We start from the raw sequence: 72,089 nt of genomic DNA on the forward strand, positions 1-72,089 counted from the left end.
CCTGTTGGATATAGTGAATACACTCAAATGCAACAAGCACATTATCCGTTATCATTCTGCCAGGAACAAAAACACTCAGCTCTGGTGAAATTATCTCCTCCAGGACAGGTCTCAACCTGTTCACAAGGCACTTAGAAACCACCTTATATATAACATCACACAAACTTATAGGCCTATACTCCATGAGCTTCACTGGATTATCAACTTTCGGGATGAGAACAATGGCAGTATTATTTACCCCCTCTGGCATTATACCTGACCAGAAAAAAATCTTTTACCCCCGCGATTACCTGATCCCTCATCACATCCCAATTCCTTTGGAACATGAGTGTAGGAAACCCGTCAGGCCCCGGGGCTTTGAGTGGACCAATCTGAAAAAGCGCATCCGCAATATCCTTGTCAGAAAAACTGCACACAAGCCTTCATTCATAGCATCAGTAACACGATGGTCAATAAGCTCAATAATGGGATCATAGCATAGGGACGGATCAGCAGTGAACAAAGTGGCAAAGTAATCTGTCACCATGGATGCCATAGTAGTACTCCATGTATGCACCACCCCTGTATCATCCATTAGTGACTTCATGCGGGTTTTTCGTGCTCGCCATATAGCCTTGCGGTGGAAAAACTTTGTATTACGGTAACCCTCTCGCAGCCAGTCCACCCTTGAGCGTTGCACCCATAGCATCTCCTCCCTATAAAGAAGCTCATTGAGGCGATCTGTGGCCTCTCGAATGGTGCGTTGATCTGCATTTATGGCCATTAGTTCCTCCAATCGGGTACAAGATTTATTAGTGTCTTGTGTCACATTACCAAACTTGCGTTTACTCCACCCTTGCAACGTCTGCATGGCACCCGCAGGGTTTGGGTATGGGTGGAGCCACCCCATACCCTTACCCGTCATCCCAACCCTTACCCATCACCCATACCCATACTCGTTGATGGGTACAATTTTTTCCCATGCCCGTCACCCATCAGGGTAAATGGGTACCCGCAGGTAAAATTACCCGGATTTGTAACACATCAATTTGAGCATTACATAGTCATGAACAACAACTTATAATAATAATTTGTAAACAATAACACATCATGACACCAACATGAATGCATGATGAAGTCTTTTTAGGGATGTGGGATTTATGTACATATAGTATCTAAGTATGTTTAATATCTGAATAAATAATATATAAGGCCTATTTGTCAGAATATATGCGGGTACATGGGGACATGGGTATGGGTTATACCAAACCATACCCGTACCCACTATACCCGGTGGGTATGAAATTTTCCTATTTATGTACCCATGGGTATTTTTTTTACCCATACCCTTGCCCTAATAGGGTTTTTACCCGCAGTGTACGCGGGTAATGGGTACCCATCGCCATCCTAGTGCTGATGCAACGTCACCAAGATTGCCCATCACGCCTGCAGCCGACCAAGCATGCATGATGACTTCTGGGAGCGCGGGGTCACGTTCCCAAGCCACCTCATAAGGCCTCCACCTCTTGCCCACATACTCCCTAGGTGGTTTGGCCACCCACCTTAGGAGAATGGGTATGTGATCAGACAATGGGGCCACCAAGTGTTGCACCGCCACCTCCAAGAATAAATCACGCCATGCATTGTTCACCACCACATGGTCCAGCCGCGCCTTGACATTCGCACGCCCGGGCCGGCGGTTATCAAATGTATACGGAAGCCCTGCGAAACCAAGGTCTCCAAGTCCACATAATTGCAAAACATCCCAGAAATCTATCATCTGACCTGCTGAGCGCGGGGTGTCGGAGAAGTGCTCGAAGCCCCACATGGCCTCGTTGAAGTCATGAGCTTGCCAGGCCATTCCCACATATATGATGGGGGTATTCAAACTTCCTATGTCGATGTGTGATGATCTAAATAGGATGATTCGTAATTTCTGGTGGGGATCTAAGGAAGGGAAGAGGAAAACTCGCTGGTTGTCGTGGCCAAAAATTCAAAAGCAAAAACAATGCGGTGGACTGGGATTTCGTGACTTCAGAGTCTCCAACAAGCCTTGCTTGCTCGCCAGGCGTGGCGTCTCCTAACCAAACCAGAGAGTCTTTGTGCGCAGGTACTAAAAGCCTGGTACTACCCGAAGGGGCGGCTTGAGGACACGGTATTCTCAGGCAACGCATCGGTAACATGGTAGGCGATCATGCATGGTTTGGAACTCCTAAAAAAGGGGTTGATTTGGCGTGTTGGGAGTAGTCGTCAAATTCGAATCACGCGTGATAGGTGGCTGCCTAGGGAGCCATCAGGCGAGTTTATTACTCCCCAGGGTACATGCAGGCTGAGGAGGGTGTCAGACCTGCTGGATGGACATGGAGCTTGGCGTTTGGATCTTCTCCGATAGTATTTCCTCCCCATCGACATCGACGTCATCACCGGCATCAGGACATCTCCACGAGCCCCTGAGGATGTTCTCGCATGGGCACCAGAGAAATCTAGTGTCTTCTCCGTCCGCTCGGCGTATCGCTTTGCCATGGATGAGCGCGAGCGTCCATCGGCGAGCGCATCAAGCAGGGCACCAGATGGTCGTCGCGTCATCTGGAAGACTATATGGGGGTGCCCTGCTCCTCCAAAGGTACGAGTTTTTGCTTGGCGGTTGGTCTCCAACTCGTTACCTACATGGGCAAATAAATTTTCGCGACAGTTGGAAACTATAATGACATGTGCCCTCTTTGTGGGACGGAACACGAGGATGGATTCCAAGAAATGTGCAGGTGCCCACGTGCGGTCAGCCTTTGGAGGGCAATGGCGAAGGACTGGATGATCCTGGACATTGCCGTAGTTCAAAACACGGGGCCTGAGGGCATGCCCAATGCATAGCCCTAGACCTAGTGCCCCATGTGCCAACTAGGTTCGGATGCCACCGTGAACTAAAAGTAGATGCCTCAAACGTGTCAGTGTAGCTTGCAGAAGAACTAGTTGCTCGAGCTGAAAAAGCAATGAGAGAGAGAGAGAGAAAGAGAGAGATGTGGTCCGGGCGCTCATCCATCCATGTGATGGCTCACGTCATGGGGCTACAGGTGCACTGGGTGTATGAGAAATTGAACGGTGCTTCAGCAGTATGTGCTCATGTGGCTGGGCTGGGACAGCACCTAGATGCTGCCACCATTGTACATGCTGTGAGTGGCTCTTTGACATCCTCCACCCGCTTTCTGATACATCACGCATGGTGGTACTGATGACACTATGGCGGTCCTGGCATGTTCGTAATGAAATCACGCATGACAAAGCTCCGCCACCAACGGATGTATCCCGCAGGTTCTTGCATGGGTATATATCCTTTCTTCTGTGCATTCAGCATCACCCACATGCAGATATGGTCAAAGGAAAGATGGTCTTGGGTGACATGATGGGTCACGCATCAGCCAAGGCCAGCCCGGGCGTGCGTGACATGCACAAGGCGGAGCAGCCGTTGGAGCTTTGGGAACCACCACCGGCTGGCTGGCTTAAATTAAACGTAGATGGCACTTCCGCTGAGCAAAAAATGAATGGAGTTGCTGGGATGGTGCTTGGTGACACGACCGGTCAAATTATTTTATTTTCATGTCGTCACTTGTTCACTTGCAATAACGCGTTGGAGACGGAACTGCAAGCTTGTCGCGAGGTTGTTGCGCTCGCGCTGGAATGGAGCTCTTTACCGTTTATTCTGGAAACGGACAGCACTAAAGTGGCGATGATGCTTAACCAAAAAAATATTAAATAGGTCCCCGGATGCTTCCCTAGTGCATGAGATAAAAGAGCTACTGGATTCTGATAAAGAGGTTGTAGTTAGAGCGGTTAGGCGCTCAAGAAATAGGGTTAGTCATGAGCTTGCCAGGATTGGGAGAGTTGATGTTAAAACCGCAGTCTGGTTGCGGTCCGACCCAAATGGGGTTGTACAACTATGTGAGATGGATCATTCTGATCCAGGTTGATTAATGAAAATAAAAACCTTTCCACCCGCAAAAAAAAAACATTGAAATGGTAGCTATAATGGTTTTCCTGCCCGGTTCTACCAATGGAATTGGGGAGTTTTAAAAGGTGAAATTATAGAGGCGGTGAGACAATTTTTTGTGACGGGGCAGATGCCAAATGGGGTAAATGATACCTCCATTGTGCTAATCCGCAATGTTCAGCACCCTTCTTCTTTAAAGGATTTCCGTCCCATTTCCTTATGCAATGTGATATAGAAGATAGTTTCAAAATGCATGGTAAATCGCCTTCATCCACTACTTACAGATCTTATTTCTGTTAATCAAAGTGCTTTCATTCCGGGTAGGCCCATTTCGGATAATTCCATTATTGCCTTCGAATGTATTCACCATATCCAAACCTTCCCTCGAGATAATGATTTTTGTGCCTACAAGGTGGACCTCTCAAAGGCATATGATCGTGTGGACTGGGTCTTTTTGGAACGTGCTTTGTTGAAGTGGGGTTTTGCACCCCAATGGGCTACTCAGGTTATGGAATGTGTTCTCTCAGTAAGGTTCTATGTGAAGTTTAATGGTAAATTGTTGGAACAATTCTCATTGTCCCGCGGTTTGCGTCAAGGTGACCTGTTATCACCTTTCCTATTCCCTTTTGTTGAGTAAATAGCATAAAACTACTACTTTACGGGTTAGGGTTCCAAAAAACTACCGAATTTATTTTTTTCGCTGATAACTACCAAGTCAGGGGTTGACTGTTTCAAAAAACCCCAAATCCTCTTTGTTCAAAAATTAAACATGTTTATGACAGGTCGGGCCCGCCACTAAATGCACCATTTGGTTGACCGTTTGTTTGACCGTTAACTGACATTTGGGGTCCACATGTCAGTGTCTCTTCCTCATTTTTCGAGAATAACCCTTGTAAATTTTTTGAAAAAAGCAACTGGGTCTCTATATGTTTTTGAAAAAAAGCAATCGGGTCCCTAAGAAGCTGCGCAACCCGCCCCGAGCAACGGCGCCGGCGGCCAGGCCGCGGCCCAGGCCGAAGAAGTCGTGCGGCCGAATGCTGCTGCTGCTCCTTGCTGGCCCCGCCCTGAGCAACAGCGCTGACGGCTCGCCGGCGACTAGGACGCGGCCCAGGCCAAAGAAGCCGCGCGGGAAAACGCTGTTGCTGCTCCTTGCCGGCCTCGCCTTGAGCAACGGCGCCGGCGGCCAGGTCGCGGGCCAGGCCGAAGAAGCCGCGCGGCCGAACGCTTCTGCTGCTCCTTGCCGGCCCCATGGTGGCGGAGGCGGCCGGCGAATGGGCCAGCCCACGCGTTGGCCATGCCCAGGGTCTTGGACACCCGTGCGGAGGCTCCTGTGCCCGATGAGGTAGTCGCTGCTGCGACTCCTGTGCCCGACGAGGAGGGGCTCGAGCTGCTCTGGCTGGTGGTGGTGGCGGCGGCCTGCACACAAGCCCCCGATGGCGGCGACGACCACGGGCAGAGCCCCATGGAGGCACAACGGCGACCACGGGCAGAGCCCCATGGAGGCACAACGGCGACCACGGGCAGAGCCCTTTGAAGGCGCGGCGGCGACAGTTAAAGGACCTGATTGCTTTTTTTAAATGATTCCAGGGACCCGATTGCTTTTTAAAAATATTTGTAAGGGCTAATCCGTAAAAATCTGTGGATGAGGCGCTGACATGTAGCCCCACAAGTCAGTTAACAGTCAAACAAACGGTCAACCAAACGGTGCATTTAGTGACGGGCCCGACCTGTCATAAACATGTTTAATTTTTGAACAAAGAGGATTTGGGGTTTTTTGAAACAGCCAACCCCTGACTTGGTAGTTATCAGCGAAAAAAATAAATTCGGTAGTTTTTTGGAACCCTAACCCATAAAGTAGTAGTTTTACGCTTTGTCCACTCTATTACATGATGTTGTACAAGAAAGGGGCCTGGAAGCTATTAAAATTTGTCGGAATGCCCCGGCTATTTCACACTTGCTATTTGCGGATGATTCCCTCCTCTTTTTCCGGTCTTCTACGGATCAAGCGGCGATTGTTAAGGATGTTCTGAGCACTTATGCTTCTGCTACGGGTCAACCTCATTAACCCCTCAAAGTGCTCCATCTTGTTTGCTAATAGTTGCCCTAATCTGGTTGTTGATGATGTGGAACTTATTTTAGGCGTTACGCAGGAAGAATTTGAACCCAAATATTTGGGTCTTCCGGTCCCAGAAGGATGAATGCACAAAGGACTTTTCGAATCCTTGCAGTACAGATTGAGTAAGAGGTTAATGGACTGGAGCGAAAGGTACTCCTCACAAGCAAGTAAAGTGGTGTTAATAAAATCTGTTGCACAAGCCATTCCAGTTTATGTTATGAGTATTTTTAAACTCCCCTTCTCAGTATGTGACGACCTGAAAATATGATGATACAATATTGGTGGGGTGTGGAAAATGGTAGAAGGAAAATGGCTTGGGTTGCATGGGATAAATTAACTCTTCCAAAGTCTAAAGGTGGGCTGGGTTTCCGTGATATGAGAGCCTATAATCAGGCGTTGCTTGCCAAGCAAGCTTGGCGTCTCTTGATGACACCGAAGTCCTTGTGTGCAAGACTCCTTCGTGCCAAATACTTCCCCAATGGCAATCTGGTGGACACGGTTTTCCCAAGCAACTCGTCAGCAGTTTGGAAAGGAACCGAGTATGGACTAGAGCTAGTCAAGAAAGGGATGCTATGGCGAGTCGGCAATGGCGCAAATATTCATGTCTGGAGGGACCCATGGATTCCACATGGTCCACCCTACACTCCCATCCTACCGAAGAGGAACTGTCGTCTCAATCGAGTTAGTGATTTTCTGGATGATTGTGGTAATTGGAAGTGAGTTGCTGCAACGTTTTTTCTGTCAACCGGACGTGGAAACGATCTTGAAGATCAGAACTTCCTTGTGCCAGTAGGAAGACTTCATATCATGGCCCTGGGAGAAATCGGGTAACCTCACTGTAAAAAGTGCCTACTATGTTGCTATGACTGACCACTATGAACACTTCAACCCTGGAGCCTCGAGCTCGCGTCCATCTGGTGATAGATTACTTTGGAAACTAGTTTGGAACACGTCTGTACCAGCAAAGATGAAGAACTTCGCATGGCAGGTGTCTTTGGGGAATCTACCCACTGAGGCAAAAAAACGAAGAAGGCATCTTGATTCAAATGGTAACTGCAGATTGTGCGATTGGGAATAGGAATCTTCATTTCATGCTTTGATTGCATGCCCAAATGCGGCTACCCTTTGGGATGCAATGAAAGGCCATTGGTCATTCCCAAACAGATTGGATGTTAAGTCTACTGGCAACGAATGACTACTCCATCTCCTTGCTAATTCACATGAACAAATTAAAAGCAGAATCATTATGGTTTTATGGAGAACTTGGTATCTACGAAATGAACAGGTGCATGGTAAGCCAATTCCGCCACTAGATGTGTCTTGTTCCTTCCTTATCGATTACTACAACACCTTCAACCAGATCTCTTTGGGGTGGATGAAATTATCAAAGGCAAATCTCCTATGGGTCTTGCAATACCTATGGAGATACAGGAAGGACAGGTTGTCGCCCCCCCCCCCCCCCCCCACGCAAACCGTGGCAAATCCGAGCGTCGGATCGGTAGCGCTGTCGGTGGATGGGTCCTTTAATGCTACGGGCGGTTCAACGGGCTTGGGTATGATCTTAAAGATGATAAGGGTGGTGTGATATTCTCATCCTTTCGCAAGTTGTTTCACTGCAATGATGCCCTAGAGGCTGAATTACATGTGATGCGGGAAGGCCTTAAATTGGCGATTCACTAGTAGAAAACAGGGCATACGTCTAGACCAGATAAGCCCATTAGTCCTGGTTCGCTCACGAACCGGTACCAATGGGCCCATTGGTCCCGGTTCGTGAGGCCAGGGGCCTGCCGGGCCTCGTGGGGCCATTGGTCCCGGTTCGTCTGGCCCCTTTCGTCCCGGTTGGCGGCACGAACCGGGACCAATAGGCCCCGCTCCTAGCCCAACACCACTGGTACCGGTTTGTTGCCTGAACCGGTACCAAAGCATCATCTTTCGGGTCGGGTCAGGCCACAAACCGGTACCAATCCAACCAGGGGAGAGGGCTTTTGTGTGTAAAACATTAAAAGCAAAAAAGAATTTTCATAAAATAAAGAAAGAAAGCAAAAAAAGAAAATAAATAAGTAGAAACAAAATAAAATAAATAATTAGAAACAGAAAAAACTTTAATAAATAAGTAGAAACAAAATAAATGTTAATAATGTAAAATAAATAAACTATAATAAAATAAATAAAAATAGCACCAGTAAGTAGAAACAAAATAAAATAAATAAAGCAAAAAAGAAAGAATTTTCATCTACTACCACTATAAAAGGCCGAGAGGGCGGAGAACCAAATCATCCTATCCATCGAAACCTGCAATCTGATGGTCTACATCCCTCCAATGTACTAAACGTGTTTTATACTTTAATTACCCACCATGCCATTATCTACTACCACAGATCCAATTCGCAATCTCAGCCGTCTAATTGTACCATCAGTGGTCTAAATCATCATTAACAAAAAAACGAATCTTCGTTAACGCTAAGCCCACTACTCTGCGCCGGCGCGCCGGTCCAAAGTTGGGCCGGTCGGCCCGCAGCCGTCCGATGCGCCTACTAATAACCGTTCGATTAAGGTCTAATCCTGGTCTTTGTTCACCTCTCGCACGCATGGAAACAAAACAAAAAAAGTCAAACCAACACCGCGCGATGCCCCCGGCCTTGAAGAACCGCCTGCACGTTCTCCGGCCGTCGCTGCCCTCGTCGCCTGTCGCCGTCATTGCTGTCGGTCCCCGTCGCTGCCCTCGTCGCCGATCACGGTCGTCGCTGTTGGTCACCGTCGCCGTCTTCGTGCATGCAGCAGCCTCTCCCGCGGTTGCAGCTCCCCATGGCGACGACCGCACTCCGGTGCGGCGGCACAGCTCCGATGCAGCCGTCCATCCTCGTCACCGGTTGCAACATCAAAATGGCATAGCCGGGTCGCTTACAACCAAAAAAGTGGTGGTAGCAAAAACCAGTGCCGATTCCAGCAAACAAACACACCATGGAAGCAAAAAAAAAAAAGAGGCATCGGTTTCAGCAAAAAACTCGCACAGGGTGGAACCAAAAACATGAAACGTCGGTTCCAGCATAAACATGATATGGTGGAAGCAAAACCAGACACCGGTTGCAGCAAAATCAAGACGCCGGTAGCAAAAAAATGGGTTGTTTCCAGCAAAATCCGAAGACATTAGTAGCAAAAAATGGGGTTGGTTGTAGAAAAAACAAACTGGTTGCAGCACCACCGTCCGGCCATGGTCACCACCGTCGGGCCATGGTCACCACCGCCGTGGGATGGCCCCCAGTGGTTGTAGCAAATCCCGTCGCCGGTGGTAGCTTTTCCTGGTGCCGGGTGTAGCACGGCCATGCAGCGACGGAGCTGCGAGTATGCCATGGCCGTGGCCGGAGGAGGACGAGAAGGAAAGTGGTGCACAACCATGGCGCCCGCCAAGGAGCTCGCCGGTGTCGTCCCCCCGTTCATGCTACAAGGAGTCCGCCCCAAGGAGCTTGCCGGCAACAACCATGGCGCCCGCGCAAAGGAGCTCGCCGGGGACGATCATGGCGCCCGCACAAGGAACTCGCCGGTGACGCACGAGATTAGGAAAAGAAGAGAGAAGGTATGAGCGAGATGCTTGTATTTTTTAGGCTGGGGAAAATGAATGGACGAGAGGAGATCAGAAGAGGATAAGGCATCGCAGGGGATAAAGACGCGTCTGAACGAGCAAGCGATGCGACCGGCCGAAAGTTCGACCGGTGCGCCGCACACAAGCGTTTACCTAACGCTAATATGCACGATCCACTTCGCCAACTGCCCGCCCACCCGCACCACAGTTTCCCCGCCTCCGCTCGCTGCCCCGCCTCCGCCGCTCGCCCCGCCCGCCGCCTTCCCTTCACGCCGCCCCCGCTCAGCCTCGCCTCCGCCCGCTCGCCTCCCTCCCCGCCCCCTCGCGGCCTCGCCGGATCTCCCCGCCGCCTCGCCCGATCTCCCCGCTTCCCCATACATCGCCCTCACCGCACCGGCGCGCTCCTCACTTCCCCGAGCAGGCGACCCAGGCTGCCTCTGCCATTGGAACCACCACCTCATCCTTATGCAAGCCGTCGTCGGAGCCATGACTGTGGGCCGACTTTTGCCGCCGTTGCCGCCGATGGGATCATCCTACTTGTCCCTCCACGCGCCACCAATACAAGCTGCGGAACCGCTGCCGGCACAGCCCTCAGCCGCATGAAGGAATTGTCGCCACCTCTTACAGGTAAGCAACGAAGCATCTCGCCTCACCAAGTCGCGTCCCGGTGCGCCATCACCAACAACCGAATGAAAACTATTCTCTCTTCATCAAGCTAAGAAATAATTCCTTCATGAACTGATTTTGCTAATGACATGTTGATTTTGCGGTGTACTGAAGTTGATGGCAAGTTGACGACATGTTGATTTTCCGTCGTACTGAACTTGATGGACAAGTTCTTATGTCAACCACAACGAGCGAGAGCAATTTATAGGGCACCAGATTTGCACAGCAAGATCTAACATCGACAGGGTGGATGCATGCACCTTCACCGCCTGCAGGTAACCACTGCTTGCTTGAGTCTCCTTCCTATCTGTGGGTACTGTATTTGTTACTTGCGTGGATCCACAGACCACAGTGTCTTGGTTGCAAGAACTGCACGATTAAATGGTGATTGGACAATGTCTTAAGATGACTGACTTTTCTACATGGAAGTAAGTGATTATGCAAATCCAAACTATGCATGTATAAAGGTTTGACACTATTATTAATACCGATTTAGGTAGCATCATTTAGTTCATGCAACTGCAAGGCCATTTTGGCTATCACTACGAGAAATAACACCTATACAGGCTCCACCAGTAAACATCACAATTCATGTGTTGTTTTGGAAATTGACATGACAACAGTATGCTCCTCAACCTTGATATCCTATGTTATGGGGAAAGAACAATTTTCAGTTATTTTCATGACTGCACATTTGATGTTTTCTGTTCAATGTTAAATCATAACCATTTGTGTTTTTAAGACATATCTAGACTGCAAAAACTTAACCATTTAGTTTTATGTATGAAAAATTACAATACTTTAATGAAATTCTAGATAGACAAGTTTGTTAAGGTGATTTTCTGTACAAAAAACAGTAAGTATGCAGCCCTAACTTGTTATTTGGATGGTTCAGCATGTGCATATAAGCTTTTGGCCTGCAATCAAGTTTGAAATTAAAAGTTCTGGAAAAATATACATGAAGTTCAGAGTTACTTTCTAAAATTCTGATGCATCTCAAACTCTATTGCCTTCCTGCAGAGGAAATGGAAAGAGAGGTGGAGCTGGTGCAGGCTTTCCAGGCCGTGGAGGCGGCCGCGCAGAGGTTCTTCGTCACGTACCACCAGGTCGTGGCGGCGGTGTGTGCCACGATGGAGGCTTCGGGCAAACGGGCGCTGTTCGTGCCAGCGAGCTCCACATTCTGGTTCGACATGTATGTTATTTTTCTCAATGAGAACGGTGTTAAATTAGATAACTCAGAATCCCGGTTTTGGCCATGTATGTGCATTTTAAACGTTTGTTTATATATGAACCAAAAACTGAGGTGAGTTGTGATTTCCGAATCTGGTGAGGGAATTAGAAAAACTTAAGACGAAGTAGGAGAGGGTCTTGAAGTATACTGCCATCAACCTGATCGATATGTTCCTTCTTGCATTTGCTCCATTACATGAACTGAAAATCCAGCAATGTTGTAAAAGAGATAAATAGTGAACTTATGGGTTTTTCATTTGTAGATGCTTTTGGCTGCTATAAGTTTCATAAAATATTTTGTCCATCAAACTCTATGTTTCTTATACATGAAAAAAGATATGCAACTGTAGGAAGAAAGAGTACAGTGATCGCTGGAGAGTGGAGACAGTGGAAGAGGGTGGGAACCACATGATCATTGCAGCGCTTTGCTACTTACCATTGTCATGTCGAGGGTGCTCCCGGGTGATTGGCAATGCATGCCAGTTACCATTTGTTGGTTAGGTATTTTTACAAATTGTAATAGAAATGGTATGAGTTCTCAAGCAGGAGCTGGAGCTACTTTTTGTTCGTCAGTTTAATTTTTACTAACCTGTAACTTAAGTTGCAACTGCTGTGCCAAGTGGCAGCTGGTGAGCGAGATCAAAAATGGATCGATGAGTGTCAGCATCCTTGGTTCTGAAGCAATTCGTGAAGCGTCTCCGGCCAGAACAATCTGGTGCTTACAGAGTATTGTTTACCTAGACGCCATGTTGCTAGATAAGTATAAACACTGGGACTATCAAGAAGCTGGTGAGTTTCTACCATCCTTCATTGTTAACATGATTAGACATTCAATATATTTATTCATATTCATATATTTTTTAAATCTATGCGAAGCTCATGTTTAGATACTTGATGCTGACATTTGCACCAAAAATCTAAAATGAACACAATTATTAATGGATGATACTTTGATCAATAATTTCTCTGGCTTCGGTCATGCACTGATTTTGCTATATTCTGTTCTTCTAAAAACAATTCATCACAAAATTTCAGCTGAGCCCCACTGCATCTTATCCCGAATCTCCATCGATTATTTTTTCAAAGATTTATTGCATTTATGACTGCCTTGCCGGCCATCATCCCACTCCCCATGGCATGGATGGAGTCTTAGGGCAAAGTTTAGGTGATTATTTGGCAATGCAAAATTAATACACTCGTCTAACTTGGCTACCATTTGTGCATTACTTTCTTTGACAACATATTTGGACTTTGCATGAATACAGAAGTGATGGTCGGAGTAATAGTTCTGGAGAAATAGAGTTGCATTTTAGGATAATGGGTAAAATTGGAGCTATGATTAGTTGTGGGTTTAAGAATTGAGATCTAGAAAATGCATTGTTCATTTACTTCATTTAAACTGGCATGTCACTTGTCACATCCATGGAAATAATTTGCTGAAGAGACAACAAAGTTTAGTTTCAGGTCGTGTCTTCTTTTGTTTCACGGTTGTTTAAACTTTGTGGTGTCGCTGTTCCTGTCGGCCTTCATTAGGTTGATGTACTATTCTCTTCTTAATAATATATTTATACACGCAGCATGTTCATGGAAAAAATGAAATGAGTTTTTGCTACATTTGAGCATTGCATTTTAAAGTAAAGTTTCAGCCATTATTTTCTAGCAGAAATTCAGTGATCTATATGCAAACAAATCTCTCTATTTTTAGTAATCTTGTGGGACGTCAGAGAGCAGATGACATGATCACATCCCCAGTAAATGTGTCAATCATACTAAACCATTGACAGTTTCTAATTTTGGATATTGAAAGAATGATATTTTCTCGAGTAAAATGCGAATACTGATTAATCCATTTTCTATTTCTGAGCTATCTTGATAATTCTTAGCTATTTTGATGTTTTGCTTGATAGCAATTATTACTGTCTAAGAAGACTTAAGTGTGGGACACTGTGGTTTCAAATCAGAGAATTGTGTTTCGAGGTTACTAACATACTATTTCATATGAACTTTTTTTTCTTCATTTACATATAGGCCAAGATGTTCTCAATATGCCGCATCTGGAACGTCTAGGAAAAGATTAACCATCTGAAGACTCGGTTATCTGGTTTTATTTTAAATGAAGTTGTGTGTGTGGGGAGAGCAATAAATTCGTGTATGAACTACCTGTGTTGGTAAGAATTTAGGTGTTCCTAAAATTGATAAGATGATTAACCTGATCTTGTTAGTCAGCTGGTTGTAACTAACATAGTACACTCTTTTGTTTCCATCGAAAGATAAAATATGCCAGGAATGATGTGTTATCGATAATTTTTGGGTTCACTGAACCACGAGCGAGGTGGGAGGAGAGTCAGGCATATTATTCTGGAGTGGCATATTTTTGGGTTCACTGAAGCAGGAGCCTAGTCTGATCGTAGATGCTCTTATCCCTTTAGCGGGAGAGGTTAGGAGAGAGAGAGCAAACCATAGCTTCTTAACTATACGTGCGTTGCACGTGCATGTTTACTAGTAAAATAAATAAATAAAGCAAAAAAGAAAAGAAAATATAAGTAGAAACAAAATAAAGTTTAATAAATAAGTAAAAACAAAATAAACTTTTATAAAACCTCTAGTATTATTGAAACTAAATTATATCTCGAATGCTTTTTGTAACAGACGAGTTTCCGTATGAAACCCTGATATCTCAAATGTTGCATTTTGAACACACAAGAAGTTCGGAGTTGTAATAAGTTATTAACAATAAAAGAGAGGCGCAATGCTCACCTGCACGTTGCTTAGCTTCAGGCCTTGAGGAAATCATGTAGACTGCACGGAGCTATTTATAGTTTTTGTCCGAAACACTGATAGCTCCATGCAGTCTACACCACTTCCTCAAGGCTTGAAGCTAAGCAACGTGTAGGTGAGCACTGCGCCTCTCCTTCGTCGACTCTGCACTCAGGGCTTATAAACCGCTGTGAGTGCCTCTCGCTTGACGAGGTGGGACTAAAAAACAGCTGCAGAAAGAATCAACTAAAAAACTCTTTTACCGGTTCATGCCACGAATCGGTACTAAAGGTGCTCGTGGGGCCCCAGCCTTAGAACCGGTACCAAATAAAATGCCTTTGTAACAGCCTTAGAACTGGTACTAAAGGAATCAACTAAAAAGCTTTTATAAACCTCTAGTATTATTGAAACTAAAATTTTATAGAATTTATGCAACTAAAAAGCAAAAAGATTTTCATAAAATAAATACAAAAGGCAAAAAAGAAAACAAAAAGAAAGTCTTTTGTTGAAAGTAGAAAAAAATAATAAAAATTACAAAAAGAAAGCATAAAATAAATATGTAGAAACAAAATAAAACAACATAAAATAAATTATCATAAAATAAAATAAATAAACCTTAATAAAATAAATAAAAATAGCAAAAGTAAGTATTTTGTTGTAAGTAGGAAAAAAGTACCAAAGAAAACAAAAAAAATGGGAAAATTAAAAAAAATGCCACCTACTGGGCAACCACGGCCTGAATACGACTAGAAACCAACCCATGGGCCAGGATTCAGGCCCGCAGAAGGCCCAGTAGGCCCATAGGCAGATACAGCGTGACTAGGCCCGAAAGCCTGCATTTGAGAGGAGCTCGAGATGGTAGCGAGAGTGGGGCTTATAAACCACTCTCGAGCACCCTCAACTAGCGAGGTGGAAATAAACTTTCGTGTCGCGACGCGGGCAGCACAGGGCCTTTGGTCCCGGTTGGTGGCATCAACCGGGACTAAAGGGCTAAAGGGGTGCATTTGTATGGTCCCGGTTGGTGGCACCAACCGGGACCAATGCACCCCTCTGCTTCCCGCCCTGAAAAAAGACCTTTGGTCCCGGTTGGTGGCACCAACCGGGACTAAAGGTGGGTATTGGTACCGGTTTGTGGGATGAATCGGGACCAATGCTCTTGGTATATAAGTAGCACTTAGGAATTTTGCAGAGTTCATCACCAGTTGCCCTCAACGACGCCGAGGACATCGACGCCGCCAGGCTGCCTCATCGCTGCCCGCCGCCCCCGCCGTCGCCCATCGCCCTCATCATCGTCGCCCATCGCTCTCGTCGCCGTCGCTCTCGCCCGGACCCCTGCCCCGGCCCGCCCCCGCCATCGTCGTCGCTCTCGTCGCCGTCGCCGTCGCCCGAGCCCCTGCCCCGACCCGCCCCTGCCGTCGCCGCGCTCTCGTCACCGTCACCCGCGCGCCTGCCCCGGCCCGCCCCCGCCGCCGTCGTCGCTCTCTTCGTCGTCGCCCGCGCCCCTGCCCTAGCCCACCCCCATCGCCGCCGCCACGTTCGGTCCGGCCGCCGGCCTTCCCCCTTTTTTCATATATATGATGTTTTTTTAGATTATGTGCATATGTGTGATTATATGTATGTGTGTATATATGATTGTATGTCCTATTTTTTCTGTTTTTTGTTCATATATATGATGATTTGTTTTTTGCTTTTTTTTTATAAAAATGTATATATGTATGTATGTTCTCTGTGTATATATGTTCATATATGCAAAATTTTGATTTTTAGAAAAGTTTTATCTATGTATGTTCTCTGATTTAGTGCATTTTAGGTTAGTTTCGTTTTTAGGAAAGTTTTATATATTTAGGAAGAAGGAAGAGAAGGAAGAAGGAAGAAGAAGAAAAAGTTTTATATATGGAAAAGTTACATTTTTAGAAAAAAATTATATATCTAGCTAGGAAGAAGGAAGAAGGAAAAAGGAGAAGAAGAGGAGTGGAAGAAGAGGAGAAATAAATAAGAATAGGAAAAAAAGAGGAGAAGAAGAAAGGAATAGAGGTGAAGAAGAAAAAAAATAGAGTATTTCTATTTATTTTTCTTCTTCACCTCTATTCCTTTCTTCTTCTCCTCTTTTTTTCTTTTTTTTCTTTATCGGGTATGTCGTTGTCGATATACCACCTCCCCGATAACTTCGACATGAGGAGGAATAGGGGTCGAGGGGTCAAAGGTTCGAGGGTCGCCGAGGGTTCGAGGGTTGAGGGGTCGAGGGTTCGAGGGTTCTATGGTCGAAAGTTTGAGGGTCGAGGGTTCTAGGAATATGCAAAAGTTAGAATTTTTAATGTTCATAGAAGTTTTTTGGTGATATTATTGTCGAATATGCAAACGTTTGTATGTTCATATGTAAAGAATATGTCAATTTTTTTGTAGTAGATGATGATGATGATATATGAAAACTTGGTCAAACTTTTCTGTTGTAATTTTGTTCGATGAATGTTTTCTCTCGGGAATTCAACATATATTCAACATGAGGGGGGAGGGGGTCGATACCCCCTCCCTGATAACTTCGACATGAGGGGGGAGGGGGGTTGATACCCCCTCCCCGATAACTTCGACATGAGGGGGGGTCGATATACCCCCTCCCCGATAACATTTTTTTCCAAGTATGTATGCCATCGTTGTCGATATACCCCTCCTTTACCAAGTTAAAAGAGCGTTGTCGTTGAGGCCACCCCGAACCCTTTAAGCGTTGCCGAGGCCACCCCATACCCTAGAGCGTTGAGGCCATTAATTAATATAATTCCTTGTTGTGAATAGCTATAGCTAGGTCTACGTTTGCCACTAATATATCCATCTGTCATGTTTGTATAATAATTGCCATGTTGTAATATTTGCAGAAACTATGGAGCACGGTCGAGACAAGGAAGCAGAAGGGGTATTGGGGGACATAATCACAGTCGGAGCTGATGTCATGTCGTATCTTAATGAAAGTGATGGTCTGGAAGGAGAGGGTGAAGAAGCAGGCTACGGTCCTCGAACAACGGAGGAGACCGTGACCGGTGACCGAATGCCGGTGCAAGAAGGAGGCCGTGATGACGGCTCCGGTGACCGAACAGAGTCCGGCCAGGTATATATATATATATTAATTAAGCATGTGCTAACTATAGCTAATTGATGCATTCATTGTTTTGGTATTTACACATATTAACTCTCGTCTTTCTTCTTATTTCTAGCCCTCCGGATCGAGCATAACTTCGGTAAAGAGACGAGGCCCAAAGAAAAAGTTGCAATCAGATGAAAGGTTCACGATCACAACAATTGCGCGCGGTGGCCAACCGATTGAACCCCTCCGAACCAAGGAGGCATTTACTGCTCAGTGCGGAGTTCTTGTTAGGTACATGATCCCGATCAGCATAGAGCTATGGAATCAGCCTAAGGATGAAGAGCTTCAAGTTTCTTTTGTCGAAGATAGATAGAAAGATGATCTTTGGAAAGCGCCGAAGGTAAATTTCACCCTACCGGAAGAGGACGATCCGGAGAATCCAGTTAAAGAGCCATTGATCAAGTCCTTTGCTCTCAAGAAGATGGAAGATCTATTCAGGAAGTGGAAGAATGACCCGAAAGCAAAGTTTGTCGACCAAAAAAAGACACCAGAATTCATCAGCCGGTACGAGAAGCTCAGAGATCAATGAGATGCATTTGTGGCCAACAAGACATCGGAGAGGAGTAAGAAGATGTTAGCCATAAACAAGATAAATGTTGCAAAGAAGGAGCATCACCATCGCACGGGGTGAGGTGGCTACCTCAAAGCCCGACCGTTGTGGGCCAAGGCTGAGAATGACCTGCTTGATAAAGGGGTTGAACCAGAGACATTGAACTGGCCAGACCGTTGCCGGACTTGGTTCTTCGGGGTTGGCGGTGTTGGGGAACGTAGTAATTTCAAAATTTTCCTACGCACATGCAAGATCATGGTGATGCATAGCAACGAGAGGGGAGAGTGTTCGTCCACGTACCCTCGTAGACCGTAAGCGGAAGCGTTAGCACAACGCGGTTGATGTAGTCGTACGTCTTCACGATCCGACCGATCCAAGCACCGAACGTACGGCACCTCCGAGTTTAGCACATGTTCAGCTCGATGACGATCCCCGGGCTCCAATCCAGCAAAGCTTCGGGGATGAGTTCCGTCAGCACGACGGTGTGGTGACGATGATGATGTTCTACCGGCGCAGGGCTTCGCCTAAACTCTGCGACGATATGACCGAGGTGGAATATGGTGGAGGGGGGCACCGCACACGGCTAAGGAACGATCCGTAGATCAACTTGTGTGTCATGGGGTGCCCCCCTGCCCCCGTATATAAAGGAGCAAGGGAGGGGGTGGCCCGCCTAGGACGAGGCGCACCAAGGAGGAGTCCTACTCCCACCGGGAGTAGGATTCCCCCCCCCCTTACAAGTAGTAGGAGTAGGAGTCAAGGAAAGGGGAAAGAGAAGAGAAGGAAGGAGGGGGCGCAGCCCCTCCCCCTAGTCCAATTCGGACTAGGCCTTGGGGGCGCCCAACCTCTCCTCTCTCTTTCCCCTAAAGCCCAATAAGGCCCATATACTCTCCGGCGAATTCCCGTAACTCTCCGGTACTCCGAAAAATACCCGAATCACTCAGAACCTTCCCGAACTCCGAATATAGTCGTCCAATATATCGATCTTTACGTCTCGACCATTTTGAGACTCCTCGTCATGTCCCTGATCTCATTCGGGACTCCGAACTCCTTCGGTACATCAAAACTCATAAACTCATAATATAACTGTCATCGAAACCTTAAGCGTGCGGACCCTACGGGTTCGAGAACTATGTAGACATGACCTAGAACTATTCTCGGTCAATAACCAATAGCGGAACCTGGATGCCCATATTGGCTCCTACATATTCTACGAAGATCTTTATCGGTCAAACCGCATAACAACATACGTTGTTCCCTTTGTCATCGGTATGTTACTTGCCCGAGATTCGATCGTCGGTATCCAATACCTAGTTCAATCTCGTTACCGGCAAGTCTCTTTACTCGTTACGTAATGCATCATTCCGTAACTAAGTCATTAGCTACATTTCTTGCAAGGCTTATAGTGATGTGCATTACCGAGAGGGCCCAGAGATACCTCTCCGACAATCGGAGTGACAAAACCTAATCTCGAAATACGCCAACCCAACATGTACCTTTGGAGACACCTGTAGTACTCCTTTATAATCACTCAGTTACATTGTGATGTTTGGTAGCACCCAAAGTGTTCCTCCGGTAAACGGGAGTTGCATAATCTCATAGTTACAGGAACATGTATAAGTCATAAAGAAAGCAATAGCAACATACTAAACGATCAAGTGCTAGGCTAACGGAATGGGTCATGTCAATCACATCATTCTCCTAATGATGTGATCCCGTTAATCAAATGACAACTCTTTTTGTCCATGGCTAGGAAACTTAACCATCTTTGATTCAACGAGCTAGTCAAGTAGAGGCATACTAGTGACACTATGTTTGTCTATGTATTCACACATGTATTATGTTTCCGGTTAATACAATTCTAGCATGAATAATAAACATCTATCATGATATAAGGAAATAAAAAATAACTTTATTATTGCCTCTAGGGCATATTTCCTTCAGTCTCCCACTTGCACTAGAGTCAATAATCTAGTTCACATCGCCATGTGATTTAACACTAATATTCACATCTGTATGTGATTAATACCCATAGTTCACATCGTCATGTGATCAACACCCAAAGGGTTTACTAGAGTCAATAATCTAGTTCACATCGTTATGTGATTAACACCCAAAGAGTACTAAGGTATGATCATGTTTTGCTTGTGAGAGAAGCTTAATCAACGGGTCTGTCACATTCAGAGCCGTATGTATTTTGCAAATATTCTATGTCCACAATGCTCTGCACGGAGCTACTCTAGCTAATTGCTCCCACTTTCAATATGTATCCAGATTGAGACTTAGAGTCATCTGGATTGGTGTAAAAGTTTGCATCGTTGTAACTTTTTACGACGGGCTCTTTTATCACCTCCATAATCGAGAAACATCTCCTTAGTCCACTAAGGATAATTTTGACCAATGTCAAGTGATCTACTCCTAGATCACTATTGTACTCTCTTGCCAAACCATGGCAGAGTATACAATAAGTCTGGTCCATAGCATGGCATACTTTTATAGAACCTATGACTGATGCATAGGGAATGACTTTCATTCTTTTTCTATTTTCTGTCGTGGTCGAGATTTGAGTCTTACTCAATTTCATACCTTTGCAACACAGGCAAGAACTCTTCTTTGATTGTTCTATTTTGAACTACTTCAAAATCTTGTCAAGGTATGTACTCATTGAAAATCTTATCAAGTGTCTTGATCTATCTCAATAGATCTTGATGCTCAATATGTAAGTAGCTTTTACTGAGGTCTTTCTTTGAAAAAGTCCTTCAAAACACTCCTTTATGCTTTGTAGAATAATTCTACATTATTTCCGATCAACAATATGTCATTCACATATACTTATCAGAAATGCTTTAGTGCTCCCACTCACTTTCTTGTAAATACAGGCTTCACCGCAAGTCTGTATAAAACTATATGCTTTGATCAACTTATCAAAGTGTATATTCCAACTCTGAGATGCTTGCACCAGTCCATAGATGGATCACTGGAGCTTGCACATTTTGTTAGCACCTTTAGGATTGACAAAACCTTCTGGTTGCATCATATACAACTCTTCTTTAAGAAAACTATTAAGGAATGCAATTTTTTTTTGACATCCATTTGCCAGATTTCATAAAATGTGGCAATTGCTAACATGATTCGGACAGACTTTTAAGCATCGATACGAGTGAGAAAATCTCATTGTATGCAACATCTTGAACTTTGTCAAAAACCTTTTTCGACAAGTCTAGCTTTGTAGATAGTAACACTACTATCAACGTCCGTCTTCCTCTTGAAGATCCATTTATTTAACATGGCTCGCTGATCATCGAGCCAGTCAATCAAAGTCCATACTTTGTTCTCATACATGGATCCTATCTCAGATTTTATGGCCTTAAGCCATTTCGCGGAATCTGGGCTCATCATCGCTTCCTCATAGTTCGTAGGTTCATCATGGTCTAGTAACATGACTTCCAGAACAGGATTACCATACCACTTTGGTGTGGATCTTATTTTGGAAGACCTACGAGGTTCGGTAGTAACTTGATCTGAAGCTTCATGATCATCATCATTAGCTTCCTCACTAATTGATGTAGGAATCACAGGAACTGATATCTGTGATGAACTACTTTCCCATAAGGGAGAAGGTACAATTATCTCATCAAGTTCTACTTTCCTCCCACTCACTTCTTTCGAGAGAAATTACTTCTCTAGAAAGGATCCATCTTAGCAACGAATAACTTGCCTTCGGATCTGTGATAGAAGGTGTACCCAATAGTTACCTTTGGGTATTCTATGAAGACGCACTTCTCCGATTTGGGTTTGAGCTTATCATGCTGAAACTTTTTCACATAAGCATTGCAACCCCAAACTTTAAGAAATGACAGCTTAGGTTCATTGCTAAACCATAGTTCATACGATGTCGTCTCAACGGATTTAGATGGTGCCCTATTTAACGTGAAAGCAGCTGTCTCTAATGCATAACCCCAAAACGATAGTGGTAAACCGATAAGAGACATCATAGATTGCACCATATCCAATAAAGTGCGGTTACGACGTTCGGACACACCATAATGCTTGTAGTGTTCCAGGTGGCATGAGTTTGTGAAACTATTCCACATTGTTTTAATTGAAGACCAAACTCATAACTCAAATATTTGTCTCCGTGATCAGATCGTAGAAACTTTATTTTCTTGTTACGATGATTTTTCCACTTCACTCTGAAATTCTTTGAACCTTTCGACTATTTCAGACGTATGTTTCATCAAGTAGATATACCCATATCTGCTCAAATCATCTTTGTGAAGGTCAGAAAATAACGATACTTGCCACGAGCATCAACACTCATTGGATCGCATACATCGGTATGTATTATTTCCAATAAGTCAGTAGCTTGTTCCATTGTTCCGGAGAACGGAGTTTTAGTCATCTTGCCAAAAAGGCACGGTTCGCAAGCATCAAACGATTCATAACCAAGTGATTCCAAAAATCCATCTTTATGGAGTTTCTTCATGCGCTTTACACCGATATGACCCAAACGGCAGTGCCACAAATAAGTTGCACTATCATTATTAACTTTTCATCTTTTGGCATCAATATTATGAATATGTGTATCACTTACGATCGAGATCCAACAAACTATGTTCATTGGGTGTATGACCATCGAAGGTCTTATTCATGTAAACAGAATAACAATTTATTCTCTAACTTTTAAATGAATAATTGTATCGCAATACACATGATCAAATCATATTCATGCTCAACGCAAACGCCAAATAACATTTATTTAGGTTTAACACTAATCCCGAAAGTATAGGGAGTGTGCGATGATGATCATATTAATCTTGGAACTACTTCCAACACTCATCGTCACTTCCCCTTCAACTAGTCTCTGTTTATTCTGTAACTCCTGTTTCGAGTTACTAATCTTAGCAACCGAACAAGTATCAAATACTCAGGGGCTACTATAAACACTAGTAAGGCACACATCAAACACTTGTATATCAAATATACCATTGTTCACTTTGCCATCCTTCTTATCCACCAAATATTTAGGGCATTTCCGCTTCCAGTGACCATTTCCTTTGTAGTGTAAGCACTCAGTTTCAGGCTTTGGTCCAGCTTTGGTCTTCTTCACGGGAGTGACAACTTGCTTGTCATTCTAGTTGAAGTTCCCTTTCTTTCCCTGTGCCCTTTACTTGAAACTAGTGATCTTGTCAACCATCAACACTTGATGCTCTTTCTTGATTTCTACCTTCGTCGATTTCATCATCACGAAGAGCTCGGGAATCGTTTTCGTCATCCCTTGCATTATAGTTCATCACGAAGTTCCAGTAACTTGGTGATGGTGAGTAGAGAACTCTGCCAATCACTATCTTATCTGGAAGATTAACTCCCACTTGATTCAAGTGATTGTAGTACTGAGACAATCTAAGTACTTGCTCACTAGTTGAGCGATTCTCCTCCATCTTTTAGCCATAGAACTTGTTGGAGACTTCATATCTCTCAACTCGGGTATTTGCTGGAAATATTAAATTCAACTCCTGGAACATCTCATATGGTTCATGACATTCAAAACGTCTTTGAAGTCCTGATTCTAAGCCGTTAAGCATGGTGCACTAAACTATCAAGTAGTCATCATATTGAGCTAGCCAAACGTTCATAACATCTGCATCTGCTCCTGCAATAGGTCTGTCACCTAGTGGTGCATTAAGGACATAATTCTTCTGTGCAGCAATGAGGATAAACCTCAGATCACGGATCCAATCCGCATCATTGCTACCAACATCTTTCAACACAGTTTTCTCTAGGAACATATCAAAATAAACATATGAAAGCAACAACGCAAGCTATTGATCTACAACATAATTTGCAAAATACTATCAGGACTAAGTTCATGATAAATTTAAGTTCAATTAATCATATTACTTAAGAACTCCTACTTAGATAGACATCCCTCTAATCCTCTAAGTGATCGCGTGATCCAAATCAACTAAACCATAACCGATCATCACGTGAGATGGAGTAGTTTTCAATGGTGAACATCATTATGTTGATCATATCTACTATATGATTCACGCTCGACCTTTCGGTCTCCGTGTTCCGAGGCCATATCTGCATATGCTAGGCTCGTCAAGTTTAACCTGAGTATTCCGCGTGTGCAAAAACTGGCTTGCACCCGTTGTAGATGGACGTAGAGCTTATCACACCCGGTCATCACATGGTGTCTGGGCACGACGAACTTTGGCAACGGTGCATACTCAGGGAGAACACTTCTTGATAATTAGTGAGAGATCATCTTAAAAATGCTACCGTCAATCAAAGCAAGATTAAGATGTATAATAGATAAACATCATATGCAATCAAAATATGTGACATGATATGGCCATGATCATCTTGCGCCTTTGATCTCCATCTCCAAAGTACTGTCATGATCTCTATCGTCACCGGCACGACACCATGATCTTCATCATCTTGATCTATATCAATGTGTCATCACATGGTTGTCTCACCAACTATTGCTCTTGAAACTATTGCTATCGTATAGCGATAAAGTATAGCAATTATTTGGCACTTGCATCTTATGCAACAAAGAGACATCTATAGGGCTTCTGCCAATTGCCGATAACTTCAACAAAACATGATCATCTCATACAACAACTTATATCTTATCACGTCTTGACCATATCACATCACAACATGCCCTGCAAAAACAAGTTAGACGTCCTCTACTTTGTTGTTGCAAGTTTTACGTGGCTGCTATGGGCTTAAGCAAGAACCAATCTCACCTGCGCATCAAAACCACAACGATAGTTTGTCAAGTTGGTGTTGTTTTAACCTTCGCAAGGACCGGGCGTAGCCACACTCGGTTCAACTAAAGTGAGAGAGACAGACACCCACCAGCCACCTTTAAGCATGAGTGCTCGTAACGGTGAAACCAGTCTCGCGTAAGCGTACGCGTAATGTCGGTCCGGGCCGCTTCATCTCACAATGCCGCTGAACCAAAGTATGACATGCTGGTAAGCAGTATGACTTATATCGCCCACAACTCACTTGTGTTCTACTCGTGCATATGACATCTACGCATAAAACCTGGCTCGGATGCCACTGTTGGGGAACGTAGTAATTTCAAAATTTTCCTACGCACACGCAAGATCATGGTGATGCATAGCAACGAGAGGGGAGAGTGTTCGTCCACGTACCCTCGTAGACCATAAGCGGAAGCGTTAGCACAACGCGGTTGATGTAGTCGTACGTCTTCACGATCCGACCGATCCAAGCACCGAACGTACGGCACCTCCGAGTTCAGCACACGTTTAGCTCGATGACGATCCCCGGGCTCCGATCCAGCAAAGCTTCGGGGATGAGTTCCGTCAGCACGACGGCGTGGTGACGATGATGATGTTCTACCGGCGCAGGGCTTCGCCTAAACTCCGCGACGATATGACCGAGGTGGAATATGGTGGAGGGGGGCACCGCACACGGCTAAGGAACGATCCGTAGATCAACTTGTGTGTCATGGGGTGCCCCCTGCCCCCGTATATAAAGGAGCAAGGGAGGGGGTGGCCGGCCTAGGAGGAGGCGCACCAAGGAGGAGTCCTACTCCCACCGGGAGTAGGATTCCCCCCCCCTTCCAAGTAGTAGGAGTAGGAGTCAAGGAAAGGGGAAAGAGAAGAGAAGGAAGGAGGGGGCGCAGCCCCTTCCCCTAGTCCAATTCGGACTAGGCCTTGGGGGGCGCCCAACCTCTCCTCTCTCTTTCCCCTAAAGCCCAATAAGGCCCATATACTCTCCGGCGAATTCCCGTAACTCTCCGGTACTCCGAAAAATACCCGAATCACTCAGAACCTTTCCGAACTCCGAATATAGTCGTCCAATATATTGATCTTTACGTCTCGACCATTTTGAGACTCCTCGTCATGTCCCCGATCTCATCCGGGACTCCGAACTCCTTCGGTACATCAAAACTCATAAACTCATAATATAACTGTCATCAAAACCTTAAGCGTGCGGACCCTACGGGTTCGAGAACTATGTAGACATGACCTAGAACTATTCTCGGTCAATAACCAATAGCGGAACCTGGATGCCCATATTGGCTCCTACATATTCTACGAAGATCTTTATCGGTCAAACCGCATAACAACATACGTTGTTCCCTTTGTCATCGGTATGTTACTTGCCCGAGATTCGATCGTCGGTATCCAATACCTAGTTCAATCTCGTTACCGGCAAGTCTCTTTACTCGTTACGTAATGCATCATTCCGTAACTAAGTCATTAGCTACATTGCTTGCAAGGCTTATAGTGATGTGCATTACCGAGAGGGCCCAGAGATACCTCTCCGACAATCAGAGTGACAAAACGTAATCTCGAAATACGCCAACCCAACATGTACCTTTGGAGACACCTGTAGTACTCCTTTATAATCACCCAGTTATGTTGTGACGTTTGGTAGCACCCAAAGTGTTCCTCCGGTAAACGGGAGTTGCATAATCTCATAGTTACAGGAACATGTATAAGTCATGAAGAAAGCAATAGCAACATACTAAACGATCAAGTGCTAGGCTAACGGAATGGGTCATGTCAATCACATCATTCTCCTAATGATGTGATCCCGTTAATCAAATGACAACTCTTTTGTCCATGGCTAGGAAACTTAACCATCTTTGATTCAACGAGCTAGTCAAGTAGAGGCATACTAGTGACACTATGTTTGTCTATGTATTCACACATGTATTATGTTTCCGGTTAATACAATTCTAGCATGAATAATAAACATCTATCATGATATAAGGAAATAAATAATAACTTTATTATTGCCTCTAGGGCATATTTCCTTCAGGCGGAACCTTGGACCCTGTAACAGGGAAGTGCGTTTGGACGAGGGAGCAACTGCGAATACCCCTCATGAAGCTTCAGCACTATATTAACGCAGCGCAAGGAGGGACGTTCATTCCAGAAAGAGAGAAGGACGAGCTCACAATGGGCCTCGGGAATCCTGAGCACCCTGGACGGACATGAGGCACGCCAGGCTCCGTTTCCTAGAAGGCTGGGTTTCCGAACGCAGGCGGTTACAAATGCCAAGAGAGGAGGAGGAAGGTGGAGCAGAGCAAACTGCAGGAGCTGCACTCAAGGGTACAGAAGCTAGAGGAATGAGATGCAGTTTGAAGCAAGCAACCTGCCGAAGCTACCCCCAAAGCTACCCCACCATCTCAGCGGAGAAGCAGGGTGGCTTCCACCGAGCAGCTTCAGCTGGAGCCTATCTTCATGGCTCCTGCTAGCTACCCCATGGATGCTATCACAGAGTCTCAACATGGCCACCTTATGACACAATGGGAGAAGTACAAAGTCAAGGCGGATGCCGGCTCTGTTCTACCGCCTGAACCCGGTGCAACTTTTCACTGTCGTCCAATTCCAGAAGGATATGCTAGGGTGACGGTGGAAGAAATAACGGAGGGATTTGAGGAGCTCGTGCTTGACCACCCTGCCGCTGAAGGGGAGACTCGGCTGGGTTCTGCTTTGAAGACTCCAAGCCTATGGAGGAATGAGCTCATCAACCTTCCGAATTGGATGCCTCCGCCTCCGCCTCCTCCTCTGGCGAGTCAGGGCACTCTGCCTCCTCCTCCGCCTCCTCCTCCAACGAGTGATCAGGGCATTCCGCCTCCTTCTCTGGTGCATGGCGGCACTCTGCCTCCTTCTCCGCCTGCGCCGACACGCCCGACCAGCCAGCCTCCTCCTTCTCTACCTCGTTAGTAAGGGCAGAAGAGACATGTCGCCGCCCCGGCTGCTCTGGCGCGTCGTAGTCCTTCTCCTCCGCCTCGTAAGCAACTAAAGAAGAAAGCCGCAGCCGCTTGGCCTGCTCCGGCATCTAGCAGTACAAGTGGGAGGCAATACAGATTCAGTCCATCTTTCAAAACTCCAAGAAGTTACCATACGAGACGACCGAGAAGGAAAACGAGGAGATCTGTCAAGCCCAAGTGAGGGACTACTCGCAACGCAAAGAGCTAAGAGACATCCACCTCCGGAGGAGAAGATAGATCCGGTTAAAGCGAAGCCCACTTTGGATACCCTGTAGCGACCACCACCGTCTCCACCAAAAACCAACTATGAGCGCATTACTGAAAAGACATATAAGGAAGCGAAGCGGTCGGGAAGTACTTGCAGTGACAAAATGTTACAAGAACGAAGAACTGGGAAAAAAATTCCCCAGCTCGGCGAACAAGCGAACCAATCGTGCCCCCCGCTCAAGGTGTCTAGCGATATCATTGATAATCATTCAGGGGTCTTGCCCGGTACCAATCCTGGAGATTACGACGATGCACATATTGATATAATGGAGCTGGACTTATTCAAATACGAGTACGGGAAGCCTCTCATCAAAGATGGAACTACTCTAACAACGATGATGCGAAGATTTCATGATTGGTACATGGAAACCTGCAGAAAGGCGCTATCAACTGGGAATAAAATCCATACTTTGACATTGAAAGTTAAAGAGGATGTGCACGACCTCGTTGGAATTGAGGAGTTGTTTGTTCCATTTGAGGAGTTCTTCCAGTTTTTCAATCTAAAGGCCCTCGATAAATTAACGGTCACTTGCTACTGTCTGTAAGTACTACTTCTGTCATTAAGTCTCTATATATAGCTTAGCTCTTTCATTGCATGTATATATAATTATCCTCACTATATTATGCAGATTGAAGATTGTCGAATGCAGACAAAATGAAATGTATGATATTGGGTTCATTAACACAAATCTCACAGGTGAATTTACGGTTAAATATAATGCCAAAGAAACCGAGGACAACTTGCTATGATCTTTGTTAATAAATCAAAACAAAGATACAATACTCTTTCCTTACAACTTCAAGTGAGTGTTACTGTCTTGTGCATATTCGGTTTCCCTAAATTATTACTCTTATAGTAATTAATGTAATTGATGAGTTATGCCTGCGTGCGCAGCTTCCACTATATTCTCCTAGAGATTAGGCTTGAGCAGGGACTAGTAAACGTCTTAGACTCGAGATGAAAAGATCCCAAGGAATATGCGGCCATGTCTAAGATGCTCAAGAAGTAAGTTGATTCGATCATTATCGCACCATATCAGCAACTTTATTCATTTCACGATACCAAGTAATTGTTTTGTTTGTCTCGCAGGGTTTGGAAAGTATTCACCGCACAAGTTACTTCATTGCCGCGGGATCTGGTATGGAAATACCCGAAAGTAAGTACTACTAGCTAGCTAGCTAGTTCCGCGCATCTCCCGTTGATTCTAACTACTATCATCAATGCCATTTATAATGCTTCATTATCAGTTTGGTTGACCTCTATTTCTCATAAAGTGCTTGTGGCAGGAAGCCGAGAATAATTACTGTGGATACTGCGTCTCCGAGTTCATCTACAATGCGAATAGGCAGGGCTACTCAAAAAGACAATATGAAGTGTGTAAGCAAAAATATGGATTGTCTCATTGAAGCCGTCCTTAGGAACTAAGTTCTGTGTTTGCAATCCATGAAACAGTTACTACCACGCATTGGGCCTGAAACCAATGAACCCTCTCGGCTTCTTAATCACCCTTGTCCTCTGTCCAGGAGTTGCAAGTAGTTTCTGGTGTTTGTAGTATGCTGGAGGCCATGGGCAGCGCTGACCCGAGGGGTGGGCTGTGATGCGGTAGGCACGTGGTCGGGTATGCCAGGTGCCCATTTGGTGCCGCGGAACCCTGTACACATCGTTCGGGGCCGTATGTGGAAACCTCGGTCGGACTCCCTGCGGATGGAACTTGAATAGGCGATAAACCTAGACTAGAGACTTGAGTGTTTAGGTAGGTCGTGGCCGACACCCTCGTTGGGCTTCCGCTTGAAGGTTGCCGATAACATGTCGTGTAAACGGCGGTAAGTGGTGAAAGTGTGTATGAAGAAGTACACCCCTGCAGGGTTAACATCATCTATTCGAATAGCCGCGTCCGCAGTAAAGGACTACTTGGTTGCCTACACAGTTCATAGACAAGTAAATGGATACTACTAAAAGCCTCAAGATAAGCGTGTGTGCCGAGGATGGCTCTTCCGTAAGATGACGGAGGTGGATCCCCGGTAGTGTATTGAAGTGGTGTGTAGTGGACTCGAGTGCGCAAAACAATTACAAGTTGGTGTCTCGTAAGATAGCTTAGCCAAGAGTCAAAGCTGGCTTGCTGCAATAACCCCGCCATCCCTTCTTGATAATGTGCATGTATGTAGGATCTGATGTAAGTCTTGCTGAGTACCTTTGTACTCATGTTTGCTCAATTTACGTTTTACAGAAGACGCTGCAACCCCTTCTGATGGGTTCTTCATAGACGTCGATGTCGACGAGTAGGCTGAAGCCCAGGTGGTGATCCTGAGCACACGATTGACCGTGTAGGATAGCCAGGCTTCCTCAAGCCTCTTTTATTTTCTAGATGTCTGTACTCAGACATGTTACTTCCGCTGTTGGCTTGTATGTTTGTATGACTTGAATGCTGGGTCGTGTGACCCATACTTGTGTGTATGATATGTATGGCTCTCTGAGCCTTTAAATAAAGTACTTGAGTTGTAGAGTCATGTTGTGATGCCATGTTGTATTTGCACATATCGAGCATATTGTGTGTATGATTGAAATACTTGGTATGTGTGGGATCTGACTATCTAGTTGTTTATCCTTAGTAGCCTCTCTTACCGGGAAATGTCTCCTAGTGCTTCCACTGAGCCTTGGTAGCTTGCTACTGCTCCGGAACACTTAGGCTGGCCGGCAAGTGTCCTTCTTCTATCTTGTGTCTGTCCCTACGGGGAAATGTCAGGCGATGACTACCAGAGTCCTGTTAGCCTGCTACAGCATGGTTTATCGGAGTCCTGCTAGCCCAGTTGCTACAGCCCGGATTCACTCATTGATGACCAACACGTTCGTTGCTGGGTCATGTATGCCTGTCCCTGTAAGTTAGTGCCACTTTGGGTTCACGGCTAGCCATGTCAGCCCGGACTCCTTGTCATATGGATGCTAGCGACACTCTCATATACGTGTGCCAAAAGGCGCAAACGGTCCCGGGCAAGGTAAGGCGACACCCGTGGGAATACCATACGTGAGGCCGCAAAGTGATATGAGGTGTTACATGCTAGATCGGTGTGGCATTGGGTCGGGGTCCTGACAGCGTTTCACAAGTTTATTTTATTATCACCATTTCTGTTGAGTTCCATTCATATATATGTATTGACCCCCTTATTCAAATTAGATGTGGCAAATGCAGGATGAACTCCTACCAAAAGATCGCATGCGAGCAATTCAAGAGGAATTGGCTGTGTGTGTGTGTGTCTATATATATATATATATATATATATATATATATATATATATATAGCCAGTAGCGTCGGTAAGATATACGAAAACTTGTTGTTTGACCAATCTCTCGGAGAAGGGGAGGTCGATTACTTCTATATATGTTCATGACGATCTTCTGTATACTTAATAGTTTCCTTCATTTCCTTACTAGCTAGCTAGTGTGTCGAGTCCTCTCTATACGTAGCGTCGACCAAGCACAGAGATAAGAGAGGGCACTTCTCTCTATTAGCTAGCTAATACAATATATGAAACCCCGTAAATTAACCCTACAAAACCCCCAACCCCCCCCCTCTTCAAAAAAAAACAAAAAACCAAGCCTCTGAAATGCTGACGCGTGGAAACCTTTTGGTCCCGGTTGGTGGCACCAACCGGGACAAAAGGCCCCCTGCCTGGGCTAGCGGTAGCGGCCACATGGAGTCCCCATCTGTCCCGGTTCCTGGGCGAACCGGGACTAAAGGGTCAGGGCTTTAGTGACGACCCTTTAGTCCCGATTCGTGAACCGGGACCAATAGCCCTCACGAACCGAGACGAATGAGGGTGAGGGAGTCCTGGACTAGGGGGTGTCCAGATATCCGAACTATCATCATCAGCCGGACTCCAAGATTATGAAGGTACAAGATTGAAGACTTTGTCCCGTGTCCGGATGGGACTTTCCTTGGCATGGAAGGCAAGCTTGGCGATACGGATATGTAGATCTCCTACCATTGTAACCGACTCTATGTAATCCTAGCCCTCTCCGGTGTCTATATAAACCGGATGGCTTTAGTCCGTAGGACGAACAACAATCATACCATAGGCTAGCTTCTAGGGTTTAGCCTCTTTGATCTCGTGGTAGATCTACTCTTGTAACACACATCATCAATATTAATCAAGCAGGACGTAGGGTTTTACCTCCATCAAGAGGGCCCGAACCTGGGTAAAACATCGTGTCCCTTGTCTCCTGTTACCATCCGCCTAGACGCACAGTTCGGGACCCCCTACCCGAGATCCGTCGGTTTTGACACCGACAGAGGGGTTTCCTACTAGTGATTGAGCATTCACACAGCACGAACATGGTGCAATCAGATTGTGTGGCGGCTCTCAATGCTCTCTCTGATGCATCTCTGAATAAATCAGCTTATGGCCATATGTTTCAGGACATTAAGTTCTACTTGAGTGATATGGTTTTTATTCCTGTAAAGATTTCTCGTGAACAGAATAGGGTTTGCATATCATTTAGCGAACTTTGGTCGGTGTGGAGATAGCACAGCATGTTGGCTTGAGCAACCTCCACTGTGTGTCAGTGAATTAGTCGTTGAAAATTGTAACTCTATCATTTTGGAATAAAACCCTATGATTCCCTGGAAAAAACGGCAACTATATAATATAGCATCAACAAGAAACGAGGAGGGAATTAATGTACTGTGCCTAAGTATTTTGGGATTATTTGGTTTTCGTAAGGTGACTTATGCACCTAGGCGGAGGGAGTAGTTGCAGTGTACATTACACTGCTACGATAGCTTTGGGTAACTCAATATATCACTTGTACAAACCAACTCTATAAATCTAGTCACCTTAATTTATCTTGTCACCTTAATTTATCTATTCCAGTGAGCAACAGAAAAAGGAGTTAATTGCAAGGAACTACCACACTTCAGCACGTTGTAACGAGTCAGTACCACTAGTCATTTTTTTTGCCATGCAGTACCAACTCTAAGCCTAAGTGTTGCATAACGGTCTGACAGCCATATAAGTGTGTATTGACCCCGTATCTGACATAAAGGGCCCACATGTCAGGTGCCACCGTGGCTTACCCGCTCGCACCCGCTCGGTCACTCCATGTAGCCTGGTCCGGTCGAACCCGTACGCAGCCAGCCGCACTCGACACTCCACTCTATCCCTCTCCTCGCCGCATCGCCCTCCTCTCTCCAGCCGCCGCCGCTCGCCGCGCAGACCGCTGCGTCCGCCCCCGCCGCCGCGCCATGGTCTTCAAGGATGAGAGCAGCGACGACTTTTCCAGCCTGCAGATCTCCTCCTCCGATGATGGGATGCATTATCAGGTCAGTGGTAGAGCTAGGGTTAGGGTTAGGTCATTTGGGGATTTGGGGATTTCATGATCTGGTTTTCTGATTTGAGTATTTGCTCCCTGTAGATTCCTACTAGCATTGAAGACCAAGACTACAATGGCTTGGAGATGGAACCTGAGGGGCTCTGCGTGGAGCATCAGCGGCCAACTGAGCGCCGTGTAGCTTTTGAATCATTTTAGACTGGCAGGAGGTTTCTAGTTTGTGCTCAGCCTGTAAGTCACTGAAGCTTAGTAGTTTTGATGCTTATAGTACTAATGGTCACTGCAATAGCTTAGTTGCCTTTTTCACTGTAATATATATATATATATATATATATATAAGTTTGATGCTTATGTTGACTGTAATATTTATATGGGTAGCAACTTAGTTGGCAGTGGAGAAGCTCATAGTTTAGTTAGTTATTAGTACTGAAGCTCACAGCAACATGTTGTGTAGGCATGTGCTGTTAGTTGATTGAGGCAGTGTAGATTCTAATAGTTTAATTGAGGCAGTATAGGTTGTAGTAGAAGTAGCATTGTTTGGTTGGCCACATGTATAATTGTTTGCTATATTGCAGGAAGCTGTCAATTGTGGTTTCCTTGCTTGGGTTGACCCAGAGTGGCCCCCCACAATGCAAAATGCATTGTTGAAGCTTTGGGAAATGTTTGAAGACAGCAGGACTGCTAGGAGGAAGGATAACCTGGAAAGTTCACTTGTTATCCACCACCTTAAAGAAGAGAAAAGGAATCTGGATGCCAACTATGACAAACTAGTTGAAGATGTCCATCAACTTCTCAATGCCCAGGAGGACAGGGTGTTGGATTTAAGTTATGTGCAGGCTAAGGAGAAGAAAGCTGAGGCTACCACTGCATCCGTTGTGGCTGCCATGAAGAATGAGATGGAGAAGAAAGAAGCAGAGAACTACAAGATGCAAGAGAACTACAAGATGCAAGAGAAGTACAAAGTGCTGATGAACCTGGTAGAAGCTCAAGGCAGTGTCATTAGGAACCTGAAGATGAATCATTAGAAAGAGAAGGAAAAGCTAGCTGAAGGCAACAACAATTTAAAGATTCAGGTTGATGAGCTCACCCTGTCTGTGAAAAAACTAACAGAAGAGAATGTGCAGTTCAAGAGGGGACATGAGAATCTGATAAAATGCAAGGATGAGTTAAAGCTCCAGCTTGGTGTGCAGTTCAAGTCACTTGAGAAGAGCAAAGAGAAGTTGAAGTTGATCCATGACATCTTAAAGGAATGAGGCATATGAAGATGATCTGGGTAGATGAGGCAGAGCATACCTATCATGATATAAGTTGGTTTGATAGAAGGCTTTGCTAATCTTTTGTGAAGGGTGGTTTAGTTAAGTGTAATGTATGGATGTAGTAGTTGTGAACAATGTTGGAGACTCCAGTATGCTATGATCTTTAGCTAATGTTGTAAGAATCTAGTAATTATGTAAGAATCCATGGTCATGTTGAACTCCTGTATGCTCAAGTTAGACGGCTCTAGTTAGATTGCTCAAGTTATTTAGCTAATGAAACTCTTGCCAAATCAAACAACAGAGCAAAAAAAGCTGCTGGTGCCCTCACAACAAACCAAATCAAACTCTGGCCCTGGTTATTAAACAGAGCAAAAAAACAGAGCATAAATGCTCAACGGTGTAGGCCCTGGTTATTAAAGCAATGCGTTGGGCCGAACAGGAACGAAACGGTTTGTGCATTTGGGGGGAAAACTAGGGTTAGGTGACGGCGGAGGCGATTCCTAAGCGGGCCGGCGGCGGAGGCGATCTCGCAGTCGGTGTCGGCGGTGGCTGCGTCCAACTCAATGTCCATGTCGTGGTCTTCGGGTCGTTCTCAGGCCCCCAGCTTCCGTCGAGCCTCTGGAAGGAGAGGGGACGAATCCAGGTCCTACCGTGAGAGCCGATGGCGTATGAGCCGGAGAAGCTCTGCTGGTGCAGGCCGCGTAGGAAGGCGCCGAGATGGATCTCATGGAGCCGTCATAACCCAGACCGGAGGTACTACGCCTGCGTTGATGCCATGGTAAGTTTCATTCTTCTTCTACTTTTCTGTTCATTAGATCTTCTCCCCTCTGAAACTCTGATTGTGGTTGGTACAGCAAGGTGGTTGTGGCTACGTTGAATGGCATGATGATCCTCTACCGAAGTTTTTGAGTGATTTGATTGGTGATTTGCGAGATGAAGTGCGTAGGCTGAGAGGTGAAATAAGTGTTGCTTTGTTTGAAGATCACAGTGCAGCTGTTGCTCTGCCTGAAGCTCAAAGAGGAAGAGAGGTGCTGGATTTGGAAGAGAAGCTCAAGGAGAAAAATGCAGAGCTAGATGCACTGAAGGGGAAATATCAGAATGTTGTCTACCTTTTTCTTGTCTTTGTGGTAGGTTTAGTCACAGCCAAGATGCTGCTGCAGTAAGTTAGTGTCAGGTAGATCCTTGCAAGTTAGTGTCAGTGGTGGTCAGGTTGATCTTTGCAAGTTAGTGTAAGGTCTTGCAAGTTAGTGCCAGGTTTCATCCTAGTGATGTTGATCCTAGTAATGTGTCAGGTGTCTTTGTAATAAAAAATTGTTATGTTCATCCTAGTAATGAAGTGCAAATGTTCACAAGTGCCAAATGTTGATCACCTCGAAGATGCCAAATGCCAAATGAGCATTGAGTTGAGTTGTTCACAAGTGCCAAATGTTGATCACCTCAGAGATGCCAAATGCCAAATGAGCATTGAGTTGAGTTGTTCACAAGTGCCAAATGACAATGACAGAAAGCATTGAGTTGTACACAAGTGCCAAATTACCAAATATTGCAGATATTGCAGGCATAATATGTTCACAGGAGCATTGTAAGTTCACAAATGACCTAAGCACACAAACTTAGAACTCCATTACAACATACATCAGTTTTGTAGCACAAATAACTAAGTTTCCAGCATAAATAACTTAGTTTTCTAACACTCAACTCTGGCACTCTGGTACTCTCCCACTCAGGTGTTACCACTGGCAGTGAAGAATGACATCAAACGAGTATATTTCCCTGGGGCACTGGAAGAAGGAGCACCAGAATATGAAGCTCCTGCAGAAAATCTTGGGGCAGTGAAAGGCCTTGCAAATCTTGCACTTGCACTAGCTGACCCTCTAGCACTTGCAGTTCCAGTTCTTGCAGTAGTAGCTCTTGCACTTGCTGACCCTGTAGCACTTTCACTTGCAGTTCTTGCAGAAGAAGACCTTGCTAGTGGCTGCTGTGATCCTGATGGAGTACCTTCTAGACCTTGCTGACCCTCTAGCACTTTCCTTGATCTTTTTGCTGCCTGGCAAACATAAAAAAACATGCTAGTTAGTCACAAAGGTTTAGAACAAAAAACATAGAAGAAAAGAAGACCAATTAACAATGAAAATTCACAAGGGTTTACCACATGCTTGTTTTTCCTCAAAGCCAACTCTGGTCTCAAATCTTTCTTGCAGTTGGTGTACCTATGGCCTTGGAGCCCACAGTTGCTGCATGTAATAGTGGCCATTCTTGAACCGTCCTTTGGTTTAGGCACCTGAAATCTGCCCTTTATTCTCTCCTCTTTCCTTCTCCCCTTCTTCACATGAAATTGGGGTGGCTCTATGTCTGGTCCACTTGTCCTTGTCCAATCATGTTCACCAGGAACTGGATATATCATTGGTTCATATGCAGCAAGGTAAAAAGGTTTTTTGAAGAAATTGCAAACATAGTCCTCTGGAAATCTTTTTGCCTTATTAATTGCTGATATGGCATGGTTGCATGGTATGCCAGACAGGTCCCACTTTCTGCACCCACATGTATAAGCTCCCAAGTCTACAGCATGTGTTTGCTGGCCACTGGTCACTTGCCAAAGATTTACACCAGCTTGGATAGGTTTGCAAAATCTGGCCCTTTCCTTTTCTTCCTCAAGCTTCTCAACATAATGTGGTGTGATCTCCCACAGAGATTCCCTTCCTTTCTCTCTGTTCCTATGCCACCTCACCATCTGCTTGTCCTTAATACCATCAATCATGGTCCTGATAGGTTTTTTCCTAAAATCTAGGATGTACTTGTTGAACACCTCAGAGAGGTTGTTAACAACCAAGTCTGTCTTGCAGTTAGTGTCAAAAGTATGCCTAGCCCATGTGTGCTTAGGTATTCCACTAAGCCACTTCCAAGCTTCCACACTCTCATTTTTCAAGTCATTCATGGCAATGTTAAACTTGTGCTGGTTATAGGCATAGCTGGCATTATCCATGCATTTCTTAATATCTTCCCCCCTAAACCCAGCATTCTGGAAATTTGCATAGAGGTGTCTAAGGCAAAATCTTTGATGACAATTTGGAAAAACTTGGTTTACTGCATTTAGTAGCCCCTGTTCACATAGCATGCTATACTTAGCTGTTGTACTAGTAAAAGAAAGAACATAAAAGCAAGAACATAACAGAAAGATGCATGCATACCTTCTGTCTATCAGACATGATAGTATAAGGCCCAAATTTGCCAACTTCTCCTCCTAGACATATCTTCAGTTGGTGTAGAAACCAACACCGGTTAGCTGTGTCCTCTTGTCCAACAATAGCAAATGCAAGTGGGAAAATATTATTATTCCCATCTCTTCCAGTGGCAGCTAGGATTTGAGCACCAATGGTGAGCTTAATAAAGCATCCATCAACACCTGTTGTTGCAACCAAATAACAATTTAAACTTCTACAAAGCAAGTATTACTAAACTTTATATTTAAGTATAAAGAACTATAAAGTATTACTAACCAATGAATGGTCTGCATGCACTGAGAAATCCCTCCCTTTCTCCATTTATGCAGAAGAACATAGCATGAAACCTTGGTCCTGGATGTGGTATTTTTGTAGTTGGTCTTGGAGTAACTGTTGCAACTACAACTCTACTACCAGGGTTTGTATTCATGATGGTCTGAGCATAATCCCTAAGCCTGGGATACTGCTTCTTGTGCTCTCCTAGCACAGCTTCCACAGCAAGGTTTTTGGCCCTATAGGCCATGTGCCTTGGCACATCAACACCATACTTCTCATTGCAGTTGTCAATCAGAGTGTGTATGCTGGTGGTTGGATCAGACCTGAACAAGGACTCATAGGTCTTTGCAAGCCACTTGGCACTTATCCTAGATGTCTCAGTACTGGTAGGGCAAGTGTGCTCCAGCCTTATTTTCTTGATAGCAAAGGTTTTCTCCCCTTTGATAACTGCAGCAACTATGCAAAACTGGCAGTGCTCTTGCTTACAACAGACAATTATCCTTTGGTCTGAATTTCTATGATACCTGAAGTCTCTGGCCTGTGTGATGTGCAAGCTCAACAAAGCATCTCTGAATTGCTGTTGATTCTTAAAGCACATGTACAGACATAACTGCTGATGTGGTTGCTCAAGCTTGTCATTGTACCAGATCCTTGGCTTCCTGTTCTTGGCCCTACTCTTCCTCCCTTTGGGCAGAACAAATGACAGTGGCTCATGTCCATCATCTTCATCCTCAAACAGCAATCCACCATCTTCTTCATCTGATGAAGGAATGAAATCAGGTTGCACCTCCTCCAACACACTTGAGTGTGTCCTAGTAGTAGGGCCTCTCCTAACTGCCAGCTTCTTCCTCTTTTTTGCAGGTTTTTGCATTGGTGCTTCTTCTGTTGCAACAACTTTGACCTCATCCTCCTTCTCTTGTTCCTCCTCCTCCTCCTCCTCCTCCTCCTCCTCCATCTCAAACAAGTCCTCAACCTCAGTGTCACCCTCATAATGTAATTGTTCCTCTTCTGAATCTTCATCTGAATCTTCATCTTCAACTTCTTGCTCTGCTAGTTTATTCCCCTCAATTATCTCTGTGTCTTCAATTATTCTGTACTTCTTCATGCAGAAAGGATTGGTATCACTGTCATATGCAACAGCCTCAGAGTCATCACTGTTATTATGTCCCTCTTCTACCACTACATCTTCCTTCATTACAACTTTCAGCTTGCCCTTACTGAAATTTCTGCTCTCTTGTGTGCACTGACTATGAAAAACAACACCTTGTTGATCAACAGCAAGAACTGCAGGCTCACTGAGATCATAAACAACAGGTGGTCTATATGATATAGTTGCTAAATTTTCTTCTCTCCTTTGACAGAAATTGCTATAGTTTGATCTTAGTAAATCTTCTTATTCTTCCTGACATACAAAAGGTGTTGTTGCCCTCACCAGCAAATTCAGAACTAAACTATGCTGATATTCCTTCTTAAGTTGCTGCAGTTTGATGTTTGTGTCAATTAAATCTAACCCAAGCTCTCTTTCCTCTCCTCTGCCTAAATTCTTCATGTGGTATAGTTCATCAGACAAATAATAACCTTGTGTGTGCATCGGTGCATATAAGTTCAGAAATGTGACATCCGAGCTGCATATCTTCCTATTCAGATTGTGGTGTGCTTCAAAATGAATCCGAACATCCCAGACAGCATCATCCAAACTACAATTGACAGTACAAATTACAGCATCATCTAAACTGTCATCAGCAACACTAACCCTAGCCCCCTGTTTTGGATACAGAAAGAAGCAGAGAAGAGAAGGACTTACAGGACGCCGCCAGCAGCTCCACTGGTCCACTCATGGCTACTGCTAGGGTGGGCCACCCATATCTCTGCCAGCTTCACCCTGTCCTCCATGGATACCGCGGCCTCCTCCTCCAAATCCCCGTCGTCTGCGCTGGAGTAGTACGAACTGGAGCCGTCGACGTCGTCCAGACCTAAGTGGTCATCGGGGCCGAGGCCAGGAAGGTCCCCGTACCCGCCCGCCCCGTCTGCGCCGCCGGGAGTCACCGCCGCCATCGCCTGAGAGGGAGTGGAGAGGGAGACGAGGAAGGGGGAGAGAGGAAACTAGGGTTCGTCGCGTACGGGTACGACCCGGCCCAGCTACTTGGTGCGACCGAGCCAACTGGGAGGAGTGACCGAGCGGGTGCGAGCGGGTAAGCCACGGTGGCACCTGACATGTGGGCCCTTTATGTCAGATACGGGGTCAATACACACTTATACGGCTGTCAGACCGTTATGCAACACTTAGGCTTAGAGTTGGTACTGCATGGCAAAAAAATGACTAGTGGTACTGACTCGTTACAACATGCTGAAGTGTGGTAGTTCCTTGCAATTAACTCCAGAAAAAGTCAATCCCAGCAGCAACAGCCAGTGGAGTACGGCGGCGACAAGCCAACCTGCCACAACGCCGAGCATGTCACATGGCACAATAATGACACCGGGGCAAGTGATGATGAGCTGGAGTAGAAACTCTGGCATCCATTGTGGTTGTGGATGGCCCATCCTGAGGAACACGTGCATGGTGCAGCCCATGACCGAGAGGTAGAAGACGGTCATGAGCAGGTCGACCTCGACCCTCTCCATGGCGCCTTCCACGTCCTTCCCATGGAGGAGCAATGCCGTCGGCCCTGTGCAGCCAGCCGTCATGATAAGCGCCAAGACGGCCATGAGGTGGCCCACCTCGTCGGGGCAGGGGTGAGGGACAGGCAGCGCGGCACCCTGCTCGGCGCCGGTGCGAAGCCGGTGCAGGGCGAGCGCGTAGCCGACGTGCGCGGCAGCGTACACGATGGCCAGGTGGAGGGCAATGACGGCGCCTCGCGGGCCGACGTGGGCTGCGGCGGCGGCAAGGAGGAGACCGTAGGAGAGGCGGATCAGATCGGTGTAGAACGGCCAGCTGCCCCAGATGCAGAGGAGGAAGAGGAACACGTACGCGCTGATGGTGACAGCAATGATCCACACCTGGGCCATGGGGTGCCCGCCGGCGCGCGCCAGCAGGACGACGGGGACGGCTACGGCAAGCACCCCCGTAGAAGCCAGCAGCGCCACCGCGCCGATGAGCTGCATACGGAGGCCGGGGTCCAGCTACCTGAACGGTTCCAGCCACGTAGAGGGCATCCTTATCCTCATGTCCACGGCGGCCATGGAAGTCTCGACTGACAGATCGTACGTACGCCTCGTAGCTTCTTCTTCTTCCGTATTTTATTTTATCTTGAGGGGATTCTTTCCTATTTATTTAGGACGCAGCTGTCACACGTGTGGTGTATCGGGGGTTGTGCCGCACGCCTCATGCGGCCTGGAGAAAAACCCGCCAGCACGACCACGTCCGGGCGCGCGCAGCCACAGCCTGCACATTCGGTATGTGGCAAAAACAGCCCACACGTTCGGGTCAGACGCCCGCGCTACCCGCACGACCCAGCTGTCGGCCTCCTTTCGATCCCCAGTCCAAACTGCCGCCATTGTCTCCCACCTCTCGATCCCGTACCTCCATCGCCGTCCTTCTCTGATTGCCATGGCAACCAGAGCAGATCCGTAGGCCCTTCCCACCGCTAACCACGCCTCCCCCTCCCCACTTCAACCCAGCCTTCTAGAGATGACCAACTAAAAAGCAGGTGAGTTTGATCTACCACTATTTCTCATCCTTCTTCTGCCAAAATTTAGAAGTCCAATTGCAAATCTACCAGTGAGGATGGCGACTGGATCTCCTCGAACAGCATACACCAGATCTATCGGGGCAAAAACACTACACGTTTTTTGTGTGTGTTCGCGTTTGCCCGGCAGGAAACATCAGATCTGCCATGTAGTACGCTAGAGTTAAGCTTAGGCTCTAGATTCGTTTGGTGCAGGTAGTTGGTAATGAAGGATGCGTAGGAATCCCTAAAAAAGGGAGAGAAAAGGAGAAATTTGGCATAAGGGGGTAGGAAAAAATAGTTGCCACTTGTGTCTAACATCAGTTGCCGCCTATCGTTACCGCTAGCTGCCACCATGTTACCCTGGTGCTTGCCATCCTGTTGAAGTAGCTGTTGCCATCGGTTCGAAATGTTAGCTGGCACCCAGATTTCAGAAAAGAGAGTGGATGTGCATGTCCTATTTGCCATGATGTGTTGGTTGCCTATGCAGGAAAATGTGATAAGATTGTCGTGTTATCTTCTACATGCAAACAACAGAAAATGCATTTTTTGTGGATTGTTGATGCATTCTTTTTCATGCAGTGATTGAGAACACATTGGCAGAAACAAAACACGGTAAAGAATGAATCACAAAGATGGCGTTGATTCTTGGGTTTCTCAAAGGCCAGAAATGCCCCCTTGGGATGCAGAAGAGTACAGTCAACTCATTTTTGCAGGGCCGTTGCTGCCACTACTAGAGCAGTACACGGGCATTGGTATGATCCATGATAACAAGAAAAGAACATTTTGCCATGTTCGCGGCGATGAAAATGACATTCTACTTATGTCCTACAATATCATTTTTCGCAGGTTCTTACGACCAAAACACATTTAGGGGGCCACCATGACAAGATCAGTCACAAGGCGCTAACACTGACAAATGTACGGGCAACCAACTTCAACTAGCTAACGTGGCAAATCAAGGTAACGCATACGAAAAAGAAACGTATTGGTAGTGGACATGAAAATTAAACTTGTAAAGGATGACAAAAAGACTCACGAGTTATATCGGCAAAAATGTAGGACATTCATGCATCACGTGGCATCAGGCGGCAACCATGTACCTGCCATCGACGTCATACGCAGGTGAGTCCATAAAAAGTGAAGTTGCGGACGGTGAAATAACAGAAGAAACATAGATGGCAACTGACAACTACAGTTGCCATCCCTGAACAACTGCAGTTGCCATCCCTGGACAACTGCGGTTGCCATGTATGTACAACTGCGGTTGCCATGTGTGTACAACTGCGGTTGCCATCCATGTACAATTGCGGTTGCCATCCATGTACAACTGCGGTTGCCAACTATTGACAGTTGCAGTTGCCATGTATGATCAAATGTAATTGAAATGCATAAACACCCGTGGATGGCAATTGTGAACAAATTTGTGTGGCATGGTTGGTCAACTACACATGCCATGTTGAAGAAACTACATTTGCCATGCAGTGAACAACTACTACCATGATTACAGGTTGTCACGCTGGGACTACATCGGCAAACGTCTCATGGCAAGCTTCACAGTTGCGGGATATCGCTATTGCAGATAGATCACATCAAATTGGAATGACAGACCACACAAGATGGGCACATGCGGCACAGCAAGGTAAGAAAATTTGAACCACAAAAACAGCACATGCATTTGGTTTTGTGGGGATAGCATGTGAGGAAAATAAGATTTGTAACGGTGATGGTGGACAAAACAAACAAAAAACGCTAACAAGTCGTCGTGTGTAATGAGTCATGTATTGTCTTCGGGATTTGCCAGTTGATAAGAGAGTGTGGGCAACACTAATGATTGATCGCATTTGCCTAGTGAGCTCAAGCCTAGAATGCAAACTTTTGATGCTAGAATATACTAGTTGCCATGTATTGGCAGTAGTAATTGCCATGTATGTAGGACTGCAGCTGCCATGGATTTAGAATCCAAGATTTGGTACTTAAAGAAGTTGGTTGCCATGCATTGGCAACAGTAGTTGCCATGTTTGTTGGACTGTAGCTGCCATGACTGTAGAACTACATCTACCATGCATATCCACGTGCAGACTCACGGTTTGCTGTGTGAATGATATCATGCCAAATCACATGCAGTTGATGTACTCCCTTACAATAAACATGTCATTCAAGCAAAATCTTACGCTCGTACCTGTTTTTTTTTATTACAGGGCCTTCAACTACAATCAACAGCGGAGCGGGGACATCTACTGCCGGGAGCTCTGAACGCACGGAAGACACGTTCCACCAGCCAGACACCAATCATGCCACAAACAATGCCGAGTCAGTGTCAGAAATGGCAATCATTCCAGCAATGCCGACAAGCACACCTTTGAACGCAAGCAATGTCAACACTCAAGTAGATGAAACTGCCGCCGTTACTGAAGTGAATGATGAAACTGATGACGAAGCACAAGGGGATGAAGATGGTGGGCAATCAGAAATCATGGTACCTCAGCCACCGTACGTTGGGCAGAGATTTGATTCGTTCGCAGAAGCAAAGGAATTCTACTAGACATATGCAAAGTTCCATGGTTTTGCGATCAACACGGAATACCAAAGGAAAATTAAAAAACGAACGAGTACAGCAGAGGTGAGATGAGGTGCTACAAGGCACGAAAGAATAAGAAGGGTAAAGGTGTTGCACCTGTCGTTCCGGAACCAAAGAGAGGTATCATTCTCAAGACGGAATGCCCTGTCCGGTGTAAGCTGAACATAGATGGAGCACGGTGGGTGGTCATGGAATATTTTGACGAGCACAACCATGAATTCATAAAGAAGTTTGACCTGGTGAAATTTCTGACCGCCCACAGAGAATTCACCCCCCTCGAGAAGAAATCCATAAAGCTGCTACATGATTGCAACGTCGGTCCATCAAGAATGGTACAGATACTATCCCTCATCCGTAGCAAAAATGGGACTCTGAGTAGCATGCCCTACATACCAGCTGACATCACAAACCTAAAGGAAAAATACCGTAGAGAGAGCAAGTTGGCTGACATAGAAGCCACGATGGCCTACTTCGATGAGAAAGCAAAGGAAGATCTAGATTTCTTCTACAGGATAAGGTTGGACGATGAGGACCGTGTCAAGAACATGTATTGGGTGAATGGTGCTGCAAGAAGAGCCTACAAACATTTCCGAGATTGCATTTCATTCGACACGACATATCTCACTAATATGTACAAGATGCCATGCACTCCATTCATAGGAATAAATAACCACAATCAGTCGTTGCAGTTCGGATGCGGGCTCATTCGGAATAAAGACACTGATGGGTACACTTGGCTGTTCAAGACCTTCTTGGAGTGCATGGATGGACTTGCTCCGATGAACATAATAACAGACCAGAATTTTAGCATGCGTGCAGACATAGATGAGGTATTTCCGTTGGCAGTGCACAGGCACTACAGGTGGCACATTATAAAGAAGGCTGAGGAAACGCTAGGACCATTCTTTGCAGACCGTCCAGAGCTGCACAAGGCATTCGAGCTGTGTGTGGACCACAACTTGACGGTGGAGGAGTTTGAAAGGAGCTGGAGGGCCATGATTGAAACATATCAAGTCCAAGACAACGAGATGCTTGCTAACCTGTGGGAGAAGCGAATGTACTCGGTGCCGACCTACTTCATGCAGTGCTTCTTCCCGTTTCTACAGACTACGCAATGCAGCGAGGGGTTCAACGTTGTTTTAAAGCGGTACGTGAGCCCTGGCAACTCATTGCTACAGTTTGCCAAGCAATACACAGCTTTGCAACAAAAAATATTGGGATCTGAGCTGCAGCAAGAAGTGAACACCGCGCTAAAGTAGCCAAAATTACTAATGTATTTACTGATGGAGAGGCAGATGAGCAAGATATACACCAACAAGATCTTTAACAAGTAAGTCAGTTATGTTACAATCTTATTTGCACAATCATGAAGGTAGTAGGTGCCATCTAGAATGCAATGCAGTTGAATAGCTTATTTGAAAATGATGATTTCTTGAAAAGTAGTCATTTGGTACAGAGTAACCATGATATGCAGTTGCCATGTTTACTCAACTGCAGTTGCCATGTTTGCTGAAATGAAGTTGTCATGTTTGCTCAACTGCAGTTGCCATGTTTACTCAACTGTATTGCCATGTTTAATGAAATGCAGTTGCCATGTTTAATTCACTGTACTACCATTTGGGCATGTTGGTATGGAAATGCCAATGCCAATTAAAGATGTTATGCAGTTGCCAACGTTTAATGAAATGCAGTTGCCATGTTTAATGAAATATAATTTCCATGTTTAATGAACTGCAGTTGCCATGTTTAATGTACTGTACTGTGCCATGATCAAACGAAATGTACTTCTATTGGCCACGACAACAAAAGGTGCTACAAAAAACATCACACAGGAGTTTAACAAAAACACACAAAACTTGCAGATTCTAGGAAGAAATAAAGTGTGCCAGCATGTTCACGGCTTTCCAGGTGGACGAACATACGTTCAAGGTGTGTTCTATTTTGGGCATGTCGGATTCAGAACCTGAAGACCCGGACAAAGGAAGGAACTACTTCGTGAAAGCCTCGATAAGCCAAGGCGAATACTACTTGCAATGTTGCAAATTCAAAAGGGACGACATTGTGTGCTGTCACATACTAAAAGTAATGGACATGAATGCTGTGACATGGATGCCCCGCCATTTCACAAGGCAATGATGGACTTGGGACGCTGACGACGCATTGGTGCCGCAGACATCAAACACAGTTTTTGCTGTGCATGACGAGAGACCAGAGTCAACCATGGAAGCCATGAGGCACGTTGTGTTGACAAAGAACTATGCTGAACTAATTGATGAAGCATGCAAGAGTGATGAGACTGCGAGGGTCGCAGAAAAACATAGGAAGGCCCTGAAAAGAGAGTCTGATGAGATTAAGAAGAGGAAAGCTGAGGAAGCCTTACACAGGTTCCCCCGCACATCAAGTGTGCCTTCGTCCATGGGGCCATCATCTGAAAACTCAGAGGTAGGATCTGGAACAGCAAGCACACAAACCCAGGTCAGGAACCCGCCCCGTTCCATCACAAAGGGGCGTCCAAAAGAGATAAGATACAAATCAGGATTGGAGATTCAAGCAAAACACAAGAAAACAAAGAAAGGGCCGGGCAACCCGTAAGCAACATTGGAACACTGTGATGTGGTCCTTGGTGACATTTTTTTGTTGTGATCTAGATGTTCTAAATGTTTTAAAAATGGGAGAATGACTCTTGAGGGGCATCAGAATTTGAAGGAAAATGCCATGAATGGATGACTGCAGTTGCCATGTTAGGTATACTGAATCTGCCATGTTATGTACACTGAATCTGCCATGTCATGTACATTGAATCTGCCATGCTAGTTTATACTAAATCTGCCATGCTATTTTATACTGAATCTGCCATGTTGTGTGTACTGGATCTGCCATGTTATGTATACTGGATCTGCCATGCTAATTATACTGAATCTGCCGTGTCGTTTATACCAAATCTGCCATGTTAGTTCTACTGAAATATGCCATGTTATTTGTAATGACTTTCCATCGCGTAGATTTCCGTGTTCAGTCAACGCATTTTAGTCACACATAGTGTATTGAGTGCAAAACTATGGGAAACAAGTTGAAAAGGGTCACGTGCAGCAACTGCGAAACAGATTACGGCTACATGATCAAACTACCATGCTAGCTGGTACAATTATTGATGAAAAAAAAGAAGAAAAACAGACAAATGAAAAACGACGATAACTTTCACTAACCATGTCTGATGAACTACATTTGCCATGTTTTAAAACCATCGTAGACGCATTCGAAACACCAAACTGGTGCTACCAACGATGAAAGCATAATAATAATGATAAACATAAACGTATCTGCTGTCATGCCTAAAATAGGTTCACATCCACACATATATTACAGAAAATATTCGAAATGTCACTCACACACCACCACTACATACTAGGCTACACGGGGGGTTGCAGTCATAACATAGCACACGGACATAGTTTTGAAAAGAACAAAGGTAATACCTTACATTCCTCGGCAACAGAATGTAAGGTAGGCGTTCGGTACGGAGAACCACGTGATCACTTGTAATTCTTGGCGACTTTCTTGACAGCTTCCTCTACGAAATCACGTGCTCCGGACCGCGTGTTGAAATCATCATTCGTCAACCAGTTCCATGCGTAAATTTTTCGGAGCTCAACGACCATTGCAGCTGTGACAACAGGAACCAGTCTACCTTCCCACTTTGCAAGGTATTCCAACATGTGAAAGCCACAGTCCGTCCTGTACAAGAAAAAGAATTAGGTGAACTCGCAAAATGACAGAGATAACGATGATAAACTTCAATTCAGATGTAACAAAGAGGGTTAGCATTGGTGTAGAGGGCACATGAAAAAGGAGATGGAAATTACTTGTTCCCTTGCTTCGTAGTCGCCATGTACTCAATTGGAAAATGTCTGATATGGACCTTTGAGTGTTCGTAGTGACGGTTCCATGTCTCTTTGAGGTTGTTGATGAAGTATTCAGCATGCGTAGTAAGGTCTGCATTAGCTACCGAACGCATTGAATCAAGCACCTCAAAATGTTGGTTCTTCAGGTCAAGACAGATCGCGTAGTGGTGACCACACTTGTCGTGTGGGTCATGTGGTGCAAGCTCCTGGAACATGGGGAACAAGACCTGCAAGTAAAACGAAGGAAATAAGAAGCAGAGTCCACATGAAGAAACAGAAAATGGTGTGATTGGGAAAATGACGTGTAAGGATATCACTGGTTGCAGTAAGAGGCACATGAGTGACATAAAGCAGCGAGTGGCCAAAAAAGTAGAATCACGTAGAATGTTTAGTTATAGTGGGTAATTAAAAGAAGTTGCCATCCATGTATGAACAGAGTTGCCATGTATTTTAATTTGAAGTTGCCACATAGTTTGTACGTGGATGCAAATCAAAAAGTCAGTTTATGCATGGCAGCTGTTGCCACATGAAACAACTGTCACATAAACAAGGTGTAGCTACTAGCAAAAAACATACCATGGGAGGAAAAAATTTGCAAAAAAGGAAGGAGTACTCACACATTTCTTCATTGCGAGCTTGAATTCATCGTGCGCAGCAAAATGCTTCCTCGGGATTTTGTGGTGGAAGTCACCATCCCATATTTGCAGGTCACGCTGTAATGCATGATTGTTTTGTCGGAAGAAATTTCCATATGCCTATTGATGAAGTCAATCCCACATGCAACTACATTCGTCGACATTTTACCGAGTGGCCCCACGGACTCAGCAAGATCACCTAGGTCGACGTACGTCGCTTCGCATTGTATGACCTTGGTTCTATCCAAACATGAGCTGTATGAAAATGATATAACATGAAAGAATCATGTCTACTAAGTAAAAAAAGAAATAAAACGTAAACAGATCATCATCCATCTATAAAGTAGAAAAAGGATGAATGGTAAAAAGAGCAAAGCAAAATGAGAGGTTATGTGGTGTGGTCATTACGCTTTCAGCTCCTTCATGTGCTTGCTGTTGGACCTTGCATTTCCAAATCGCTTGACAATATCGTACAACTGGTTCTACTCCTTTGTGGCCTTGACTTCGGCCTCGTAGTCATCCGCGGGAGGTGGGTGAACTACCCTCTGCTGCCTCACAGAAACAGGGGTGGCACTTCTAATGGTATCCTTAGATACCGTCTCAGCAGTCGCATTGGAACTTGATTGCCCCTGACCTCGTAAGGACCTCCTCTACAATGCTGCCTCCTCAATCCTGCGGTAAGCTTCATCAAGTGAAGGCGAAATCTCCTCAGGGGTGCCTACAAGGATCAAAAAGTGGGTTAGGATGCATGGAAAACAGAACAAATGTAGTGTGAAAAAGAAAAGGGGCATGATATGAAATGTAGGTACAAAAAGTAGGGAGTTTCCATGTGTAGGCAAATCCAGTTGCCATGTGTATTGCACTGTTGTTGCCATGTGAAAGCAAGTGCAGTTGCCATGTTATGTCAACTCCAGTTGCCGTGTGTTTGCCGAATGAAAAATTCAGCATGGAAAACAAAATTTGCAGGTCACATGCCGCAGTAAATCCAGTTGCCATGTGTAGTGCACTGTAGTTGCCATGTGGAAACAAGTGCAGTTGCCATATTGTATAAACTTCAGTTGCCATGTGGTTGCCGAATGGAAAAATACAGCATGGCAACAAAAAATGTAGGTGTCGTGGTGCAGCAAAATCCAGTTGTCATGGCATCACATAACAGTTGCCATCACAAGTGAGAACCCCAAAAAAATTGCCTGGGACAAAAGTAAGACTACACAGATGTATACAAGAAAATGGTAAGCGCAGAAGAAATGTACCTTGGACGATCGGCTCTGCGAACTTGACAGCCTTCCTGCCCTCGACCATTGGCTGCGCCATCATTGCGGTCATGCCTGCCGGGAAAGCAAAAGCAACTGGCGTAGAATCTTGCACCACTGGTTGATTTGGACTGATGCCAAGGCTAAAGCTCGGTGGGGTGAAGGCCATTGGGTGCCTCTCCTGCCTACTGGCCGCACCGCGAACAATTTCCGGGGCAGAATCCAAGGGTGAAAGATCGACAAACATTTCTGAATCGCTCGCTGCAGAATCATTGGGCTTATTCGTAGGGCAAGGCGTACTGTCAGCAGTGATGGTCGTAGATTTCTTGACAATCTTCTTGTTGGTGTTGTAGGAGACACCAATGTTGACTGGGAGCTTAAAAGTGCGCAGATTTAAGCTGGGGTTCTCCATGGCTGGTAAAGACGCCGACTGCTCCGGACGTTCACCTCCATCAGTCGTGCCCGTCTTGACACCTGGCTCAGTTGTACTCCAGTCTTCCGGTTTCTCAGTAACATTGCTTGTGGCAGGTGGTGGGAACAGTGTGGATGCAGGAACATAACCAGAGTCATCTATGCTGCTCCTAGCTACAACCGGTGTGTTGAGTATGTCTGTTGATTGCTTGCGGGGGCTACGACGCCTAGGCGGAAGACCAGCTCGCGAAACGGTCACCTTAGCAACCTCTGCACCACCAGGAACTAGAGTTGTTGTGCCAAGACTCTCACCTATGGATGGCATATCGTTGTGAACTGTCGCCTCAGCAACTTCTGCCGTGGACACAGGCAGGAGTGCCATCGCCCACGCGCTTGGAATCCGTGTCAGATGAGCGGGAATCTTCCTTGCTTAGGTTGGTCTCGGGGGCGTCCACTTCAACACTTGCTGATCGGGTGGCATGGCTCACAGCAGCATCTTTCATTGCCAACAGGGTGGGCAATATTTCAGCACTCCTGGCTGATACCGACTCGTCACTCCCAGATGTACGGATGCCTGTTGTTGTAGCCTGCACATCTGCAACTGACGGAGATGGTCGTCCGCTTGCGTAAGAGCTAGTGGGAACAGTTGATGGTGCATCAGCAGTTTTGTCGACTGGCGCCTCATGAACATCTGAGTTACCACCTGTCGACAGCTTTGAATGAAGGCGTTCGAGTGGGTCCCTGATGATATGAGTGGTCGCGCGTATAGTAGTCTTCTTCACCCTGCGGAGAAAAAGCACATGGAAAGTATTAAGAAAATGAACAAAAAAATTTGTAATTGTAACCATCTTAAAAAAATGAATGAAATGTGTGAAGTGCCAGGTGTTGTACGTCGTCATATGAGGAGATGACCTGGTGGAATGGGTGTCACCAGCAATGGGGGCATCCTTTTTCAATCGAGCAGAAGCACGGGTTGGCGTTGGTGCTTGTTTCTTCATAACTGCTCGTCCACCAGCTGACGCCTCACTGCACATATAAGAAAAGTGGAAACAAAATATGCCAAGTGTCAGACACGAAAATCATTGCCACGCTTACCAAAGCAAATTCAAAAAAGGGTCAGTCTGTTCAACAAGACAGGCAAAACAAAACACTGAAAAATATAAGTCGAACCTCCTCCTAGCAGCTACAGGATCAGTCCTAGACCTCTTGCGAGGAGAGCCCTGCCCAACATCCTCTTTCATGGCGACACCCCCTTTCCTCTCGCAGCTGTATGTTCTTTGACTTTCTCCAGCGAGGGGACATCTGTTGCAGCCTTGCCCTTCTTACCGCCTTCATGAATTTCGACATGTTCATCATCGTCGATGTCGCGCTACACGTTCTCCATGTCATCGTCATTGTCCTTGTTGAGAGCAGCATCTCCATCTAGTTCATCTTGTGTGTCAGGGAGCTCCTGGGAACTGTTGTAGTCGTACCGACCATGGCAACCAGTTGGCCGATGTGTCCGTTCTGCAACAAATGTTGTGAACTGCCTCGCGACCGTGTCTCTGTCAGAGCCATTGAGGGACGTTCAACCTTCAACCAACTTCCCGAGCAAGCTGGTCATTCCGGATGCAAACTGCCCAATTAGATGCTCGACAGGTGCCCTCGCCTGTGCACAAAACAAGAAGCAGCAGTAAGCAACCATATTAGAGTCACGCGCACAAGATCAAAATAAACCCAAAGTAAACCATAGATATATATCATTGATTACCTCAGTAGGACAAGAAGGAGTTGATTGCATGTCCATCCACTTTCCAAAGTTTTGAGGCCCACCAAACACACTGTAGTCTATAGCATGCTTGGCCATTAGCTGGAAATAACCAAAAAATAGCTAGGATGTGAGGGAGGGAATAATGAACACAAACTAACAGTTCATGCTTGGCCATGGCTGTGTAGATAGCCATGGCTAACAAGGTAGTCATCTCTTGTTAGCCACAGACAGTTGCCATATGAGCATTTTTTTCATATGTTGTGCAGCAATAAAATTGAAAGAATGCCGTGAAAATAAAGAAACCAGAACTAACCTGCAGTTTCCCATATTTCGTATCAGTTACCCTGTCTGCAGCAAGCACAGCCTTGACAACATTGTAAGTCCACGCAGAAACAGCAAACTTGTGTGCAGGCGGCGGGCCTCCTATCCCAGTGAACTCCACGGTGGACAGATCAAGACAGTCGACATACATAAGCTGATGTACAACAATTTAAATAGGAAAAAATATCATTTGCCGTCATGGTATGTTGGAAAAACAAGCTAATGTATGTTCCTTCAATCATAAAGTTGAATGGCATGAAAAAGAAAAGAAGAAGTTGCCATCTGTCTGTGTTAGTTGCCATCATGGTATGATGGCAGTTGCCATCTTGTTATGATGTTAGTTGCCACAATGTCACCATCATGGTTGCCATGAATAAATAACGATGTTAAAGAGTGTTCACAAAAAGGACTGGTAAAAAAATACCATTAAATGTAGTCGACAACCCTTCTGGTACATCTTGTTCGAGAATGCATCGTGCAGGAAGTCTGCAATGAACTTACACCAATTCATCTTCTTCACATCTTTTAGTTTCGCCTGCACGGCACAAATTTCAGGACACGAAGTTGCCGCATCAGAAAATCAAATGAAAAAACATCAAAAAAATTGGCAGTGACTAGCTTACACATGACATCGGAGCCAAAAAGATTGAAAGAAAATGAAGGAGAAGAGATAGATCATTCACCAGGATGGGGAAGCATTTGTTGCTTGGGCGAAGAGAAGTGGTCGGCGCAAAAACAGCTGAGATGAGGTACATGAGTAGCTTCATCTTAAAAACCTCGCCATGGGTTGTCATGGCCTGCAGCGAATCTGCCAGGAAAGTCGTGTTCGGCATGGATTCCAACCCAGGAAACAAACGGGGAAACAATGTTCCCTTGATCTTATTATTGACCTCATACGAGACTTTGATTTCTCCACGGGGCACACCCAAAGTGCAGAACACGGATTCCTCATCCAACTGCAGTCTTCCACGTCCCGGAATCACAAATTCCCTTGAGACGGGGTCGTAAATCTCACCAAGCCAGTCGCATACAGGGTTCACAAGATTCTTGCACCGAACATCCATCAGAACCTGCATACCCATCTCAGCAACAACTCCCTTATGATCGTCGATAAATCCCTCGGTCAATGAAGTCAGGCGTTCCTGTGAAGCCCTATTGCGAGTATGTTTCTTCTTCTACAAAAATAGACAAATGATCATTTGTTGCCATGTTTTCACTCTCATGAAAAATTTAGTTCCTAACAGATGATTGCTAGCTTGATGTGGTATACAAAAAACATATGGAGGGGTGGGGGAGGGGGTGGACAGTTACCTCATCACCGTCTTTTCAATGTCTAGTTGCCCGATTCTGCTAAGGTACATCCATGAAATCATCATCGTCGTTTTGATGATCGCCGCGAGCCATTCTGCTGAGGTAAGAACAAACCAAATTGTCAGTGTGGGAATGAAATGTATGTAGTAAGCAGTTGCCACATAACAAAAATGTGCTTGCCACATGGGCTCAATTGAAATGGCAAATAGTGAAGGCAAATATCATATGAACACACATGCACCCTTATGATTGTCGAAGACATAAATGTGGCAATTAAACACATTGGCTTCATCTGAAAAATGTACAGATCGTACTGCACTTTAAACAAAAATGTTGAAGTTGCCATGTTAGCACAAGATATTATGAAAGAAAGGCACAACTCTTCCACTGCACAAACATAAAATGTGGCAACTCACACCCTGTCCTCATAAAAAAACAAGTTGCCATGTGTTGAAAGACAAAATATGCTAGATTGAAATTGACATGTTAAAAATGCAACACAAATTCAAAAAAAGCATTGAAAACATCTGCTGAACAACCTGTAATTGCAATGCACACACTGACCTCATACTAAAAAATGGGTTACCATTTAGTACAACCAAATATGTTCAGATATGACAAGTCAGCGTGGCAAAACACAAATTTGGGTCTGTGGTACAGTTAATTTGTCACAAAGTATACTGCCTACAACATGGCAACAGCCATACTGTGTTCACAGAAATACTTGCCACATGGAAAACATATATGTGGCAACTCACATAGTTGATGTGGAAGTTAGTTGCCAACCAGTTCACATAGTTGGTGAAACTGTCATGATACCTATTTACTACACTTTACCATGCCATATTATTTTGTTAGTTGCCACAAGTCAGCATGGCTAAACACACACAACTTGTGTCTGTAGTACAGTTAATTTGCCACATTATCCTGCCTACAACATGACAACAGCCATACTGTGTTCACAGAAAATACTTGCCACATGAAAAAGCATATATGTGGCAACTGCCACAGCTGATGTGGAAGTTAGTTTCCATCCAGTGCACATAGTTGCTGAAACTGCCATGACTACATATTTACTACACTTTACCATGCCATATTATTTTGTCAGTTGCCACAAGTCAGTGTGGCAAACACACACAATTTGGGTCTGTAGTGCAGTTAATTTGCCACATTGTCCTGCCTACAACATGGCAACAGACATACTGTGTTCACAGAAAAACTTGCCACATGAAAAAGCATATGTGTGGCAACTGCCACAGCTGATGTGGGAGTTAGTTGCCATCCAGTGCAAACAGTTGCTGAAACTGACATGTCTATATATTTACTACACTTTACCATGCCTGCAGCATGGCAACAGCCATAGCATGTGCACGTAATTAGTTGCCACATGGAAAACATATTTGTGGCAACTATCACAATCGATCAGGAAATTATTTGCCATACGGTGCAGATAGTTACTGAAACTACCACGTTCGCATTCATACTGCACTTTGAAAACAACTACCTAGATCTAGGGTTCGATGGCAACTACCATAACTTGAAATTCATCAACAAAATTCTCACTACACTGATCGTAAAATAGCATTCCGAGGCGACGAGCAACTATCGGACAGAAAAATGATGGCCTAATTCCAAGGCACAGCCAGGATTTGGCTCAGGACAGACCGAACCACACCGGCGTGACCGCTCCCGCGGCGGCGACGAAACTGCTCAATGCCACCGAAAACGGCAAGCGCAAGTCTCCGCTGCCGGCGGGAACGCCGGCGCATGGTGAGCCCGCCTGAATCTCGATGAATCTCGAGCGAAGCTTCGACCACGGAGGGAAGGGGAGAAATGCTGGCAGGATTTTGATCGAGGGAGGGAGCATTACCTTCAACCTGCAGGCGCTCCGGCGAAGACGCTCCAGTTCAGCGAGCCCCACCAACGGCCGCGAATGCCGTCGACTCTTCCGCCTCTACCGTCGCCTTTTCCTCTCGCCTTCTCCTCCAATCGACTGAACTGTGGGGTGGGTTGTGCGGGTAAGTGAGAGGAGGAGTAAATGGAACAGTGAGGGGAGGGGTGCGAAGTGCGCGACGTGTTTGACGGCAACAACGAACGGGTGTTGCGCGCGGGCGCATAGCAGTTCCACCGCACGCCCCCGAGTGGCAACCGCTGACCGCGGGGAGGCAACCGGCGTGTGGGCGAACTATGTCACACGCCACACACGGACCTTGTCCTACGTGGCAAACAAAATCAGCCAAAACGTGCCAAGATTCGTGCAGAGACTACTGGACGGTGATGGAGGTGTGTGGCTGAGATGCCTAACGCCCACACGTGTGGGCGTTAACATTTCCGTTTATTTATACGTTGTTCACAGAAAGATGGAAGGGGTTTTCCTTACCTTGTGTGGTAAAAAAAGAAATAAGAGCATCTACAGCCAGACTTTGCAAATCCGGCCCCTCAAACGTCCATGGAAACTGACCGGACACACTTCAAATTAGGCACTTTGCATGAACCAACCTGTGGTTGGATGGTTAGAGGAACGATGGTCCCCAGCCCACCAGGGTTTTAGGATTATTTCAGGATTTCCTAGCCCACTGGCGGCGGAGGTGGGGTCAGCATGGCCTTTGGCGAAGACATGGGCGGGGGAAACCGCATGATCGGAGATGTTGACAGGACGTGGGCAGGGCGGCGGCCGGCGACACGCTAGTAGGATGCAGGGACTGGTCCAGATGCAGCGGTAGTCCAAAGGTTGGAGGCGGCCATGCATCGCCGAGGAGAGGACGAACAGGCTGGGGCTGGTTGTGTTGCAAGGCTGCCTCGTGAGGGCTGGGCTTGGTGTGGTAGAGAGAGAGAGAGAGAGAGAGAGAGAGAGAGAGAGAGAGAGAGAGGGAAGGGCTACTGGGCCAACGCGCGGTTCGACATAAAATTTTGATCGGGTGAAAATAAACCGGCTGGGACGTGGTTTCAGGTAGGGAAAATCATTGGTGGGGGCTGGTGATGTGGATCGGTCGAGAGGGAAGGGGGAGCTAGCGAACGAACGAATGACATATGAACTCCCCCTTTAGAAGTCTGGAGAAAGGGAACACATGGCACATGTTGTTCATTTTCCACACCTCAAAAAATCTCTCTTCTCATGTACAGATTCCCATTGCTCCTTCCCAACCCCCTGATCTCAATGTATTTTTTTTAATGTCATTTGGATGCAGATTGAAACGTGCCCTTCAAAGATGGTACATGGATGAGGTAATGGCTAGCCTCTGCTTCGAGATTTCGTAGAAAGTAACTACTACTAGTTCTTTCTTGATCTCGACGCCAAAGAGGACACCAACAGTTCATACTCCGTTTAACTTGTGATGGTGCAGTCCAGCGTAGATGAATGAAAACCACTGCTTAGGGTTGTGTTTGATGGACTAGGCATGGATGGTTTTATAACCCGAGCATGCTAGGAAACGCCAATAAAATTCTTTTCCATATCTCTTACCTCAATAATAATAAATCTAGAAACAATATTGATGGACATGAAGGATGCTGTGTTCATAGAGATCAACAAGAGGGATGATATAAAAGGGATAAGCCTTAGAGCTAGGGAAACAGTAGACATCGTTGCATGCTGGAGATCACAACCTGACGGGAAAGCACCACAAGCAATCTGATCTCTACAAGCATACCATCCCCATGTCCATCAACCATTATTAGTGGATCAATCATTGACATGAGAGGCATGGAGCACCCTCAGCTTACACAACCCATACATCCACATTTCATCAGACACAAGCAGTGAATTCCAATCACTTGAAATGGAATGTCCTATTATGCTGCTAAAGGAAGTCCGGGACAACAACAACAACAACAACAACAACAACAACAACAACAACAACAACAGTTGCAATGTTTATGTGTTATGTTTTCCCACTATTCATTCTTTGTTGTATTTATCATCCTCATTGGTGATTTTATATTCCTTGTTTGTTGTTCTACCATCCTCACTGGTGATTTAAGAGTCCAATCCCTTTTTGACATTAAATTACTCTTGCCCTACGGTCTTCCTAGCTATCCGCCGCCTTCAAAAAGGTAGGGTTCTCTGCCTCCCGCTGGCGCCGGTGCCAGTCTGTCCCGTCTCCGGTGGCCTTAGGGCCATGGAGATGGAGTGGATCTCGGCTCTTGCCGGTGGGAGGGCTCCGTTTTTAGATCTTTTTCGAGCTCTGTTAGGGTTTGTGTCCTGCTCAGGAAGGCGAGACGGCGGCGGCTGCCTGAAGATGGGATAAAGGTCTCCCCGCCTAGCCCCCATTCCGGTGATGCATCTAGCATCATCGGTTGGCGTGTGGAGGCGTGTGTCTCCGGCTGATCTACCTTTGGTGGATTTGCTCGGTTCTCTTCGTCGTTCGCCTTCATTCGTATGTCTTCAGGTTTGATCCTTTTGATCTACACTCTTCATCTGCAGCAATTGCTATTCTGGTGCGTTGGTTATGGGGCCTTAGCACAACGAATTCCCAACTGTCTACTACAACAACGTTTGCCCGGTTCCGGTGATGGAGGGGCAATGACAGCGGCACGCCTTCAGCTCACTTCAGTGCTTGTAATCGTCACTAAGTGGTCGACGAATCTTGATGCAATTTTTATTATTTCTAGTGTTTGTTGTACTACCATGATTGAAGATGAATAGATTAAAAAAATTCCCGCATTTCTTTTACTCTTGCCCTGAAGTCTAGAGAAAAATTAATCGCACACAACAATATGTAGTTCAACCGTCATGGAATCTTGGAAAACATACCATGATGGTGCAAGATGTTAACTTGTCTGTCTCTCTCTGTATGGATTCTAAATATGATCCTCTTTAATACATGTGTTTTCTCAATTTGTGCGTGTCATCCTTGCGTATGGATTCAAAATATGCACCCCGCCCCTTTATATTATCGGATGTTCCCGAAGGGACCCTTTATACATGTGTTGGACTGTAGATCCATTGTAGCCTGTCACCAATGTAAATTCATTTCGATAAATATTGTCTTCCAAAAAACTTATTGCTTTTTCATGCATAAATACGCCCCCACAAACTTCATTATTTTTTGGCGGTACAAACTTCATTTTTATTTTTATTTTTTTAGCGATACAAACTTCATTTTTTATTTTTAGGGGTTTTGTTGAAAAACATATTCTCCCCAAAATCACCACTTGAAAAATATATGCTCAATTCCTTTTGTCAATTTCAGATTGCTTTTACCACGCTTGTCGCGTGGTATATATGCTCAATTCCTCGTACCGCGGAAGCGTTTTGGGCCGGTCGATCGGAGGTTTTTGGCCCAAAACAACGAGAGCGTTAACCGGAGGTCTGACGGAGCAGTGAGCCGTCGGCGGTAAACGGGAGGAATGGCGGCGGCGGCGGCGTCCCATCTGGAGGGTGGCACGAAGCGGCGGCGGCGGAAGGACGAGGAAGTAGAAGCAGGTGCGGAGGCGGCAGAGGAACGCATCTCGGAGCTGCCGGAGGCGCCGCGGCTGCACGTCCTCTGCCTGCTCCCGCTCAAATCCGCCATCCGCACGGGCGCGCTCTCCACCCGGTGGCGCTCCCTCTGGACGCACCGCTGGCCGGCGCCCTCCTCCCTCGACTTCCGCCTCGGCGTCGGCGACTCCCCGCACCCGCTCCTCGAAACCCTAGAGCGGCGCGGGCGGCGGCGCCTCCAGCGGTTCGCCCTCTCCTTCGGCATCGGCGCGTTCAAGGCCGAGCACTTCCGCCGCTGCCTTGACCTCGCCGTCGCCTGCGCCGTCGAGGACCTGCAGGTCCACCGCGTGCACCACTTCTTCGCCCGCTTCTACAAGTTCCGGCTCCCGCTGGGCGACCCCCACCTTGCCCGCCTCTCGTTCCGCTTCATCCGCGTCGACCTCCCCAACTCCTTCTCCGCCCGCTCCCACCCCTTCACCGCCCTCGAGGTCATCCACCTCCGCTGCGTCCACATCTCCGACGACACAGTCAGCAGTCTGGTCGCTGCGTGCCCCCTTCTCCACACCCTCGATTTGCGCTACTGCGAAGGCCTCGACTCCGTCAGCGTCGCGGCGGCCGGGGCGCACCTGAGTAGCCTCACGGTTGCAGAGTGTGATCCGTGCACCGACGTTGTTTTGGCCGATGAGGCATCCGGTCTGCGCTCATTCCGCTACAGCGGCGCCTACATGCCCGCCTACAGCATCCCGGCCACCATCACTAGTCTTGCTGACCTTTACATCTGCTTCAGAGCATCTAACCGCCGGCGACGCTTGTCCGGCACCAGAATCCGGTTTTATGGACAGGAGGCTTACGCTTGCGAGCTGCGCAGAAACTGGCTTCAACTACTAACCAGTCTGTCCAACCTCACCGTGCTTACTCTCTGCAGCAGTATCCTACGGGTTCGTCGCTCTCTGCATTTCATGCCATCCGGTTGATCCCAATACTCAGTTACTGTCTTACTGATAATCTTCTTCATTGCTATGCTTTGCAGAGACTGTCTGCCAAAGCTCGTGCCAGATTAGCTGCCACAGGCGCTGCACCGTGCAAATTACTGAATTTGAGAGAGCTTCAGCTACTGATGTTCGAAGTGGAGATCAACAACATGAACGACATTTACTCTTTCCTTGTGGCATGCTGTGGCCCTCGTTTGGAGAGGCTATTTGTGCAGGTGAACACCAGCTGTTATATATTCCATTGCCTGATAACCTTTGTTGATGAACTGTTAAAAAAATTTGTCTTGTGACCTTGACAAATGCATTCAGTTAGTAGTCATTGTATTGTTGCTTGTGCTTGACGTTCTTACTTATTTTGAATGCTTACTACACCCCCTTGCAGCTTCCGACAATCAATTATCCATATGAGCCAGAGGATGAACCATCAGGATCAGAGTCAGAGGAATTTGGATCAATGGGAGAGCTATCATACCAAGAGGCACATGGGGAAGATGAGCTGGATGACGACTTGTCAGAAGGAGAAGCACCAGAGAAAGATGGGCTAGAGGAACAGCTGTCAGAGGGAGATGCCCTGGAGGAAGATGAGTTAGAGGAAGAGTTGTCAGAGGGAGAAGAACTAGAGGAAGAGCTTTCAGAGGGAAATGAACTAGTGGAAGAGTTGTCATGGGGAGAGCCACCTGAGGAAAAGCAATCACAGAAACAGGGGTCAATGGAAGAGCAATCTGATGGAGGGCAATCAGAGGAAGAGACACCAGAGCACAGCGATGTCTTTGAGAACCTTATGTTGCTCAAAATGATGAATTTCATGGGACGCTACAATGAGATGCAGCTAGTAATCCTTGTGTTGAATAAGGCTATTAGTCTCAAGCAACTGATACTATTTACTCCCAAGATTAATCACCCAGAAGAGCTCCAGAAGGATCATATGAATACTTCCCATTTGCTTGAAAGAAAACTATTTTCTCTCAGAAAGGCCTCGCCAAATGCTCAGATAGTTCTCAGCGAGCCTGATGATAGTGCAGTCCAGCCGTTGCATGAGGCTTTGGTCAAGATTTACTGATTTTTGTTGTTGTGGAGTTATGATCGGATAATGTGAAATATCAGAAACAAGCAACCATTAGGTAAGACAAAGAACAAGCTAATATGCAAGGTAGGCAGGATGCTGTGTTCTCTAGTCCATGAAGGATCATGGAGTATGTTGTCTGGGCCTTATATTCTTAGATCCTTAAGACTATAAAAAATACCATGATTACCCAGTATCTACATTGGCCTGTGGCCTTGTTGTTGGATAAGAAAGTCCTGAAAAAACACTGTAGAAAGCTGAGACTTGTTACGCTCTATCTTTGTGCTCGTCAATTCGCATTAGTATCACAGTAGTTCAATCAGTTGGTACGAGTGTTGCATTTTTTTTTCATTTGTCCTTATTGCCATCTTTATTACTGATTAATAGTTCTTTTCCTGGCATCAAGAGAAAAACATAAACATGTACTGTAATATGGAGTTTCAATAGGCATGAATCCTGGAAACCATACCCTAATGGTGCTAGCTGAGGCCAAATTATGTACTCCCTTAGCTTGAAAAATGTTCTTATATTAGCTTGAAAAATGGGACGTGAATTTTTGGGACATGGTGCCGCGCGAGGACGATATCGGGCAGTCCATTTATGCTATGAGATTAGCAATTAGTATAGCGATTGAATGAATACCCAAACGATACACAGTTTAATTCGGCAAAATACACGTACATGAGTTGGTAGCTAGCCATCTTAAATGGAGCTGGATACAAGTGAATCGGCATGCAAAATATGGTCCTAGCCGCTTTGCCATGTTAATCTGACACAGACCATTTAACTGATGACCAGATGGGATGGTCTGCCAGGTTTTAAAACCTCACTTAAATGTCTGGTGTGAAATGCTGGTGGGCGTGATGAAGATATTTGACTTTCGTAACATTAGCTCCAATGTTTCTTATGCACATTTTTTTATGGCCGGAGTTGTCTGTAGTTATTTGATTAATCTCTGCCCCATCAGTCACCATGCTTGTGTTTATGCAGCTTAACAACATGCACGTACATGAAAAATGTTCGTCCAAAGCATATTCTTGCCATTGCACATGTTATTGTTGGGGTACACATTCAACATGTAGAGACTAGATAACTTTATATTACTAAGAGGGGTCAAAAGCAGAAACTAGATAACTTTATATTACTAAACAGGATGCCAAACCAAGCTTAGCTAATTAAGTTGCTGTACATCAGCTTCATAAGAAGGCACATGGACGAGAGAAGACATACAGGAAGAGCACATGAAGAGACCGCAAAAACCAGAGGAGGAGGATTAGTAAGGGAGGAGCTGTGGGATGGAGATGGGCTGGGGACAAAAAGCAGACTACTCGTGTTGGTTGCCTTTAGACATCTGCTCTTAATAAACGAGAGAATAACTCCTCTCGTCAGATTTGTGGGCATGGTCACTAATTGACTCTGGGAATACATTGTCCATATAGGAGTACTTCACCCTGAGAAATGAATATACCTGACGCCTAGTATGAATACATCACGGATCATGAGACAATGAATGGTGAGATATAGACCTCGCGTGCCACCATGTTCATTCGTGATTTATCGTGAAAAACGTTCTTATATTATGGGACGGAGGGAGTACTACCTATATGTTTGATCAGATGTTGACCTGTCTGTCACTTTCTGCATCCGATATGTGTCACTTTCTACATGTGCTCTACTGTAAACTCATTTTCGCATGCCACTGGTGTAATCCTCAAACATATGACTACAATAATTCAGTTTAGCATGTCACTGGCGTAACTCTGAGGGAATTTGCCGCTGGTGACAGCTCAAGCCATGTCATGTTTGCTTACCTATGTTATGTGTCAGGTTAGGCCTCTCCTAATAGTCATCATTTGATGCCTTGCTGGTGTGGTCATCATGTATAAACAAACAGCATGGTGGAGTGGTCGCTGGTGGTTGTGTGCTGTTGTGGGTCAGATTGTGTGCATCAAACCTAAACGAAGTTACAAAGTTACTCAGTTACTAATCCCTCTTACATTTCACGTCATCTGGTTGATCCCAATACTCAATTACTGATAACCATCTTTGTTACTATGCTTTGAAGAGACTGTCTGCCAAGGCTCATGCCAGATCAGTTGCCAGAAACGCTGCACCATGCAAATTGCAGAATTTGAGAGAGACAGCTACTGATGTTTGAAACGGAGATCGACAACATGAATGACATTTACTGTTTCCTCGTGGCCTGCTGTGGCCCTCGATTGGAGAGGTTAATTGTGCAGGTGCATGCCAGCTGTTATATCTTCCATTGCTTGATAACCTTTGTTGATGTCCACTGTTAAAGAAATTGCCTTAGGACCTTGGCAAAAACATTCAGTTAGTAGGCATTGTATTATTGCTTGCGCTTGATGTGCTTAATTATTTTGAATCCTTACTATGCCCTCTTGCAGCTTCTGACAGGGAGTTATCCATATGAGCCAGAGGATGAACCATCAGGATTAGAATCAGAGGAAAATGGATCAATGCAAGAGTTATCAGAGCAAGAGGCACCGGAGGAAGATGAGCTGGATGAAGACTTGTCAGAAGGAGAAGCACTGGAGAAAGATACGCTGGAGGAAGAGCGCAGATGCTCTGGAGGAAGATGAGCTAGAGGAAGAGCAGACAGAGGGAGCTGTCAGAGGGAAATGAACTAGAGGAGTGTCAGGGGGAGAGCCACCTGAGGAAAAGCACTCACAGAAACAGGGGTCAATGGAACAGCTATCTGATGGAGGGCAATCAGAGGGAGAGACACTAGAGGATGGCGATGGCTTTGAGAACCTTATGTTGCTCAATATGATGAATTTCATGGGGCGCGACAATGAGATGCAGCTAGTAAGCCTTGTGGTGAAGAAGTCTACTAGTCTCAAGCAACTGATACTATTTACTCCCAAGATTAATTACCTAGAAGAGCTCCAGAAGGATCATATGAATACTTGCCATTTTCTTGAAAGAAAAAAACTATGGCCTCTCAGAAAGGCCTCACCAAGTACAATCCAACCGTTGCACGAGGCTTTTGTCAAGATTTACTGATTTGTTTGTTGTGGAGTCATGGTCAGACAATATGAAACATCAGAAACTAGCAACCATTAGGTAAGACAAAGAACAAGCTAGTCTGCAAGGTAGGCGGGATGCTGTGTTCTGCAGTCCATGAAGGATCGTGGAGTATGTCGTCTGTGCCTTCTATTTTGCGGCTTAACTCTTTAAGACTCTTATAAAAATTATCATGATTACCCAGTGTCTACACTAGCCTGTTGCCCTGTTGGTGTACAAGAAAGTCTTAGAAAAACACTAGCCTGTTGCCCTAGACTTGTTGTGCTCTATCTCTGCTGCTCAATTTGCATTTAGTACAGCAGTACTTTAATCATCTGGTACGACAACGAGTGTTGCAATTTTATTTATTTTTCAGTTTTCCTTATGTATTACTGTCAGTATTGCCATCTTCATTGCTGATTAATACTTATTTTCCTGGTGCCAGTAGAAAATCCAAAACATGTACAGTAATATGGAGTTTCCACAGGCGTGAATCCTGGGAACTGTACCCTAATTTTGGTAGTTGATGCCAAATTATGTACTACTGATATGTTTGATCAGATGTTGACTTGTCTGAATCTGTAATTCTGAATATGTGTCACTTTCTACATGTGCTCAACTGGAGACTCAGTTCAGCCTGCAACTTGTGTAATCCTCAAACATATGACTGCAGGACAAGTTCTTTGCAGCATGTGTTGCACTGTAAATTCAGTTGAGCCTGTCACTGGTGTGACGGAAGAATTTGTGGCTGGTGACAGCATCAGGCCCATGTCATGTTTGCCTACCTATGTTGTGCGTCAGGTCAAGCGTCTCTAAACAATCATCATTTGGTGCCTTGCTGGTGTGGTCATGTATAAATAAGCAACATAGTGGAGTTGCCGGTGTTGGTTGGTTGTGTGCTGTTGTGGGTCAGAGCATGTGCACCAGATCCAAAGGAAGCTACCAAGGCACTAGACCTTTATCCCCCAGATTTTGCAAGATAGGCTGGGTGTTCAGTTCTGTACTCGGCGAAGGATGAAATATCATTTGAATATATTGTCTGGCCTTATATTTGGCACCTTAAAGATCTTATTGATACAGTTTCTGAATCAACATTGTTGCCTTATCGGTGTTTTGCCTGGAACGAAGTGGTCACAATTCAGTGCAATAGCTGGGCAACAAGGTCGTATGAATATAGTGTAGTAGGTTGAGACTTGCTATGCTTTTTTTTTGTTGCTCTCATCAATCTTCATTTAGTGAGACTCGAGACTTGCATTGCAGTGATCAGCTGGAACATCAGCAACAATTAGAGTGTTATGTTTTCCCACTTTTTCCTTGTACTGCTTTAAGAGTTTACTCCCTTTTAGGCATGATAAAAACTAAATCATGTAGTTCAACAGGAATGAATCCTGGAGACGGTACCTTTTAGGCCAAATTCGTCTTCTATATATCTTGTCGTCAGATGTCGACTTGCTTGTCATTCTCTGCATCTGAAAAGATCTGAACATGTGTCCCTCTGTACATGGGTTGTCACTGTAAATAAACTCAGCGGAGCCTGCCACTTGTGTATTTCATAAACATCTGACCTCGGCAGAATTTGCAGCCGGTGGCAGCATCAAGTGGTAAGCATGTCTCTTTTGGGGGAATGTGCTAAGCTGCCTAAGCATGTTACGTTTGCTTGCTTATTATGTCAGGTCAAACCCCTTGCTGGTGTGGTGATCGTGTATGAATAAAGATAGAGAAAGAAACATGATGCAGTGGTCACTGGCGGTGTTGTGCTGGTGTGGGTCAGCGCATGTGCACCAGACCAGATCCAGACGAAGTTACCAAGGCATCAATCAATCAGATCTTATCCCCAGATTGTGGAGGTTAATAATAATTATTGATTTATGCAGAGACCGGTGAGCATTGCTGATTGCCATTGCCCAGCGGCCAGGTAAAGAGCAGAGCAGGTAGGCTGTTGGCCTGTTGCCCTCCACATCTCTTTCGATCTTCAGTCTTGCTAAGAGCATCTCCAGCCGTCCCCCCGAGAGCCCTCCTAGAAGGCCTTTTTCATCGCCGGCACGTATTTTTTCGCCCAGTCAGGCCCCCAGACCCTGAAATAGCGCCGGATTTAGCCAAATTTACTGCCGGCGGTACCAACCCAAACTCAGAAAGTTGTGGAGTAGCTGGGGCGCCGGCACTCTATTTTGCATGCAAAAGCCCCACGCGTCACCCTCTCTCCTCACTCTCTCTCTCCTCATTTCCTCACAGGCCCACCACGTGCATGGCCTCTCTCCTGCAGCTCCAGCCACGCCGGAACCCGCCGTCCTCGTCGTGTCGCCCCGTCTTGGCCAGTGTGAAGGACTCGGCGGAGGAGGCCCCGAGCGCGCCGGCCACGGGCGGCCCCGGCCACGATGAGCCACGCACGGGCGGCATCGGCCCCTCGCCAGGCACGACTGGCGGCGGCCGGGCTCCACGGGCGCGCCGGCCAGTGGCGGCCAGTGCAGGAGGCCAGGCGGCGTGTGGGGCGTGGCGTGCCGGGCGCCCCCCTTCCTCCTCCTCCTCCTCTCCGTCCTCGGCGGCGGCGGCCAGGCTCGCCGGCGTGGTAGTGGTGAGCCACGAAGCGCTGGATGGACGCCAGGGTTGTCGCAGAGGTTGTGGTCGAGGAGGTACGCGGCCACCTCCCGCAGCACGGCGTGCTCGCCGTGGGCAGCCTCCTCCGCTCCCCCGTCCGCGCTGCCGACGGGTTGGGGTCGAGCTCCAGCCCAGGAGCATGCCCCTGTTGTTGGAGATATGCCCTAGAGGCAATCATGTATGATGATATTTCCTATGTGTTTATGAATAAAGATAGTCCTTGGACATTATCAATGATGTGTATCAGCAAGTATGTGACTTGTTTGTGGGACTATACATTGTATGATGACTGTCCTAAAAGGTCCCTAGTCGAAAGGGTTGTGTGGACGTGCAGCCGACTAGACTAGCATATGACACGGTCGATGGCTCGGTCTCACTAGGCATGGAGCATTGGATGCTAACCGGATAATATGGACTTGGAAAGGTCTGGTCGGATTCAACGTAGTCGGATCCGAGTCGAGATAAGGTCCGAGTCGGACAGACCCAACTATATGAGACGCAGCGATATGTCATCTGTGAGTCTCTAGTACAACATACGTTCTATGTCCTAAGACCTGAGCTGACGCATGTACTCGAGATGGTGACAGACTTGCTTTGGGCCGACCAAACACTACTCCGTGATTGGGTAGTTACAAAGGTAGGTTTCGGGTTTGTCCAGTCCCATGCTGCGAGACATGGTTGAGCAAGATGGGATTTTCCCCTCCGATCAGGAGAGATATACTCTGGGCCCCTCGTGTGATCCGACCAGGATAAGGAAGGTCATGTGACAAGGATAATGAGATAATCCGGATAGTGGTCGGTATCACTGGAACGAGAAAGAGGTCAGGCTAGCACAAGGATGACAGTCTCGCCTTGAGCCCGACAACATATATCGTAAGGCAAAGGGAACAGAAGTGTGACACATTGTACAGGTTCGCCTAGCCAGCTTCATAGTCTGCTTGATGGTCGGCACGCCTTGCTAGAGGCCGCTACCAACCGTGCAGGTCGGAGGTGATCCGAACTGTGACCAAGCTGACTTGAACCTAAGGGGTCGCGCGCTTAAGGGAAAGAACCTATGAGGTCGGTTCGTAGGACACTGGTCGGATGTGATCCGAACTGGACTAGGAACGTGACCGAGTAGACTTTGGGCTTTAGGGTCCGTGCGAGGCCCAAGTGTTGAGCCCGCGACGGACGCCTATATAAGGTGGAGGTGCAGCGCACTTATTTGGTTGATCGCTTCGGCGCTGCGACTAGGATTTGCATGTGTTGCGAATAGCCACCTCCACTCGCCGCCGACTGTGTGATTGGACCTAGCAGTCCGCCACACGGTGTTCCTCCTGCACGCGCGGATACCGTTAGAGGCGGTGCACTTGCGCTGCTCCGGCGAACTTGTACGTGGGATCGGACAACCGGCTGTTCGAGGGAGATCGAACGAGGAGGAGGCGATCCACGCGGACGCGCTGCCTCAACTCTACTTCCGCTGCACAGCACTGCGCGTCTAGTGGTAACGAACTGTGATCCATCTCCCGTAGCATGTTCTTGGTTGTTCTGCGCGTAGGAAATTTTAATTTGCAGTTGACGCACCCTACCGTAGAACCCAATAGTGGTATCAGAGCCTCTGCTATAGGATTTGGATTCAGATCGTATGCATATTAGATATGTGAAGGCGACAGATGAGATCTGTTGTCGTTGATAAGATTGGCTATGTGCACGGTTGATGTGATCAACTGCACATGGGGATCATTGAGGCTATGTTTTCTGTCAATCGGAATCGATGAGGTCGTGACGATCTACCCCTACCGGTCGGTCATCCGCCATCGGGGTTAACAGTGAAACATAAATTCGAATTGGATTCGTGATGATCGATATGATCGGTCAAATCAGAAAATTCGGCGTGAACGGAGTTCAGATGCGATCTGTGATTTCCGAAAACACAAACCGGTAGAATGTGATTCTATGCATAACTTAGTGCGTAGCACCGTGTATTTCGTAGCGTCGTGTGCGTAGCGCTGGTGCGTAGCGTCGTGTATTTCGTACCCGACACACAAACCGGTAGAATGCGATTCTATGCATAACTTTGTTTTGCAGGTTTGATGTGAATAGTATGGCTCATGTGTATGTGATGCATGTGTGTAATTTATACGTGGCATGTGTGTCATGTTTGTCAGTCGGCAGGAGCCAAAGTGTTGTCATTATATTGTATAACGACCTGCGTGTCGACTTGTGACTCTATGTAAAATTCATTACTAGTTGTAGTAGTTGGATAATAGAGATCAGGTTGGTGGCTTGGTGTCCCGGCATGACAAACAAGATGGAGTTCGTAGATGGTCATCGGAGTCGGAGCCGACCTGGAAGAACGTCCATGAAGGAGCCATATTATTTCACAATATGTGTTATGTTTGTGATTGTTATGCTTCTTTGTTTCTATGCATGTTAGAATGGTAGAAAGATCCCTCATGAATATCAAGCGAATTGCCATCCCCGATGTTGCACCTTCGCACGTCAAGTACGTCTAGTAGTGGGCTCATAAAATTGGGGTGCTGCTGGGTGTCCTTGAACTGAGGGGTTCGTGTCGGACACGGACATGCACTGCATCAGGTTAACTTGACAAGGCTATCAAAACGGTTTTGGGCCTTGTGGCAAAGAAGGTTGGGAGCCGGGGTATGAGATACCTTCCCGACCGACAGGAGTCGTATAGAGATATGATTAGCAAGGAGTTGCTTACCGGATAGGTATGTTGTCTAGTAGTGATGCTAAAGCTCACTAGTCGCATGCGCTAGTCGGATCCTGAATCACTGAGAGTTTGCGGAGGGATGCTGACTTCAGTGGGAGTATTTCTGTTTAGGCTAGAATTACTCTACATAAACACATTGCTTAGTGATTGCATATTTTCTGTTGTAGATCAATGGCACCACCTGCTCAACCCAACTTTGCATTGAAATCAATTCTGGAAAAGGATAAACTGAATGGAACAAACTTTACCACCTGGTATAGAAATCTGAGAATTGTTCTCAAGCACGATAAAAAGGAACATGTTCTAGAGGATCCACTTCCAGAGGAACCTGCCGATAATGCTAATGCCACAACTAAGAATGCCTACCAGAAACTCGTTGATGAATCAACGGAGATCAGCTGTCTGATGCTGGCTTGTATGGAGCCCGATTTGCAACAGCATTTCGAAAATGTTGAGGCTTACGATATGATCGAGAGTCTCAAGAGCATGTTTCAGACACAGGCTAGGACCGAAAGGTTCAACGTCTGGCGATCCTTGATGGATTGCAAGCTGAAGGAAGGTGATCCACTGAGCCCACATGTGATCAAGATGATCGGATATGTGCAAGCTTTGGATCGTTTGGGCTTCCCGCTCTTGGATGAGCTGGCTACTGATGCTGTTCTGGGTTCTCTTCCGCCCAGCTATGGGACGTTCATCTCGAACTATCATATGCATGGCATGGATAAGAAGCTCACTGAATTGCATGGGATGCTCAAAGTGGCAGAGCAGGATATTAAGAAAGGCACGCATCAAGTGTTGATGGTGCAGAAATCGGCTAAGTTCAAGAAGAGTTGGTCCAAGAAAAAGGCTAAGGCAAAGGGCACGGAGACGGTAACCTCCGCCGCTGCGCCGAAGTCTGGACCGGACTCGAAGACCGTTTGCTATCACTGCAAGGAGACCGGTCACTGGAAGAGGAACTGTAGCAAGTGGCTTGCAGAGCATGGCAAGAAGGCCGGAATGCTGCTTCAGGCAAAGGTACACTTGTTGCATATGTTATAGACATTTACCTTGCTGACATACCTAGTAGCTCTTGGGTATTTGATACCGGATCGGTTGTTCATATTTGCAACTCGATGCAGGGGCTGGTAAGAACTAGGCGTGTGGCACAAGGGGAGATTGACATCAGGGTCGGCAACAAAGCAAGAGTTGCTGCGTTGGAGGTCGGCACGATGCAGCTCCAGCTTCCTTCTGGATTCATTATGGAATTGAATAATTGTTATTACATTCCTGCACTTAGTCGGAACATTATTTCTGCCTCATGTTTGATGAGTCAAGGTTATGAATTCAATTTAAAGGACAATGGTTGTTCGATATTTTTGAATGGTATGTTCCACGGCTATGCACCCATTGTTGATGGGCTATTTATATTGAATCTAGAACAGGAACCGGTCTATAACGTGAATGTCAAGAGGCATAAGCCTAATGAGATAAATCCGACATACTTCTGGCATTGCCGGCTTGGACACATTAGTCTGAAACGCATGAAGAAGCCCCATGATGATAGGCTCCTAACTTCGTCCAACTTCGGGTCGTTTGAGACATGTGAATCATGCTTGCTCGGCAAGATGACTTAGTCTCTTTTCACAAAGAGTTGCGAGAGGGCGTCCGAGCTGTTGGATCTTATACACAGTGATGTGTGTGGTCCAATGAGCACAACTGCCAGAGGTGGCTATCAGTACTTCGTGACTTTTACCGACGACTTGAGTAGATATGGATATATCTATTTGATGAGGCACAAGTCGGAAACTTTTGAAAAGTTCAAAGAGTTTCAGAACGAGGTTGAGAATCAGCTCGGCAAGACAATAAAGCTTCTACGATCAGACTGTGGAGGTGAGTACATGAGCCAGGAGTTTGATGATCATCTGAAAAGTCGAGGTATAGTACCTCATCTCACACCTCCGGGTATGCCACTGAGAAACGGCGTGTCGGAACGGAGGAATAGGACCTTGTTGGACATGGTCCGGTCTATGATGAGCAAATCGGATTTACCCTTGTCATTCTGGGGATACGCTCTAGAAACTGCAGCTTTCACACTTAACAGGGTACCATCAAAATCCGTAGACAAGACACCACATGAGATGTGGACCGGGAAGAGTCCCAGTTTGTCTTTTCTAAAGATTTGGGGTTGTGAAGCATTTGTCAAGCGACTTATGTCAGACAAGCTTACACCTAAATCGGATAAATGCATATTCGTGGGATATCCGAGGGAAACCTTGGGATATAGCTTCTACAACCGGGAAGAGAACAAAGTGTTTGTTGCTCGGAACGGGGTTTTCCTTGAGAAAGAGTTTCTCAGTCGG

The 72,089-nt window shown here is 45.9% G+C and overlaps 2 protein-coding genes and 1 pseudogene across 10 annotated transcripts; all 3 read left to right on the top strand.

Annotated features, from left to right (window-relative positions):
- Positions 1–9,623: 9,623 nt before the first annotated feature.
- On the top strand, positions 9,624–13,857 carry LOC123159072 (uncharacterized). 9 transcript variants are annotated; one of them, XR_006479482.1, is made up of 5 exons: positions 9,624–10,284; positions 10,438–10,598; positions 11,344–12,081; positions 12,180–12,342; positions 13,582–13,857. XR_006479482.1 is itself a non-coding variant. In XM_044576872.1 (4 exons), the coding sequence occupies exons 2-4, from the start codon at positions 10,574–10,576 to the stop codon at positions 12,052–12,054; spliced, it is 348 nt and encodes a 115-aa protein (XP_044432807.1). In that variant the 5' UTR covers positions 9,642–10,284; positions 10,438–10,573; the 3' UTR covers positions 12,055–13,857. The 9 variants fall into 9 exon arrangements, 2 of the variants coding, with proteins under 2 accessions (XP_044432807.1, XP_044432808.1); XR_006479479.1 differs by having other exon boundaries at positions 9,643–10,284; positions 11,344–11,515; positions 11,904–12,081; positions 12,180–13,857; XR_006479481.1 differs by having other exon boundaries at positions 9,644–10,284; positions 11,344–11,515; positions 11,904–12,054; positions 12,180–13,857.
- Positions 13,858–59,208: 45,351 nt separating this feature from the next.
- LOC123157524 (uncharacterized) lies at positions 59,209–61,734 on the top strand. The gene is made up of 3 exons (XM_044575812.1): positions 59,209–60,298; positions 60,391–60,567; positions 60,735–61,734. The coding sequence occupies exons 1-3, from the start codon at positions 59,291–59,293 to the stop codon at positions 61,410–61,412; spliced, it is 1,863 nt and encodes a 620-aa protein (XP_044431747.1). The 5' UTR covers positions 59,209–59,290; the 3' UTR covers positions 61,413–61,734.
- A 1,707-nt stretch (positions 61,735–63,441) lies between these two features.
- LOC123158266 (uncharacterized) lies at positions 63,442–64,783 on the top strand (annotated as a pseudogene).
- The last annotated feature ends 7,306 nt before the right edge of the window (positions 64,784–72,089 follow it).

The sequence above is a fragment of the Triticum aestivum genome, chromosome 7B (genome assembly GCF_018294505.1).
Source record: "Triticum aestivum cultivar Chinese Spring chromosome 7B, IWGSC CS RefSeq v2.1, whole genome shotgun sequence".
In the NCBI taxonomy this organism is placed as follows: domain Eukaryota; kingdom Viridiplantae; phylum Streptophyta; class Magnoliopsida; order Poales; family Poaceae; genus Triticum; species Triticum aestivum.

What these genes read in the sequence shown, in the direction of transcription:
- LOC123159072 (XM_044576872.1), top strand. Translation starts at nt 10,574, where the DNA reads ATGCATGCACCTTCACCGCCTGCAG. An exon ending in TGCACCTTCACCGCCTGCAG is followed by an intron (nt 10,599 to 11,343) that starts GTAACCACTGCT and finishes GCCTTCCTGCAG; the next exon opens with AGGAAATGGAAAGAGAGGTG. An exon ending in TCCACATTCTGGTTCGACAT is followed by an intron (nt 11,516 to 11,903) that starts GTATGTTATTTT and finishes ATGCAACTGTAG; the next exon opens with GAAGAAAGAGTACAGTGATC.
- LOC123157524 (XM_044575812.1), top strand. Translation starts at nt 59,291, where the DNA reads ATGGCGGCGGCGGCGGCGTCCCATCTGGAGGGTGGCACGAAGCGGCGG. An exon ending in TCTGCAGCAGTATCCTACGG is followed by an intron (nt 60,299 to 60,390) that starts GTTCGTCGCTCT and finishes TATGCTTTGCAG; the next exon opens with AGACTGTCTGCCAAAGCTCG. An exon ending in TGGAGAGGCTATTTGTGCAG is followed by an intron (nt 60,568 to 60,734) that starts GTGAACACCAGC and finishes ACCCCCTTGCAG; the next exon opens with CTTCCGACAATCAATTATCC.